This window comes from Pinus tabuliformis, chromosome 5_2, assembly GCF_031772625.1.
Source record: "Pinus tabuliformis cultivar Carrire ecotype Pingquan chromosome 5_2, CPIR1, whole genome shotgun sequence".
In the NCBI taxonomy this organism is placed as follows: Eukaryota; Viridiplantae; Streptophyta; class Pinopsida; order Pinales; family Pinaceae; genus Pinus; species Pinus tabuliformis.
In genome coordinates, this window is record NC_142306.1 from 399,806,627 (window position 1) to 399,878,715 (window position 72,089).

The 72,089-nt window shown below is 35.7% G+C and overlaps 1 protein-coding gene across 1 annotated transcript; it reads right to left on the bottom strand.

The window, feature by feature from the left end:
• Positions 1–36,030: 36,030 nt before the first annotated feature.
• LOC149159184 (multiprotein-bridging factor 1b-like) lies at positions 36,031–55,233 on the bottom strand. The gene is made up of 4 exons (XM_089436423.1): positions 54,775–55,233; positions 52,932–53,015; positions 36,627–36,709; positions 36,031–36,524 (listed from the first exon to the last, which is right to left on the bottom strand). The coding sequence occupies exons 1-4, from the start codon at positions 54,914–54,916 to the stop codon at positions 36,396–36,398; spliced, it is 438 nt and encodes a 145-aa protein (XP_089292549.1). The 5' UTR covers positions 54,917–55,233; the 3' UTR covers positions 36,031–36,395.
• Positions 55,234–72,089: the final 16,856 nt, after the last annotated feature.

The window sequence follows — 72,089 nt, forward strand, 5'->3', positions numbered from 1 at the left end:
CTTGAAGTGTCTTCCCATTGGGTAAGGTCGTCATTTCTTAAGTGCATGTAGTATTGTCAACATTTCCTTCTCATAAATAGCTTGCTTGAGAGTAACCACAAAAATATCCAATCACCTACGTCAAAACATTTTTCACTACGATGTTGATCTACTTGTTGTTTCATTCGATTTTGCACCAAAGTGACGTTATCCTTTAAAAGTTGGAGAACTTGGTGTTGATGCTTGATGTGATCTCTCACTGCTTGAACCTTTTTCCTCTTGATATTTCCTTCTATCTTGAGAGTTTGCGAGTGGTAATTTCTTCCAATGCTTTACAAGATATATTCGGATTCATTTCTTGATGCTCGATGTGATCTTTCACTTCTTGAACATTTTTCTTCTTGATATGTCCTTTTATCTTGATAGTTTGAGGAGTAGTAATTCTGGCCAATGCATTACAAGATATGGTTGGATTCATTTCTTCTTTCTCGATGTGATCTTTCACTTCTTAAACCTTTTTCTTCTTGATATGCCCTTCTATCTTGAGAGTTTGAGTGGTAATTCTTGCCAATGCTTTACAAGATATGGTCAGATTCATTTCTTCTTTCTCTGGGGTTGGGTCCTGATGTATATCCTCTTCTTTTGATGTTTCTTGATCCTTTTCTTCCTCCTCTTCATACTCTATGTAAAATAATTTCTTCTCAACATGCTTACGACCTTTAGTGCATTTTCTATCACAATTGTAACAAAGCCCTTTTTCTCTTTTTTCTTCCAATTGTTGTGGTGTAAGCCTTGTAGGTTGTGGAAGGCTAGGAGAAGAAACACTTCCATAATTATAGTCATGAGTGGTGGGATTCCTTGTTTCCATAATTTCGCTTTCAATTTTTCTTGCCAACTCAAATGCCTCCTCCAATGAATCAGGTTCCCAAAAACGAACCTCATGTTGAACGTTATCCTTTAAATTCCCTATGAAGACATCAATCCTTTGCTTCTCTGGAATATAATTTACCCTTCTATTCAATTTTTGAAAGTCCTCAATGTTCTCTTCCATTAAACCCTTTTGTTTTAGATTTATCAATTGGCTAAAGAAGAAGTTTCTCTTTGTATCCTCATAATGTGCTATCATTTCCTCCGTGAAAATTGACCACGTAACAAGTGGTTTATGAGAACAAAGCCCTTTATACCATAAAAATTGATCTGGTTCTAAATATGAAGATGCAATACGTACCTTTTTTAATAGTTTCACCTCATGTAGATCGAAATATTGCTCCATCTGTAGTATCCAATTTACCAGATCCTTGCCATCAAACTTCCTCATATCGACTTTTCATGATTTTAGGAGCTCGATCTTGAGATGACTATATAACTCTATAATTTCGGCTCTTCTAGATCTGAAATTGTGACCTAAAGTAGCCCTCTGCGTCCTCTTACCAATTCCACCGGTCTAATCAAAATTGAATTCTACAAGAAAGAGTTATGCACAATCTCCCAAGATGACCTGATTATATACCTTTTTAGAAGAGCGAACTTGTAAGAAGTGCCACGTGTCCCTGTTTTGACTTTTGGATCTAAAAAATATGTACAAGAAACTACAGTCCGTCCTCTTTCTGTAACTTCTTACGAAATTTCAATCTGATGCTCAAAGAGACAGTTATGATGATTTTCCCAAGGTGGCCTCTTTGGAATGTAATTCGGCGGTCTTCAAAACCCATAACTTCCTCAGACTATATCTCTGAAAATATAGCGAGACAGGATCTGAAATTTAGAGCGAAGGTTCATAATAATTTCTTCTCAAATGGGTTTTTTATTAGTTTCTGAAACTTCGTAGCGAAATAGTTATAGCGAAAATCCCACAATGACATGTTTTAGCTTAAATTCTGGAACTTGCAAAAACCCTAACTTCCTCAGATCATATCTCCAAAAATATAGTGATACAAGCTCTGAAATTCATACCTGAGGTTCTGCATGATTTCCTCTCAAATGGGTTTTTTTTTAGCATCTGAAATGGCGCAGAAAAAAGCTATAGTGAAAATGCCATGATGACCTGTTTGGAGCAGTGAAACCCTAGAATCCACAACTCTGATACCAAATGTTATGAAACCAGCTCAAAAAAGGATAGAAAAGATAGATAAATGCCTTAGAATTCAGCCTCTTCGAGGGGGCAACCTCCTTTACATTACACAAATCAATAATTCTTGGATGATACAAATGACAAGACCTCCTTTCTATATATAGGAGTCTAAGGGGTCATAATATAATCAGAGCCGACATAACAATAATAATGTAAGGACACATTAATAACAATAGCAGGCTTCTATGGGGCACAATAATAACAATATGGGGACTACATGGGTACAACAATATAATAAGGAGGTTGTACTAATAACAATAAGGGGTTACACTAGTAGTATAGGGGCCTAACAAACTTCTCATTACCAACCTTTAAGATATTAAGATTACAAATGAAGGACTAGGTTCTATAATTCTAAAAATTAAGATTACAAATGAAGAAGATAACACTCCTATTTATACAAAAGTTATGATAACAAACTCATAAATGTAGACCCACTATTCCCTCCTATGTTCCACATATTTCTCAACCAATGGTGACACATAACCCTATCCTTCATGATTTCCTTCATGATTTCCTCCATGAGGTCCATGATCTCCTCAAATTAGAATTTGAACATAGAGTGCCACATAAAGAAGTCTTGGAAGCTTCCTTTGTACCTACACATGTCAACAAACTCATTCTAATTGTTAGGTATAAGTATATGGAGATTATTTTCTAAAGTTTAACCATAAATTCTCTTAAAAATACTAAGAATTAATAATGTTTTGGAAAACACAAAGGTAACCCATATAATGATGAAAGTGAAGCTGATGTGGTGACATGGTGGTGAAATAGAGGTGAGAAAATGTGTGAATGGAGTGAAAGTGGATGTATTTTAAGGATAATTCTTAGGCCCAACAGGTAGTTCGAACTATATTTCTTGGAAGGATGGGATGGAGGCAATGTTGGAAGACAACATGCTTAAGGAATTCATAGACAAGGATATTCCTAAGCCAATTGATCCTCGGGATATGGCAGAGTGGAGAAAGTGTGTGACAAAGGCGATAAGTATTATCCTAGAAGGAGTTCGAGATCCTATTGTCTCGAACCTCCATGGTAAGGAAACTTGGAAGGCCTTGACAAACTTGTTTCAAAACAGAAGTGACCACAGGAATTTGCATTGAAGGACAAGCTCATAAAGATCAATATGGAGAAGGGTGACTGAATATCGAAGTACTTGACAAAGTTCACCCAATGTCAGGATGAGCTTGGAAGTGTCAATGTTACAATTTCTGAAGACGATATGGTAAGACTAGCACTTATAGGCCTTCCCAAGAGTTGGCACAGTTACCAGGACTCATTTAATGGGAGAGAGAAGATACCAGAGTGGGAGTGGTTTTGGTCCGACTTGGTACGAGAAGAGATTCGGTGGAGCACCAGAGATGGATCCTCATCCAGCAATATGATGAGGATAATTGTGCCTTAGTTGGAAAGGCAAAGAAAGGGAAGTTAAATTCATCCCATTCCAAATCATATTCCAGTAAGGGTGGCAAGAAGAAAGACTCGTCGATGATTAAATGTTTTCATTTTCATGATCTAGAACACTATGCCACAAAGTTTCCGCACAAGAATGTCGATAAGAATCCCTCAGGAGGAGCGGAAGGTTAAGCTCTTGCTTCACAATTTGAGCTATTTTTCACCCTCATCGCTTGCATGGTGACATCAGTGATAGGTAGTGTGTGGTACTTGGATAGTGTGCCTCATTCCATATGATTGGCAACAAAGAGTTCTTCAGTGACTTGGAGGAGAAGGACCTCCAGATGCACATTGAGATGGGAGATGATGGGAGTTATAGCGTGACCGACACCGGTATTGTTACCTTTCAGAGGGAGTCTGGTACTCCTCTCACATTAAAAGATGTCATGTATGTTCCAGGTTTGAAGAATAATTTGGTTTCAATTTCCATGTTGGAGGACCGTGGCTATGATGTGATGTTTAGCAAGGAAATGCTTTCCTTCGTCACATAGCCTCAGAACACGTGAAGCAGATCAGGGTTTGGGTGAAGAACCTCTAAAAATTAGATGTATAAGATTGTGTTGCTTTGAGCACTAAAGCAGAGAAGGTGCAGAGCCAAGACATCAGTGAGTTTTGGCATAGAATATTGGGTCACTTGCACCACGAAGCTTTGAAGATCATGCAGAAAATTTCTACAGGACTTCCCAAGGATACACTAGAGTAGAGAGACACATGCAAAGGGTGTACATTAGGGAAGTACACCAAATTATCCTTTCATGATAAAGACAGTCAAGCATAAGAAATCCTTGATCAAGTTCACTCAAATGTGTGTGGATCGTTCTTGATAGCCTCCATGAACAAGCATGGGTATTATGTAATATTTGTTGATGATTTTTCTCATAAGTTGTGGATTTTATTCATGCATAATACGGGCAAGAAATTTAAAGCACTTGTCGAGAAATATACGGGTAGGAAATTTAAAGCACTTGTCAAGAAATATACAGGCAAGAAATTTAAAGCACTTGTTGAGAAATATACAGGCAGGAAATTTAAAGCAGTTGTCTAGAAATATATGGGCAGGAAATTTAAAGCACTTGTCGAGAAATATACTGGCAGGAAATTTAAAGCTCTCAGAAGCGATAATGGTGGAGAATACATGTCAAATGAATTCAAGAAATTATGTGCATCAGAAGGCATTCGACGGGAGTTAATAACACCTCATAACGCACAGCAGAATGGGTGGCTGAAAGGAAGAAAATAAGTATTGTGGGAGTTGCACGGGTGATGTTACATGATCAGGGCCTATCGTTGCACTTGTGGGTTGAAGCATGCAACACAATTGTTTATTTGTAGAACAAAATCCCTCATCAAATTATCAGGATGAGTACACCAGAAGAAGCTTTTTCAGGTAAGAAACTAGATGTGGCACACTTTAGGATCTTTGGTTCATCAGTCTATTTTCATGTTACCAAGGATGCACAGAAAAAGCTAGAGCCAACAGCTGAGTTGGGAATATTTGTGGGGTACATTGATACACCTCACAACTATCAGGTGTACCTTCCATCCAATAGGATGATAGTGGTTCGTAGATATGTGAAGTTCAATGAAGAGAAGGCCATGAGATGTTCCCTTGAGAGGGAGCTTCAGTTACATGTAGATGAGGAGATTTTAGCTCCAAAGGAGGAACCTCAGGATGATGTGGAGTAGCCACATGCAGAGGAGCAGAGAGTGGAAGCACCCACTCATGCAAAGACTTCCAGAGATGGAAGGAAGCACACCAGAGAGGCTGACATATTGATGCATGATGCTAAAGAGAATGTGGGATCACCCACATCACAGCATAGGCAGAGGAGATAACTAGATCAGTACATTGGCTACATGGCTTTGATGAGCGAGAGTGTAGAGTTTAAGCCATCCTCATTCGAGGAAAAAGTTCAACAACTAGTATGGGTTGATGCCATGGTTGAGGAGTATGACTCCATTATCAGAAACAATGTTCGGGAATTGGTCCCAAGAGCAGCAGACAAGTTAGTGGTGAGTTTCAAATGGATTTTCAAGGTAAAGCAAGCAGCAAATGGGAGTGTGGAGAAACACAATTTCATATTTGTGGCCAGAGGATTCTCTTAGGTGGAGGGACTTGATTATGATGAGACTTTTTCTCCAGTAGCAAGGCACTCTTCAATCAGATCTATTCTAGCATTGTTAACGCAAATGGGATGGAAGATACATCAGATGGATGTGAAGACAACATTCCTTAATGGTATGATTGAGGAAGAGTTTTATATTGAGCAGTCGGAAGGATTTGAGACCTTCAACAGAAATTCGTGTGTGTGAAGACTCAAGCGAGCTTTGTATGGACTAAAATAAGCACCTCATTCTTGGTACACCAGGATTGGCAATTATTTCATCGGGCTGGGCTTCACTATAAGTAAAGCAGATGTGAACTTTTACCATATTGTGGTTGAAGGAAAATTATTGATTATATTATTATATGTCGATGATTTGATTCTAACAAGTGATGAGAAGTTGATAAAACATTGCAAAGAGGATCTTGCAAGAGAATTCAAGATGAAAGACCTAGGGCTCATGCATTACTTTCTTGGTATGGAAGTATGGCAAGGAGATAGGGAAATGTTTGTCTCTTGGGGAAAGTATGCCAACGAGATACTAAAGAAGTCCCACATGGAGAGTAGAAAACCCATGGAAACTCCTCTAGCAGGTAGTTGGAGGAAGGAAGATTCTACTTCAGGTGAAGTAGTGGAGGCTACTATTTATAGAAATCTTGTGGGTTCACTTATCTATTTGGTGGACACGCGACTAGATATGTGTTTTGCAGTTAACCAACTTAGTCAAGCCATGGTCAAGCCAACCAAACTATATTGGAATGCATCTAAACATGTGTTGAAATACCTCAAAGGCACCACTCAGTTTGGTCTTTGGTACAAATGGAAATAGGGAGTGAAGCTTCAAGGCTTCACAGATGTATATTGGGAAGGGATTCGATCTGAATGGAAGAGAACATTAGGGGGATCTTCAATATTAGGTTCGTAACATTTTCTAGGCACAACAGGAAGTAGAGATCAATTGCACTCAGTTTAGTAGAAGCAAAGTACATGGCTACTAGTCAAGCAGCCTGTGAGGCTATCTGGATGAGGAAGATCATTGTTGGGTTGTTTATTCAGCAGATGGATCCTACAGTGATTTACTGTGAAAATAATAGTTGTATCAAACTCTCTGAGAATCCAGTTTTTCATGATCGGTCCAAGCATATCGACATCAGATATCACCATCTACGAGATTGTGTGCAGAGGAGAATCATGTTGCTAGAGTACATTCCTATAGAGGAGAAGGATGCCGATATTTTGATAAAAGCATTGTCAAGATGAAAATTTGTGTTTCACATAGGCAGGATCATGGTAGTAGATAATCCCTTTCTTGTTGAGAGGGAGTATTGAAAATGCAACAAGAAAATTCTAATTTACTTTCTCCTTGAATTAAATTAGGAATTAAATAGTAATTTCATATCTCATGAAAACTTGTAATAGTTAACTAAGTTAATTTGACTTAGTTAGCTCTGTTAATTCATTTTGAGGGTCTAACTAGAGGCATGTAGAGTGTCTCCTACAATTAGGAACACTAGTTGAGTTTATTTTGAGTTGTAATCATCTAATTCAATCTAACTAAGTTAAAGTCAATTAAACGAGTTCCAAGTGATGGAGGAATTATTGGGAGATCAGAAACAGTGGGGTGTAACCAGTAGCAGTGGGGTGTAACTTACTGTAGTGGGGTGTGACTTACTGTAATGGAGTGTGACTTACTGTAGTGGGGTGTAACCTGTGGTAGTGGGGTGTAACATGTAGTAGTGGGGTGTAGCCAGCACTGATCAGTAAACTGAAGATTCACTCATAATTAACTCATGCATGTCAGATCAGAGAAAGACCCAGTTGATATTGGAGTTCATGGAAAATGTATTATCAGTTGTATAATCATCTAAATTGTATAGTTGGTGCATGCAATCAGAGGAAGACCTATGAGGATTGCACAATTCATAATTATGGGATTTCCCAATTAAATATGGGCTAATTCCTAAGGGAACTGCGCAAGGAAATAGGAGCTTGGCATGCAGCAGAATTGGCTAAATATTGGCTTGATCTTGTCTAGGAAGCAATGAGATAGATAGAGATAGTGCATAGGTTGCTCGAGCTTGAGCAAAGCATTGCAATCTTATATTTTCTGATCAATCAAACATACATATAGCAGGGGGTTTTAGATGTGGCTTTCCCTAAAAAATCATTGTGTTATGTGTGATTGAATTCTTTCTCTTGTATGATTCGTGATTTAATCAATCACATTAGGGGAATTTTGAGGTCTAAAATGGGCCTCCTAAGAAAAATGTACAACCAAAATAAACTTTATAAGAACCAATATGATTCAAGATGATGATGTTAACCATGGGGGATGATTCACCTTTTTTGGTGTAAAAAATAATAATAATAAAACTACTTTTTCAACTCTTATTTTCAACTTATCTCCCTAAGGTTTTACTCAAATTTCGAGCGAGATTACTAGTTGGATCCAAAATTCAGTTCCTCATTCGAGTACCCATGTTGCACACTTTCGATGGACCCTGCTACACGAAAAATAAGAAATACATGAAAAAATGTGATTGCAATCACGTTTTTCATGTAATAGGTCTTCGAAAGTATGCAACATGTATACTCCCTAGATGAGAAGTCAAATTTTGCATCCAACGAGTGTTGTCCACTATTATTTTATTTTTTTTATTATTTCCACTATTACTTTATAATTTCCTTAGGAGACCCATTTTAGACCTCAAAATTCCCCTAATGTTTATTGTTTCCACTTATGAGTAGAGTAGATTCAAGTCTATTGTTTTATCAGATTACAATTATCAATTTGCATCTACAAGAACTTTCTACACATGACATGTGACAAGAACAAGTTTCTCACTTTGAAAAAAATTGGAAGGTAGTGTGACATTTGGAGATAATGCTACCGCAAGGATAGCTAGAAAAGGTACTCTTAGTCTAAATAATGGAAAAACTAAAACAATAAATGTATTATATGTTGAAGGTTTGAAACATAATCTTCTTAGTCAATTGTGTGATCAAGGACACACTCTCACATTTCATTCTCAAGGTTGTGAAATAAGGAAGGAAGCCACGAGAAAGTTAGTTGCAGATTCACATAGAAGTTCAAATAACATATATATCCTTAATGATATCAAGGAAGAAAAATTCAATTTGGGACAAATAGATGGAATTTGTTTATCGCATAGAATAATGGGCCATATGACTTTTGATAATTTGGTGAAAACTGGCACTTAACAAGCATTGGGAAACCTGCAAAAGATCACAAAAACTTTTAACACCATTTATAAGAAATGTCAACATAGGAAGAAAATAAGAACAAGCTTCAATTCCAAGGATTACTCAACAACAAAGCCATTGGAACTTATTCATACAAATCTTTGTGGGCCTACAAGAACACAAAGTCTACAAGGTGAAAATTACTTCATGTTGCTCACATATGATTACCTTATAATAACATGGGTTGTATTCCTAAAATACAAGTCTAAAGCATTTGAGAAATTTAACGCAATCAAATATTTGGTTGAGAATGAAACTGATTTAAAAATCAAGACCTTGAGATCAAGGAGGTGAATTTATCTCAAATGAATTTGAAGAGTTTTGCAAGATTCATGGAATAAAGAGACATTTTGCAAATTCAAGAACTCCTGGACAGAATGGAGTGGTATAAAGAAAGAATCAAATGATACAAGATATGGATAGAATAATGTTGAATGAAATAAATATATTAGACAACTTTTGGAGAAAGTAGTTAGCATTACAGTTTACATTTTGAACAGAAGACAAATGAGAGTCAACAACAATACAACTCCTTATGAACTATGGAAGGGTGGACCAAAAATAGTTAAATACTTCAAATTTTTTAGGAACACGTGCTACATAAAGAGAGATCATGAGGATTTGAGAAAATTTGACTCCAAAGTTGATAAAGGTATCCTCCTTGGTTATTCATTAAGAAGCAAGGCTTATAGATGTTACAATAAAGCATTATGCAAAAGTGTACAAACTACAAATGTAAAAGTGAATAAAGAAAGGCCTCCAAAGGAGAAATCACAAAAAAATGAACATCCAAAAATGATGAGATACAAAGAATGAATAAAACCCCAAGATGAAAATACGCCATCTCGATTTGTCCAAAATAATCATTCAAAAAATTTAATTATTGGTGATAAAGATACGAGGGTACAAGACTAGAAGATATTAAAATGTTTTTGGCATTTTCATGTTTCAAGAACTTCATAGTCTATCAAATGGGTGTCAAACCATCCTTTCTAAATGGAAATATAGAGGAATTAATTACTTAAGAGCCAAAAGGGTTCCTATTATAAAAAATAAGGATCATGTGCACAAATTGAAGAAAGTTCTTTATAGACTAAAACAAGCTCCTAGAGATCGGTATTTAGCAATTGACAAATATCTACAAAAACAAGGATACAAAAGAGGAATTGTTAATAATAATCTCTACATCAATACAGAAAGAGAAAATCATATGACTTTTTGTTTTTATAGAATCAATATCATTTTTTGAAAGCAGTAGGAACAAAATGTTCAAAGTACTTGCAATGGAAATGCAAAAGGAAATTGAGATGTATATGTTTGGTGAACTATCATTCTTTCTTGGTTTATAGATTTCTCAATTCTGCAAAGGCATATTCATTTCACAAACCAAGTATATAAATATCATTTAGGTGTTGTGTTCATTCTTTATACTATATCTAGTTACCAAAAATCAAAGCCATGTTTGTTTCAAACTAATTGTACAGAGCAATGGGCGGTAGGAGTAGGGTCATTCTTGATCATGAGGTATACATATAGAAACAACCTTCACTTAGAGTCTAATGAATTCCATAAAAAATAAAGGTAAGGCACACTCTTCTTCAAGGTCTTCATCTAAAACAAAGAAAATTGTCCTTATCAGTGACTTAAGTATAATAATGAACTCTATTTCAAAATTGACTCATTCTGATAGCAAACTAGCATATATTATAGCTTCACTTCAAAATGATGTTTACGAACTCCAAAATTTCTCATTCTACTAGGTTCTAATAGAGCATAATCATTGTGGTGACTCTCTAGCCAGTGCTCAAAATTGGATTTCTTTAAAAAAAATTGGGGGCATGCAACAAGCATTCATACCTTAATCCTTATAGTTTATTGTTAATGGAGACATGTCATATCAAAATTAAACATATGTCATGGCACCACCATCATTCAACCTAATGTGAGGATTAATATATGAAAGGCCATGTGACCCCACTTCTTGCCTACATGAAATAACTCATGGTTTGTTTCTTGAACCATCATGTGGGATTTATCAAGGAATGGTGGGATAAAGGAGTCTTGTACCATGAGAGGCTCAAATAGCACAAATTAAGGAAGAATATTTTGAATTAAATATTTTACCTAGTAAGGACTTCCCTTAGCCTATGGACTGCGTATTGGAATGATTTTTTAGCAAACATAGCTACAACAAATGTTTAGTGCACTAACGTCCCTCTATTTTGACATTTTGGAAATTTATTGGGTATTATTTGGAATGTTTATTTTTTTGGGTCTAGGATATTTTTGTGATTATCATTCTAAAGGCTTTGGCTCTAGTATCCACAGCACATATGCTTTGCCCCCTATGTAGTTTCCAGTGAAATGGATTGGATCCTCTTATGCTCAGTGATTTGGGTCTTCTTTGGCAATTCTCTCTATGTGGCATTGTTTCTTCAGTAGCCAAATTCAAGCACTACTTTAGAAATCATAGTCTAGTCCTCTATGTGAAGTTATCATGGATTACCTAGAAACTCAAGAATTATTCAAAATTATTCAAAGGTCAAAGGAATCCATCAAAAGAAATAAAACTTATCCATTTAAAGTGACTTCTAAAGCCCATGAGATGGAACATTAATGCAACTCTCAAAATGCACTGTTTTGAACACTCTAGTCTAGCATAAGAAACAAAACAGTGTTTTTTAGGTAGGGCACTAAGTTTGGTTAGAACACTCAATGGTGGATATCATTCTTTTGCCTCCAACCCTAGGATGCTAGTGCATTCAATTCAAAATGAATACGAGGAAGATATTTTTCATCACTAGACCTAGGTAACCAAGACTCTACATTGGATAGGAATAATCCAACAACAATTATGCTTTTCATTAATATTTTGTTTTATAAGTCGATAACAATTTTAGATGTCTTCTTAGGGCTTTGTATGTGCAAAAATGTTGAAATGCTATAGCTGTGGACTGTTAGGGTCAATAAGTTTGCATTTCTCAAATGTCTTTAAATTACTTAATGGTCAGTTTGAATAAAATTGAACTTAATGTCATGGTTGTTGTCATAAGTTTAAATGTCACTATCCAAAACATCGCCATGGGTGTGGTCATCAAGAGGTTCGGTCGAAAGCATGAAGTTGTCTTGAGTTATTGGGAAACATTGTCAAAATATTGAGTCATGGGTTATGTGTCAATAGTGGGTCTATAATGAGATTTACATGAGACAGTGACACTTGAAAATATCATTTCTCAAAGCAAGATAGCAGTTGAAATTCCACCTTTCTTTTCTCCCCCTAGTCTATTATTTTTTCCTAAACATTATAACCTATATTCTACATTCCCTATGTTTTAAATCCCATACCCTACTCCCCTATACATCTAATCATTCTTCACTCATAAATCATATAATTATCACAAGTCCCTTTCCATTTCCACCTTCAAAAGCTATGATTGCTCATTAGAAATGACATTACTCATATAATCCTCCCACGACTCCAAATTTTATGCTAAACCAAATCTTCTAGTGATTATAATGCCCAAAATATCATGTTTTGAAAAGGAGGCATTGTATGACATCACACAACAGGAAAAAATAGTAACAATTTCAAATGCAATGGACAAACCACCATGCCCTTCACACAGTTGTCTGCATTGCTGAGTTCAAACTAGTTAATTTTCATGGTTAAAGCATGAAGTTTGATTTGAAGCTAAGCCAATGATCGAGAATAAAGCACAGCCAAGTTAGAACTGGTTAATTTTCATGGTTGAAGAATGAAGATTTATTTGCAGCTAAGCGAGTGATCGAGAATAAAGTACAACCATCACAGAGTCATCGCTACACACAGCGCTACGTAGTCGCTGCGCAGCATCCTTCCAAAGCCACACAACCTTGATACGACTTGATTCTCACTTTTATGCTAATCCGGAGGTAGGGTCTTAACAATCAAATCCTAATGTTTGTAAATGAGTTGAAATCAGGGTTAGAGTCGTGATTAGACCATTGTTTCTAAATTGTTGTGCAACCCCTGTTTTCGCTACAAAGTGCTACACAAATACTTTGTTTTAGCCATTAGTTTGAAACGATGATTTCGACCAAAAGGAGCCAAATTTCAAAAAACGGAAAGACATTTTTCTCAAGAATAGACCAAATCACAATAACCTCTTCCATTTTTTGCACAGGTGTCATAAATTTGGAGTTTTGAATGCATCTTCAAGGTCTATTTTTCAGACTATGTATTTTCCTGTTTTAGGCATTATTTTGAATATCCTTTTATGAACCGTTGGTATGAATTTGAATAAACTGAGAGAGGTTAATATACAGGAAAATTTCATCTAAAATAACCTCCTTCAGTTTTTACACGGGTTCTACCATTTGGGAGCTACAGGTGTTTCTTCGAGGCCTATTTTCGCAATTTCTGCTGACAGAATTCTGCAATTTTTGGAATTCGGTTTGTGAATGAGGAGAATTATGCATACATTCTTGCAGTTTTGGATGTTGATGGTATATCACAGAACCTTAGATGATTGGTTGTCACTATTTTGTTTGGTTTGGAGCGGGAAGACATGGTGCAACCACAGATTCAAAATTCTGTTGCACAACCATTGTGCAACTTAAGTTCTTTGTTGTTTCTATTTTTATTTTGGATCTAAACTATGTTGTCATGATCAAGGATACGGATAACATTGGAATTGAATGGATAAATCCATTAGGTGGATAAGATAAAATGTTTTATGGTTAGATTTGTTTAGTCTTTTTGGTTCAAAAAAACAACATGTTATTAAAGTCAGTTGATTCGATCCACCTAGTGGATAAGACATGCAATGTATCTAGTCAATGAGCCTATTATGTAAAAAATGTATTTAAAGCCACAATAACTATGAAGAAGGGGTTCATGTGGGTTAGTGTGTGAGAGACAGTTCATGGTCTACAAATTGTAAATATGTTTTGAGATTAATGAAGCTTATGCAAGTCAGAAGTAATTGATCTTGGTTTTCAGAGATTCATGTGATTGTGTTCTTTATGTATGTTTCTTTTCCCAACGTATGTTTCATCTTCCATATCAGTTTGATCTCAATATTTCCTTCCTTTATATGCAACATAATCAATGTATATGTATCAGAACTCATCGAGAATTTGATGCTTTGATTATGTATTTGATTATTTCTTATATTGTTTTCTTAAGATTTACTTAGGATTCATCCTGGTTAGATGCCCTAAGTTTGAAGCATTTATGTCCTTTCTTCAATCCATTATCTACAATGACCTTTCTATCAGCATAAGGGATATTTTCTACCTTTCCTCTAAAAGTTAACTAAATCAACCAAGTGTTTGCATGATTCATTAATCTCTACCCTGAATGACTCCATGTCCAATGAATTTCAACTCACACCTACCATCAAACCTTCAAAACAAATTCATTTCTTTGTCCTTAAGAACTAGCCTAAAAATCTAAAACACTCAGTTATTTAATTGACTAAAAAAACTTATAGAGAGAGCCATCTCTGGAGTTGGAAAGGCTAGGTTCCAATTCTGCAAGTGGTTTGTGGTTACCCCTGTGATCCTTTTTTCAGCTTGGAGGAATTACAAGGTGCTAACATGGACATCAATAAATATTTTCTTTTGGCATATTTTGACTATAACCAATATAACAGGAAAAGTGTGCCAACAATCTCTATGTGTTCCTTGTTCTTTAGATTTTCTATAGCTTTTTATGATGTAAATTTCTCTAGTTTTGTTGGGTCCCTATAATACTAGTGATTACCCCATTACTATTGTAGTTATACCCCTTATTTATATTGTTGTGCCCCTATTACCCCCATATTGTTATTTCTGTGCCCCATAGAATCCCTCTATTGTTATTTTTGTGGCTTTATATTATTATTGTTAGGTCGGCTGGATTATATTGTGACTCCTTAGACTCCTATATATAGAAAGGAGGTTTTGTCATTTGTATCATCCAAGAATTGTTCATTTATGTAATGTAAAGGAGGTTTCCCCCTCGAAGAGGCTGAATTCTAAGGCATTGATCTATATTTTCTATCTTTTCTTGAGCTGGTTTCATAACATTTGGTATCAGAGCCAAGTTGAATTCTCCAAGGAAGAGTTACGTGAAATCTCCCACAGTGACTTGCTTTTAGACTGGTTCAGTAGAGCGAACTTGTACGACGTGCCACGAGTCACTGTTTCAACCTTTGAATCTGAAACACACACACAAGAAACTACAGTCCGTCCTCTTTCTGTACATTTTTACGAAATTTCAATCCGATTCTCAGAGAGAGAGTTATGACGATTTTCCCCAGGTCACCTGTTTTGAATGTAATTTAGGAGTCTGCAAAAAGGCCAACTTCCTCAGATCATATCTCCGAAAATATCGCGTGAACAGCTCTGAAATTCAGACCCAAGGTTCAGCGTCAATTCTTCTCAAATGGGTTTTTTTTGCGACTTCTGAAACGTCACAGAAAAAAAGTTATAGCGAAAATGCCACGATGACCTGTTTGGAGCAGCGAAACCCTAGAATCCAAAGCTCTGATACCAAATGTTATGAAACCAGCTCAAGAAAAGATAGATCAATGCCTTAGAATTCAGCCTCTTCGAGGGGGAAACCTCCTTTACATTACATAAATGAACAATTCTTGGATGATACAAATGACAAAACCTCCTTTCTATATATAGGAGTCTAAGGAGTCACAATATAATCCAACCGACCTAACAATAATAATATAAAGGCACAAAAATAATAATAGTGGGATTCTATGGGGCACAATAATAACAATATGGGGACAATAGGGGCACCACAATAAAAATAAGGGATACGACGAAAATAGTAATGGGGGAATCACGACGAAAATGTTTGGAAGGATATCTTTGTTGCTTTGTATCTGATAAACAAACACAATGTGTCAAATGGTTGCGTCTAGTTGAATGGTGGTATAACACTTCCTTCCATACAGCAACAAAAATGACCCCATTTATGGCACTTTATGGGTACCAACCACCATCAATCACATCATATTTAAGAGAAAATTCTAAGGTTCAGGCAGTGGAACATCACATCAAACATCAACAACAAGTCCTCCAACTCTTAAAGGATAACCTCGTGTTGGCACAAAATAGAATGAAACAACAGGCAGATCAACATCGCAGTGAAAGAAGTTTTGATGTAGGTGATTGGGTATTCCTACGGCTACAACCATATAAGCAAATGTCCCTAAAGCAAGCTAAGAAGGATAATAAATTATCACCAAAGTATTATGGTCCGTACAAGGTGTTGCAAAAGATTGGTACTATGGCATACAAATTGGAGCTTCTTGCAGCTTCTCGATTGCACCCAATCTTCCATGTTTCATGTTTAAAGAAGGTTATAGGTGACAAGCTCCCAATTCAAACAATATTGCTAGAACTTGATGAGGAAGGAAAAATTATATTGGAACCGGAAGCAGTCACAGAAACAAGAACTCGACAGCTACGAAATCGATCAATTTCAGAGTATCTTATCAAGTGGAAGAACTTATCCGCTGAAGATTCCACATGGGAGGATGAGAATTTTATGCAGAAGTATCCAGAACTACTCAAGCGTTGAGGACAACACTTTTTTGAAGGAGAGGGGCATGTTGGGTCCCCATAATACTAGTGATTACCCCATTACTATTGTAGTTATACCCCTTATTTATATTGTTGTGCCCCTATTACCCCCATATTGTTATTTCTGTGCCCCATAGAATCCATCTATTGTTATTTTTGTGGCTTTATATTATTATTGTTAGGTCGGCTGGATTATATTGTGACTCCTTAGACTCATATATATAGAAAGGAGGTTTTGTCATTTGTATCATCCAATAATTGTTCATTTATGTAATGTAAAGGAGGTTGCCCCCTCGAAGAGGCTGAATCCTAAGGTGTTGATCTATCTTTTCTATCTTTTCTTGAGTTGGTTTCATAACAAGTTTTTGTTTTTTAACAATAATACAAAGCTATGAATTTAGATTGCATAGCATATGTGTATAACCTTACATTGTAATGCAACAACATTCTCAACTAAATTTTCTTTATAATTTATGCACACATTTTGAACATATATACAACGATAATTAATCATTATGCATTAACAAAATTTAACATTTAATATAAAGCTTACATATCTATATTGGACCATCTCAATAGAAGAAGTCAATAAAACATCTTTGGGAGACAACCTATATACTAAAATTTGTACATAATTTTATACACACATTTTTAACATATATACAACATTAATTAATCATTATGCATTAACAAAATTAAATATTGAATATAAAGCTTACATATATGTATTGGACCGTCTCAATAAAACAAGGTAACAAAACATCTTTGCGAGACAACCTATATGGCAACTCATGGATACTTTAAGAAATGATAACTTTCACAAAGTTTCTATCAATATACTCTGGCACATCTTCTTAGGCCAAAAGAAGACTATTTGCACACAAATTGAGATGCCTCTTACCAAAGGCATTTCAAATCACTAACAATACCTTTAGTCATTAAGCCCTATCTCCTATGGCATATTATATCCATAGAGCAACATACAATATCTAGGAGATAAGCTCTAATCGATAAAATCACGAAAAATAGATATCTATGTTTTAATCCAAAACACACAAAAAATGAAATGTGAGGCTTAAAAAATACATTTTAGGCTACTTCGCTCTACATATAAATTTCAAAAAAGGTGACCCATTCAAGATTTCACCATGTAAGAAAGGCATTTATTCAAACGCCTCTTACCAAATCATTTCAAATCACGAACAATACCTTTAGTCATTGAGCCCCATCTCCTATGGCATATTATATCCATATAGCAACATACAATATCTAGGATATAAGCTCTAATCAATAAAGCCCCGAAAAATAGATATCTATGTTTTAATCCAAAACACACACAAAATGAAATGTGAGGCTTACAAAATACATTTTAGGCTACTTCGCTCTACATATAAATTTCACAAAAGGTGACGCATTCAAGATTTCACCATGTAAGAAAGGCATTTATTCAACCTTGCATTCAATCAATATGAGAAGCACCTCACCATCTACTTAAATGGTGCTATGCTTGTAAAAATATGTAGCAAGTGACAACATTTTGAAAATCTTAACCTATAAATGAAGAGCTACAAAGTATCAAAAGCCAAAAACCAAATGCAATAAAACAATGAGCCTATGTTTTCAATATCTTCAAACCTCAAGAAATCCCTTGGAACAAAAACGCTACACTATATCTCTTCAACACCTTCAAACAAAAATATCAGCGTACTTGATAAACAAAAACTTATTGTCAACTGGGTTTATCTTGTGTGGTTTGGAGGAATGATTGTTATTCTCTACACAAGTAAAGCTTTGTTGTAATAGATTGGAACCTTGCCGTTTTCCTCGAGGACCGTAAAACATGTATATTCTTCATTTCTCATGAAAAAACAAAACAAAAGAAAAACTGAAGTTTAAGTCTATATGGTATATGTGAACCCACCATAAATGACACCTCCATGAAGATTTTTCATATTAGTTTTAAATAAATACTCTTAAATGACTAATATTGAATACCTGAAAATGAAATAGCTTTAAAATAGAATAAGTTTCAATTTGCATATCCATCTTTTGAAAAAATAAAAACTATTATATAAGTGGATAATTTTGAGATTTCTTGAATCTTCAAGTGAGCGCATAGTTTCAAAATATCAAATATTTTTGTAGTTATTTATTATAAGATCTCAAAGTCAATGGTTATAATTAAAATATTAGGAGAAATCAGATCATATGGAAGGATGAGATTAGGATTTACACAATGCATCCATAGGATTTCTACAAGTTATTTTATGATGATGCACAAGATATAAGAGGAGAGGGTAGTCCAAGTATGCAGATAATGGAGGGGCATGTGTTGGATGACATAGAGGATCTAGAGGGCTAGCTCAAAAATCTACTTAAAGGCATGTCAAATCCATAAAGGACTTTCATGGTGGGTCAATACCACAAAAATAAGACATTCTTTCCAGTATAAGAGAAATGACATGGGAGCTTCCAAATCCCCATACACGAGATGTCAACCTAATAAATAAGGTGAAGGTAGAGTATCTCCTAAAATTATTAAATACAAAAATTATATCTCTTCATAGAAGCTTGTTGGCTCAAATCTAGATAATTTTTGGGCTTTAAACCATAGGACTAGTAAGTAGAAATGTTTAACATTTGAATGATATCTTTGCCACTGCCTTTAATAAAAACAAGTTGCATTAATCCTAAAATCCCTTTTACAATTTATTAGATTAAAGTATGACAAGTTTCAAGAGTAGTTTCATTAGTGGTATGTTGGAATACCAACATATGAGTGGCTCGTCAACCCTGGCTTCAGATAATTTAGGGTTGCAAAATGTGAGAAAACCTAAGTATCCGCAACACGAGCTCCGATCAACCTTTTTCTAGGGAAAACAAGTAAATGAGATACTAGAAATGGTAAGCATGAACATTGCCATTTCATGGGCAAACAAAAGAACTATTGTTCATAACTTTTGACCCATAATTGAATACACTTCTCAAGCTTTAATTTTGGTTAGCAATTGGATGGACTAAATCTTTTGAAATGAATATGTTACAAATATGCGACACCAAAGATGTAAGTGAGATGCGCAACCACTTTCCCCGCAAAAATGGTATATAGAGTTTGATATAAGGTCCACAAATCTGGATATCATCACGAATATGGAAATTCAATAAAGGTTCAAAATATTCTCTAGTGAAATTAGACAATAGAGGTATCTTTAGGTGTCATAAGTTCCATAGATATTGACATTTGATAGCTAAGAACACATGTAATCTCTCGAAAAATCTATGTTCAAAAGAAAAAATTGAGGTGATGGGGAAGATGAATTAAGGGTGAGAGTTCATTAAACCAATGGAGGTTCTCTAGGTAATGGGGTCATTGAAGGTCCATAAGAGGCACCTCAAGAATTTTCTTTTCAATCCCAATACAGAAGGGAACCCAAGGATCAAATGATGGAATAATTCAACAAAAAACACTACTCAACACTTTCATATTTTTTATGTATATTTTTTAAGGAATTTTGTCTTAAATCTAATAATGATTAGTTAGAATTACAAATTTAAGTTGTGCAATGCACATAACTGTAGAAAAATTCAAAAGGAAAAGTATTCATTAAACCAATGGAGGTTCTATAGGTAATGGGATCATTGAATGTCCATACGAGGTGCCTCAAGTAGTTGCTTTCCAAACCCAATACGCAAGGGAACCCAAAGAGAAAATTATGGAAAAACTCAACAAAAACACTATTCGACACTTCTAGGTAAGTCCATAAAGTTAATCAAAAAAACTTCTATTAATATGATAATTGGGACTTGGGGATTAGATGATGATATCAAAAGTCTAGAACCCTTATGAATTTCTACCAAACCTCTTTCGAATATAAAGCTCTAGACCCCCTCCTCTAACTCTCACTCCTGTAATAAAAGGCTATTTAGAATTTCTACCCAACCTCTTTAGAATAAAAAGCTCTAGACCCCCTCCTCTAACTCCCATTCCTGTAATAGAAGGTTACCTAGATGGAACCTCTCAAATGGGTTCTGTTATCCTCCACAATATCCCAGTTTTTCCATAATGGCTTTAGGCATGAGGTTGTGTGAGGCCCCAAAATCTAACATGGCGTTATGAAGGATAAAATCATGGATTTTCATAATAAGATAGAATGGTGGGACTTCACTATCTTCTATACTCCCATCTATAGCTAGACCAAACAGAATTCCAGGGTGATCATCGGTGACATAAACCGTATCTAACATATGATCTACCTTTAACATCTTAGCAATCTGAAACTTATATTTATCATTTTTTACTAGTTCAGTTAGAGGGATAGAAACTTTCAACTTAGAAATTTCATTCTCTAGACTAAACAAGTTAGATTGATTCTCTACCTCTTTTGAAGTGGTGTCCTCCTTTTCAGGTTGTACTTTGGTAGAAGACTCCTTTCTCAGACCTTCACTTTGAGTCTCTGTATCCTTCCTTGCATCGTTGTTAAAGGCTTCATTGGTCTTGTCCCAGCGTAAAACAACAATTTCCTTTTCATTAGGGGACTTTTGAGGTCTAAAATGGTCCTCCTAAGAAAAATGTACAACCAAAGTAAACTTTATAAGAACCAATAGGATTAAAGATGATGATGTTAACCATGGGGGATGATTCACCATTTTTGGAGTAAAAAAATAAAAAGATTAAAAAATAATAAAATAATAAAGCTACTTTTTCAACTCGTATTTTAAACTTATCTCCCTATGGGTTTACTCAAATTTCTAGCGAAAACACTCGTTGGATGCATAATTTGATTTCTCATCCAAGGAGTACCCATGTTGCATACTTTCGATGGACCCTGCTACACAAAACAAAATGAGAAATACATGAAAAACGTGATTACAATCACATTTTTCATGTATTTCTCAATTTTCATGTAGTTGGGTCCATCGAAAGTATGCAACATGGGTACTCCTTGGATGAGGAATCAAATTATGCATCCAACGAGTGTTTCTGCTCGAAATTTGAGTAAACCCATAAGGAGATAAGTTGAAAATACCAAGGATTTAAAAAAAGAACAAGATACGGGACGATTCAATCAACTTCCAAAAAAAGAAGCAGCTATGCTCAAGAGACAATTAGACCAATTGCAGAAATATCTAGGTGGGATTAGATATATGACAAGCTTACCCGATATTGCTATAATTACCAATCAACGAGAAGAATCCATTGCTCTTGGGGAATGTAGAACTTTGGGTATTCCGACAATTTGCTTGGTTGATACAGATTGTGATCCAGATCTCGTGGATATCCCAATTCCAGCCAATGATGATGGTATAGCTTCAATCCAATTGATCCTGAACAGATTAACGTCAGCAATTTGCGAAGGAAGGGCATTAAGGTCATTATAGCTATATGAAGGGCTAATAGAAAGTAATAAAAAAAATAAATAAAAAAGGGGGGGGAGGACCTGAGGATTTACTGAGTTGGCTGCTATTCCATCCAAGATCTCGTAAGAGGGAATTTCATTTATTGATTTGGTTGGCTGCTCCAAATTGAAAAATATTCTTAATAGAATACCCTTTTTATTATCTCGTGACATCAAAAATTCTGATGAGAGTGAAATAATTGAGGAATCTCTCATTTGACAAAAATGATTTATTTTATTCTTTAAGTTCATCTTTACAAGGGGGTAATATGGATATGGATATCGTACGATCTCCTATTAGCACACTGAATCATATCTATGAGATATCCGGTGTGGAGGTGGGTCAACATTTTTATTGGCAAATAGGGGGGTTTCAAGTTCATGGACAGGTACTTCTAACTTCTTGGGTTGTAATTGTTGTCTTATTAGGTTCAGCTACCATAGCTGTTCGAGATCCACAAACCATTCCTACCGGTGGTCAAAATTTTGTTGAATATATTCTCGAATTTTTTCGGGACTTGACCAGAACTCAGATTGGGGAGGAAGAATATGGTCCCTGGGTTCCCTTTATTGGAACTATGTTTCTATTTATCTTTGTTTCTAACTGGTCAGGTGCTCTTCTTCCTTGGGGAATTCTAAAATTACCTCAGGGGGAGTTAGCCGCACCTACAAATGATATTAATACTACGGTTGCTCTAGCTTTACTTACGTCAGTAGCATATTTCTATGCAGGTCTTACAAAGAAGGGGTTAGGTTATTTTGGTAAATATATTCAACCAACCCCAATACTTTTACCAATTAACATCTTAGAAGATTTTACAAAACCTTTATCACTTAGTTTTCGACTTTTTGGAAATATATTAGCTGACGAATTGGTAGTTGCTGTTCTTGTTTCTCCGGTACCTTTAATAGTTCCTATACCTGTAATGTTCCTGGGATTATTTACGAGCGGTATTCAAGCTCTGATCTTTGCAACTCTAGCTGCAGCTTATATAGGTGAATCCATGGAGGGTCATCATTAAATCACTGTCCAATCAGACAGAATATTTTCTAAGTATCGTACCAACGCATGACTTGATATGTATGGTAGAAGCAAATCAGATTTCTTAGTAAAAAGAGCTTGGTAACAAGATTTAAGATTAGTTAACTACTTCTGTCCATTAGATCTCCAGATAGAGTGGATCCGATTGGTCCATTTGTATAGAAATATGATAATAGGATCGAACAGGTTCACTAATCGGAGTTGTTTGAGTAAAGAATGTACCAGCGTAGAACGATTAAATTTTTGTTCCCATTAAGGGGAGGATTTTTTCGAACGTGTTTACTTTGTATATAGTTCGTTTCATATATTAATCCATTTATATTGATTATAAGCCTTATAGATTATATGGATTAATATCACATCTATAGATGTGATATATAATGACTTATAGGCTCTTACGCAGTCTATTCTCTCTCCGTTATAAGAATTCATATGCCCAATAAAATGGAATCTTTATTTTGAATATTATGAAGAATAAATCCTTTTATGATGAAATATTTGCATAAGGGATACCCTATTCGTTGATATTATCACTTTGATATCATCAATAAATATTTTTGTTCTTAGTTGTTCGGAAGAAATCGTTCCATAATTTTACCATTGGTGAACACTCAATAGATGAAACTGTCGTATTATCAACTATTTCCCAACCTTAGTAAGAGGAGATTACCATGGATCCCTTAATTTCTGCTGCTTCCGTTATTGCTGCTGGATTATCTGTAGGGCTTGCTTCCATTGGACCTGGCGTTGGCCAGGGCACTGCTGCGGGCCAAGCTGTAGAAGGTATTGCGAGACAACCAGAAGCAGAAGGTAAAATACGAGGTACCTTACTGCTAAGTTTAGCTTTTATGGAAGCTTTAACTATTTATGGACTAGTTGTGGCCCTAACGCTTCTATTTGCGAATCCCTTTGTTTAATCCTGAAAAAAAAGATCCCTACACCTCGTCATTACATTAGTATTTCTCCAATAATTTACTTGTTAAACTGCAGGAGAGGCTGATCTGAATAATTAGCAAATGAATTATTCTTCCTATAACTATACTTCGGTCGGAAAGATTCATGACGCGTGCGGCAGGGAAGGGAGTGGATAGGGCAAGCAAATTCTTTTTATCCTTATAAAAGACCTGGGACTAAGTTAAGTATCCCAAATATTATTATCCAGAACTAGATAGGATCAAATAAGAAAATAACAAAATTCTGTAGAACATATCCTTATCTATGAGGGGAGAGCGTATGAAAAATGTAATTGATCCTTTCATTTCCTTGAGTTATTGGCCTTCCGCTGGGGGTTTCGGATCAAATACCAATATTTTAGAAACAAATATAATAAATTCAAGTGTGGTGCTTAGTGTACTGATCTATTTTGGAAAGGGAGTGTGTGCGAGTTGTATATTCGAATAATATGGCTGGGCCCAACCAGCTGCACTTTGGAGATAGAAAAGTGCATAATCTCAACGAATTACTTCCGAATGGGGAATAGCGAAGAACTATAGCATTTCGTAATTGATTGGGAAATGAACTCTTAGTTTATAACAACCAATGAGGGAGGACCACTAGAATGGTTAAAGCTGAACTGTTTGAAGTCTAAGCACAACTAACTGGGTATTCTTTCCACCGCTGTGTCAAGATGAGATGGATTCAAAGGCATAGTTGGAGATTGATCCGATATATAACATTCATATCAATGGAATAATTTGATCTATTTACTGAAAAATAGTCCCAATCTCCCATCCAATTTTAGTTCCAATGCTGAACTGACGACCTAAACAGAAGGGAATTTATTCGATAGAACAAAAAGGAGGAGGCACAAATTAATTGATTGAATGGAACGATTCAATTTTCATGAGGGAAGAAGAGGCGATTTATAAGGCCTATTATGACTGTCTCTCATTGGTTGTCTGCAGATACCATTATCGAGAAGTGCATCTACGGCTTCCTGGATCAATTTTGTTTGATAAATAACAAATGACTCAGATCCACTTCTTGCTAATAAATTTGTAAGAGTATTATTCCGATTGATAACTCTTCGATAAAGTTCATTTAGATCTGACGAGGTAATAAGTCCACCTTCACCTAATTGAACGATTGGCCTCGGTTCGGGAGGAAGAACTGGTAATAGGCATAAGACCATCCATTTTGGTTCTATATTTGTTCGGAGAAAATGTTTAGCCAATTTCATGCGTCCAACCAGAAAATCCTTTCTTCTTCTAATTTTTTCATCCTCCCATCTATCCACAGTAGATTGAAAAAATAGATTTTCCTTTTTTCCCTCTAAAATTTGATGATGTCATCTAATATTATTTTATTATTTCCACTATTATTTCATAATTTCCTTAGGAGGCCCATTTTAGACCTCAAAAATCCCCTAATGCTTTGTTTTGATTGGCAGGGGTTGTTTCTTTGCCTTGGGCATCTCTCTAAGCAGTTTTCCTCTTTTGATTCAATGTAACAGGCACATTTATGTTCCTCAAATTGTATTGCCTTTGCACATGGCTAAGAGCATTCTGATAGCCCCTTTGATATTCTTTGGTCTACACTGCCAATACATCATCATTTGAGAGGACAAGTTGTTGATCACTTGGTGCAAAAGAATCCTGAGAGAATTGATCTTCCTCAGTTAGAAAAATAGGTAGATGATCGTGATGATCCTGCTCAAAGAAATGGTTTGCTTCAGCAATCTCTTCTTCTTCTTCTTCCGGGCCTTGAGTGTAATTTTCTTGAAACAGAGTTCTAATTTGTTGTTGTCCCTGAGGATCTTGATTCTTCTTCTCTTTCTGCTTATTTTTTAATTGTGACTGTTGTTGACCCCTATAATTTGGATTCCTTATTGAAGGCTTCACCTATCAGTCTGCAATGGTCATTCTGTCCATCATTATTTCCATGGTTTTTATAAGAGTGTTGAGTTTACCATCAGAAGAAGAGGAGGATTCCTCCTTTATGGTAACTTTCTTCTCCAACTTCATTTTGGATTTCTTAATCAATAAATTAGCTTCAACACTCACTGCATTTTTCTGCATGTCTTCTAAGGTGGCAAGGCTTCTCTCCCTAAGCTGATAAGCCATGTTCAGATCAAAGGCATCAGGATAGTGGAGGAGTGCTAAGTCAGGGGGGGGTTTCATGTCATCAGGGATAGAATTGTACACCTTATTGAATCTAGTTGTGAACTCCTGCATTGTTTCATTTGGTTGTCTCTTCATGGAGTTGTATTTAGCCAAAATCTGTAATGGATTCTTCTTTTCTTCCCATCGGGCTAAAAACAAGTTTGTCAGCTGTCGAGAGCTGGTGATGGAAGCAGTTGTCAAACCACGAAACCACTTTTTGACCTCTATGGAAAATCTTTGTGCTATGATTCTCATTTTAGCATCCTCATCATCAACCTCTTCAAGATCGATAAAATCCACCAATTTGTCAACATGCTGTTGAGCTGTGATCTCTGAAGTTCCATCAAAAAGAGGAAGTCTTTGGCCATAGTTTTGAGGTAGAGCAGCAAGCTGAGCAGGTAGTATTATAGGGGCAAAACTTGCCATAACTACTGGAGAAGGTTGTACAGGAACTATAATTGGTTGTGTCAATGGGGATGATGATATCAATGGAGGTGGTGGTGGTGGATTAACAATGACAGATGATGTGGCTGATGTATTTGGAGGTATGGCAGAGGAAGTAGCAGCAGACAGATTCTCAAGTTGATATTGAATGTAGGCCTTTTCGGTGGTGATCTGAAGTTGGTCAGCTAGACTTTGGAGCTTGTTAAAGTTTGACCAAAGCTCATGATCAGATTTAGAAAACAGAGATCTAAAAGAAGAAAGTAAGACTCAATCTTGATAGGGCCGAATATTACTTATTAAAGGAAAGAATCAGACTTTGATGGGAAAAGAGATAGCTCAAATTTGATATTAAAAGAAAGATCTTTAATAGTAAGCAATTGATCAAGCAAAGAAGTAGTTCTTACCAATTTACGAGCTCCACTTTCAGGAGGAGGAGATTTGAGTTTCCTTAGCAGCTTCTTCGGATCATCAACAACAAGAGGTGGATTTGGGTTAGGGTTTGACCTCGTGTGTCTTTTGGGAGCCAAAATTTTGCACCTTAACTTGATGTGATTTGGATTAGCCTTCTTCAAGTATTGGAACCTATGACCCACAAGACCAATCTTGAATGCCCTTGCAGAACTAATCCCAGGGAAGATATATCACTCATTTCCCCGGCAACGGCACCAAAATGTTATCCTCCACAATATCCCAAGGCTGAGAAAGGAGATCGACATAGATAACCTCATACCACTTAGGGTTTAGCAGCTAGCCCTGCCAAACGAGATAGGGCTCTCTCTATGAGCTCACAACCAATGATGAATAGAGTGGGAAAAGATGTTAGGCTAGGTCTATTTCGGCTCTAGGGTTTGAATATTTTAGGGTTTTGTTGGATCAGGAATCAAAATCAAGGAACTAGGTCAAGTCTCAAGGGTTTGATTGCAAGAGTTATAAAGGAGCAAGGTAGGTATGCCTTTGTGATATTTTAAGAGTTGGTCGATGTAGTGTAGGATTGAAAAGATAATAAAATCAAGATGAGCATGTGAACCATGAATTCATCTATCAGAGACTAAGTACACAAATATAATTTCCTAATAAAACAGAGCTTAATCATAAGAATTTTGTTTAATACCTCTTAGGAAATTTGTTTAATACCTCTTAGGAAAATCACTAGAGAGCATAGATATGGAAAGGATATGCATTTATCATTAATATAAGCTATTAAAAGAAGAAAAACATTATCACAAACTCATACCACAAGAATTCCTAGATAATAGTTGCAACTAGCCTTTGATTTCCTATAAAAGTGTGATGAGACACAAGCTACAAGATTCCCACTCTCTGATGTCCAACCTTTTGTTTGACTAAAAACTAGATACATATAGACCAAAAAACAACTTCCCCGCTCTCAGGGGTCGAATCCCTCAGTATAGGAACTGATCACAAGAATATCTCAACCAACACCTAATGACTAAGGAGGTTGTAACAAACCCTCCATTTAGACTTTGACTGACCTACCCATCATAAATGAGCTTCATAATTACATCAAAATGACATTAATAAACATATTTACATTCACTTACATCAGGTCAACTCAAAACAAGAATATTTACATCATGAAAAACCAAATTTGACTGAAGAAACTCGAAAATGTGACCTTCAGTGAAAAGCGCAGCGCCTCTAGACAAAAGCGCAGCGCCATTTTCCATCTCACTTTTGAAGGCCTTCCACTACTCCAAATTGAAAACTGAGCATACCACTAGAAAGCTTAGGATGTCTAGTTGTCATTAGACACCTTAAGCAGTCAAAATGGAGCTTCCATCATAGAGAAAAACTCATTCTCCCACAAGTACTCCAAAAGCGCAGCGCCTGGTCTGAAAAGGTGGCAGAAAGTGGTTTTTTGACCTCTTTTTTGGCTTTTTCTCCTAACCAGTTTGTTGACATGCTTCAAAAAGTAGATATCTAAGATCCTTGGGGCAATAAATATCCAGGCATATAGAGTTTTAGGCATTTGGAGCCTTGAGGAAAAAGCACAACACGCTTTTGGCTGAATTGACCTTCACAATTCTGCAAAAAGTCACAAAAAACCAAAATTTGTCAAAACTTCCTCAAAATTTGCTGAAAATTGGTCCATGGAACCCTGGTATGATGTGTCAAACAATGAGGGAGACCTCAGCGAGCAAATCAAGTTTTTCCTTGTTCTTTTGCCTCCTTAGGGTTTGCCTTAGCTTGTCCTTTAAATGCTTGATTTTGATTTGGGAGACCTTGTTTCTAGTGCAATAGTGCATGGTCAAGTGCCTCTGAAGCTTAGTGGCAATTTTGGCCTTCTAAGGAGCTCCTCCAAGTGATCATTAATCCTTTCTAACCAGTATGCCTTATTTTCCCCAAAGTCTGCCTCAAGAGATTTGGCAAAACTTGGTTGCTCCATGGGAGAAGATAGCTTAGTGATGTGCTCTTCTTTCCACAATCCTCTTGCCTTAGGCCTCCTAGGCTTGAGTTGAAAACCTGCAGCCTCAATCTCCTCTAGGTTTATGACTATCTAGCTTCCATCACAAAGAAAAACTCATTCTCCCACAAGTACTCCAAAAGCGCAGTGCATGGTCTGAAAACGTGGCAGAGAGTGGTTTTTTGACCTCTTTTTTGGCTTTTTCTCCTAACCAGTTTGTTGACGTGCTTCAAAAAATAGATATCTGAGATCCTTAGGACAATTTCTATCCAAGCATATAGAGTTTTAGGCATTTGGAGCCCTGAGGAAAAACAGCAACGGTAAGGTGCTATGCTTTTGGTTGAATTGACCTTCACAATTCTACCAAAGGTCACAAAAAACCAAAATTTGTCAAAACTTTCTCAAAAATTGTTGAAAATTGGTCCATGGAACCCTTGGGATGATGTGTCAAACTATGAGGGAGGCCTCAGCAAGCAAATCAAGTTTGTCCTTATCCTTTTGCCTCCTTAGGGTTTGCCTTAGCTTGTCCTTCAAATGCTTGATTTTGATTTGGGAGACCTTGTTTCTAGTGCAATAGTGCATCACCATGTGCCTTTGAAGCTTAGTGGCCCTGTTGGCCTTCTTAAGGAGCTCCTCCAAGTGATCATTAATCCTTTCTAACCAGTATGCCTTATTTTCCCCAAAGTCTACCTCAAGAGATTTGGCAAAACTTGGCTACTTCATGGGAGAAGATAGCTCAGTGATGTGCTCTTCTTTCCTCCTCAATCCTCTTGTCTTAGGCCTCCTAGGCTTGAGCTGAAAACCTATGGCCTCAATCTCCTCTAGGTTTATGACTGTCTTACCCTTGGCATCACCTTTTTCTATCTCTATTTTAGGTTTGTCAAGTAAGAATTGCTTGACCTTGAGTAGTTTGTTCTCTTGTTGAAGGAAGAAATTCACAAACTCAGCCTTTGACAACTTATCTCTCAACTCTCTAATCTTAGCCTCTTTATCTTGAAGGATCTACTTTGAAGGTTTTGCCTCTTCATGCACTTCTAAAATCTGTCATATTAGTGTCAAGATGAATCTGTGCTTCTTCATCCAATGGTGTCTCATGTTGTTGTGATGATATAGGCTTGGCCCTTTCAACAATGTCTAAAGCAAACACGAGCTTTTTCCCTCTTGTGTAGGTCTTGGTCACCTCTGCCCTAGGAGTTCTTTTGATAGGTCTACTTGTGGAAGCTACCTCTTGTTGTGTTGGAGAAGACAAAGGAGTAGAGTGACTAGTTTGACTGAGTTGGAGAGTGCAAATAAGATGTTGACTGAAGGAAACCATCCCAAGACAAGTTAATTTATGATCGCTGATGGCAAACTAAAATCTTCACTAAGCCATGATGGAACAAACTAGTGTGATGATCTTCTCCCAACCTATGTACGTTCGTCTCCCATCCTATGTACCTTCGTTGCCATTTTAACCATGCGTCTGTAAAGGTAATAAGGTAGGTTGAGGGACTTCACACCGGTGAAATGCATCAAAAGCCTCACATGATACTGATACAATATTGAGAATCTAACCTCACATGTAAAATACTTCATGATCATTTTCATGAGAGGGGCACACTTGTCCAACAGATGTCTGAAAGGAAAGATGTGTTTTGGAGCAACTTTGTATGGAGGTTTCAAATACATCTTGTAGTTTTCGAGGTCGAGGTCTTTCTTCTTAAACCATAATTCTCCAGTGTTTGGGATCCATGTACCTGTTGCAATGGTCTCTACTGAGAGAATGAACACCACTCCACCAATGGTCACCTTATCTCTCCTTAGTTTAGTGGCAAAAATGTTGGTAAGTTTATCATGAAAACCTAGCTCTTCAACTTTCTGGGAAAATGTAAGGCAACCAACATCTTGAAAAGACTTCAAGAGTTAAGGAGATGACATGATTTCTTGTGTTGAAATTGGCTCATATCTACTAATTAAACCTCCCTTATGTCTCCTTTGTTCAGTGGTCTCTGAATCCATAGCTAACTCTAGCTCAATGGAAGGGGAAATTAGGGTTTTGTGAAGGGAAAAACAGGGGATTTAGGCAATTTTTGAAATTGAGGGAGATGAAGGGGTTTGGGGGTCTCTAAATTCTTGGAAAATTTTGGGGAGATAGGGAGGGATGTTAAGGAGTAGGGAAAAGTGGAATTTCAGGGAAAGGATGAGGGGAAGGGGTCCAAAAGAGAGAAAAACAATCCTAGCCTAGGAATGTAGGCTAGGCTAGGGTTTTGAGAATAAGGGAGTAGATGAGGGATAGGGGTGTGGGAATGTGTCTATAGGGATATATGGGACATGTAGGAAGTGAGTGAGCTATTTTTATAGGGTTCTTCTCAATATGGCAACCATAGAGACCATGAAAACAAGAAAAACTTGAAGAGGTAAAACTAACTTTCAAGCACAAACTGAAGCACAAGCAAGCTAAGGGATGATCCACTTACTTGTAGATGATAGCTTAAACCTTGTGCGTCGATGTAGAAACGACTAAAATGGAGTTTTGATGTCCTTGAGGAAAATGCAGCAACTCTGTGATAAGTGCATCCACTTACTTGTAAATGATAGCTTAAACCTTGTGTGTTGATGTAGAATCGACTAAAATGGAGTTTTGATGTCCTTGAGGAAAATGCAACAAATCTGGGATAAGCGCAGCGCTAGCTAAATGAGACACTTTGGTGGCAAGAGAATGCTTCTCTAAGGGTGCCAGAGCTCCTTGAGGATAGAGAGGATCTCTTGGAAGTGAAATGACAAATGAGAGGTTCTTTGGTCTTTTATTGCTTTGGAAAATCGATTTTCTCCATGGATGGTGTAAATGAGACACTTTGGTGGCAAGAGAATGCTTCTCTAAGGGTGCCAGAGCTCCTTGAGGATAGAGAGAAGTCTCTTGGAAGTGAAATGAGCAAATGAGAGGTTCTTTGGTCTTTTATTGCTTTGAAAAATCGATTTTCTCCATGGATGGTGTAGCGGGCCCATCATGTACTTTGACATTTGCTTTTGAAAATGCAGTGTTAGAACTTTATGAATCATAATACATCATAGTGAAAATATAAAACACTTTTTGAAAACTTTATTGAAACTTTTTCCATCACTACTCCTTGAGACAATGACTTTGATGATGAAATAATTGTTTTTTTATGATTTTGACCCAATGACCTAATGATGACTATGACACCCTTACAACAAGGAATGACTTGACCATGATGATGTCCATTGACCATGAAGGTGAAAGGAGTAGTGATGACCTACCTAATCTAACCAATGACCAAAATTTTATTGAAAACCTATTTGAAACCATACAAATTTGCAGTAGGACCCTATCAAAAACTTTGTAAGAGCATATTTGATCACTAGTGACTCACAAGACTAATAGACACTAACAGATTCCTTAGTAAATATGAGTATAGACATAAAGGATATCTAGATATAAAAACAAACCTTCAAAGGAATCCTCAAAATAAAATCTCAAATCTAGGAGCAGAGGAACCAACAATTTTCCTTGAAGTTGGTAGGGAATCTTCTATCTCACTAGTTCAAAAACGAGCATCCTCTAAAATTAAATGTGGTAAGTCGTTATCTCTAATAGCCACTAGAGCAAGTGTCCCCAAAGAAGGCTTAAAATGTTTTTATTGAGTCATACTTGTCGAGAAATAGACAAACCCTAGAAAACACTAACCCCAAAAATATTGGTAGAGTCAATAAATCCTTCTATCATTATTTCGTGAAAACATATCACTAATGGGAATAAAATTGCTCGAGAACTTCCAAAAAATATATATAGCTATGAGTTTTGTTTTTTGGTCACACTGAGGATGGCGACAAGGGAGAATAACTAAGTGGAATAAATGATCATATATCATTGCTAATTCTTGGGAATTTAAATGTTTAGGTATTACTATGTTCTCTCTAGAATTTGCCAAGGAAATCACTCTTCAATGTATATGGATGATATATGGACAAGCTACAATAATAGAATAACTTCCTAAATAATGGTTGCAATATAGGTTAATGACGACGAGAAAGAACCTAAACTTTCCCTAGTAGCCTCAAGGTATGGACACTAGTTATACATCAATGGGATGTTCCTTGGGAATTTAAATGTTTAGGTATTACTACGTTCTCTCTAGAATTTTCCAAGGAAATCACTCTTCAATGTATATGGATGATATATGGACAAGCTACAATAATAGAATAACTTCCTATATAATGGCTGCAATATACGTTAATGACAACGAGAAAGAACCTAAACTTTCCCTAGTAGCCTCAAGGTATGGACACTAGTTATACATCAATGGGATGTTTCTTAAGAGTCGATTCTAACCACAATCCAATGATATTGATAATAACCCTTGCAAAAGAGAAACCTCTAAGTGCATCCAAAATGAACCTAAGAATGTATTAACAAGAACAAATAACTATCAAATCCTTATATTGGAGATCAAGAGAATCTACACTCTTACAATTCCATCAAAATCTAGAAAAATCTAAGAAGATAGCCAAGCAACAGTAAATTAAACAAAGCATAACAATAGCACTCTTCAAAAGTGAAGAAAGACCTACAATCTCATCTCATTATATAGTCAAAGGCTTTGGGTTTTGTCAAAGGCAAGAACCAAGGTAAAAGTTCTTGAAGGCAACCAAAGACACTACTAGAAAAATAAAAAGAATGGCAGTTTAAAAGGCTTTATGGCACTAGGCCAGAGGTGAAAACTTAATTTTTTCATAGATAAGCAAACCACAAGAGGAACATTAATTATGGAAATTTAAAAATGATAATAGCACATGGACACTGAACTTCATGAACAATGACACACAAGGAGTAATTTACTTCTCAATCCCATTCAAAAAGGACTCTTGAACAACCATAACAAAGGTGGTAAAATTGTCAAATTCTTTTATAGATTGTCATGACTTCACATTATTCATAGCTTAGAGACAAAAGCTCAAGGCCTAACAATCTCCATACAATTTATTTTCAATTATAATTTTATAAGAAAAATCTATAGACTTTTTTCTAAATTTTTTCTTGCTATAGTTTCAAAAGATGAAATCTTTCTTGCTATGATTTCAAAATATGATATTTCAAAAAATGAAATCTTTCTTGCAATGATTTCAAAAGATGATAATTCTACCAACTTTGAAAAATTTTAGGAACATGCAATTTCATGGATAACAAAACATCAAGATAAAACTATTGAATATGTAAATGAACCTTGGTTTAAATATATTTTCTATTTTTTAGTAACTTCTCTTTTTATTCTAAAATATATTTTAGCTTTTTTCTTTTTTATAAAGTGAAGAAAATTATCAAAAGAGTTCAAAATGACAACTATTAAATAATAATTTTGAGTGAGTGTAGATTTTTACAATTGTTCATGTTGCGGATTTTCGTAGGATAACAAATGAAATTTTTTTTAATAACTTCTCTTTTTATTCTAAATATATTTTAGCTTCTTTTTTTCTTTTTTATAAAGTGAAGAAAATTATCAAAAGAGTTCAAAATAACAACTATTAAATAATAATTTTGAGTGAGTGTAGATTTTTACAATTTTTCATGTTGAGGATTTTCGTAGGATAACAAAAAAAAAATTAGAAAATGACAATTGAAAAAAAAAAAGTGCGAGGATTTTTAATCCATCCAATGATTTTTTTTGGTAAACATTTCACCTATCATCAGGAAGCAAATGAAGTGTCCACTGAAAATTTCGGCCAGATTGAAAATCCTTTAACCAGTTTCTTCTGAAAATTCTCCACTTCTCCCCTAAATATGGGTTTTATTTTTCTAAAAATTCTCCACTTCTCCCCTAAATATCGGTTTTATTTTTCTGAAAATTCTCCATTTCGCTAAATATAGGTTTTATTTTTCTTACAATTTCTTGTATAATTTCTCCACAAAATATAATTTTTATTTTCCTTGTAATTTCTTATATAAATTTAAGTACATTGGTAAACAAAGGGTAGAAAATGAATAATACTTTTAATAACAACAGCATGTCATTTTTCTCCTAAATTTAACATCGATATAACGCACTCCAACATATATACTCAATGCACGCATTCACCTAGACATCTAGGTCGCATTCTGAACCTAATACAAGTCAAAAAAATTTCCAGCGTATCTATTTACGATACTATCAGAAACCAGCAGAAAATCATTCTAGACAAGCTCATTGGCTGCATAAGTAATTCAATCACAAGTTCCATTTTTCCTATAAATGCAAGTAGCCAAGACTGAATACAAGTCAAAACAATTCCCAGCGTATCTATTTACGATACTATTAGAAACCAGCAGAAAATCATTCTAGACATGCTCATTGGTTGAATAAGTAATTCAATCACAAGTTCCATTTTTCCTATAATGCAAGTAGCCAAGACTGATTTCGTCGCGAGATCAGTTAAAACAAAACTAATTCAAATCCTGCGACAAAATCTGTCTTGCTCATGAATTTCTGCTATTTCCAACAACTGCTGTGTAAGAGGTTCCACAAATCACGGAGTTGAAAAGCCAGATATGCCATATCTCACATTCACGAGTGAAAATCTGCTAGTTACCGCTGTACTTACCCTTCCTGAACAGCAATTACAACAAAAACCCTTCAACTATGAAAATTTCCCTTGGATGTGGAATGAAATACTCCAGTTTTGCATCTTTGTCCATAGATATTTCAATTTGGTAAATACTCAGTCATCTTCAGAAAACTAGAAAGATTAAAAATAGAATTCATTAAATTGCATATCCATCCATTATACGTGGAAAAATTTACGCCTCCTATGTCATTCCCATTTCCCCCCTCCCTTAGGCAAAGCAAAGCAAGATCTTTTGTCCTTTCTTCCCATTATAGTCAACAAGGAATAATACTGTAGCATTTCATTTTTCTCCTAATTTTTGCATTGACATAACTAACCCCGAAAAAAAACTGCTGATTTACGAAAGCATCCGTTCATGTTCACATATACATCACATATTCTGAACCTAATAAAAAACAGCATTTTGAAGTCTATTATCACAATCTACATAACCTTCAAACTCTGATTAAAGATTTCACGTAAGCAAGTCCTGTAAGAGATCTCAAAACAGCATTAAAAGGCAGAATGCAAATGGCCAAACCATTAAAAACAAACACCTTAATATTTAGCAGACGTAAAAAACACCCTTCTAGATAAGTTCAGAGACTGCATAAGTACTCGACCAAGAGTTCCATTTGTGTAAATGCAAACTACTTGACTGATTTGGGCACAAGATCAACTAGCAACAAATGCAATCCAAATGCTGCAGCAAAAACATTCGTCTTAGATCTTAAACGTAGCAGTAGCAAGGACAACCAAACGTCCGCAGTAGCATTACTACAATAGAGTCTCCATGCGTAAATTTGTACAAGGATCCCATAACTTCACAAATATGCAAAAGCAGGTGTGGGTGGTGAACGCCAAATCACAGAACTCTGTGACATGTTATTGCTATTGCATACTTCCAGTTATTTCTTTCCAGTGCTTCCACGCAGTTTCACACCAAGGACCCTTTCCAGCTTGGCAATGATCTGCTGATTGGGAATTGCTTTCCCGGACTCGTACTCTTGAATAATCTGAGGTTTTTCATTGATTTGCTGCTCCAGACAAAATTTCTGTTAGGTTGCTGCCGTACTAAAGTAGAACTGGAAGAAGACACAAGGAAGAAACCTTACAAAGTAATTAAGCAAAAGCAATACCTGTGCAAGCTGGGCTTGTGTGAACTTTTTATCTAAACGGGCTTGCATTATGTTTTTCTTCAAATCTGATGAAACTCTTTCATCTGAAAAAAATGATAGATTGCAAAATGCTTTCAGTCTTAAACTCGGAAGAAAGATATAAAAACACACTGGAAACAAAATCTTGTATATTAAAACATTCAATGATCTTTGTATAGTTACAAGAACTGAAATCAATATATAGATAGATATTAAAAACACTGAAAAAAATTGTGCCGATGTGAATATTACTAGCATAGATCCACCTTAACTGAGATTAAAAATAATTTGAAACATATATATCAATGCCTAAATGATAGCACTTTAAGACCAATCTATATAAATGTGTATGTGTAGTAGTTTGTGCTTGGCACTGTTTTATTAATTTATTTTACATTATGGATTTTTTTTATTATGTCTTTTAATCTATAGATGTTGGTTTTAGCAACGAGTTGTCACCATTGTTGGGCATCTGGTTAGTTCTGTGCCAGCAGGTAACCCTGTTCAAATCCCCTTGGGCCAGGCATACTAATTTACACCCACTAGTGTACTAGGGATGCCATGTTAAAATCCCCTTGGGTCAGGCATAATAATTTACACCCACAGGTGTACTAGGGATGCCATTCACAAATGTGCATGGAAGCACCCATTAGGTTCCCCACAAAGTTTTCTTTGGAAAAAAAAAAAAGGTGTAGTAATAGTTAAAACCTACAGCAAGCCTGTTCTATGAAGTTCTTACAAAGTGAATGCCTATTCTATGAAGTTCTTGAAAGTGAAAGCCTATTCTTTGATATTTTTCTAATATTAAAAACATTGATAGTAATAATCGTTGCAGATTCAGTAATATCCAATAACAGAAATTGGATATCCACCTTAACTGAGATCAAAAATAAATTGAAACATGTATCTCGGTACTTAAATGATACCAATTTAAGACAATCTATATCAATGTGCATGTCTAATAGTTTGTGCTTGGTATTGCTTTTTTTTTATTTTATGTCGCATTATGGATTCTTTTATTATGTATTTGATTCTATAAACATAGATGTTGCACATCTCATATGTATGTATTGTTATTTTTTTATACATTAAAAATATTATAATGGGCCACTTATGACACATCAGCACTAGCAATAACAATGGACAGTATACATCTGTTGAAATGTGTAACTAGGTTTGGTCTTCATAATGTCTATTGTAATCATGATTTTATATATTTGATATTAAAGAGAGAAGAAATTTATTATTGTCATTCTTGATGCATGCATTTCATGCTCAAGATAATTTTATTTATAGGTCAAGCACCCATTGAGTACTTCTAGGTTTGTCATAGAGTTATGAAGTCAAAAGAGTCATTGTCATACATGTAAGACCCATTTTGGGCATCATATTGTACCTTGTAAAGAAAATTTTTGTAGAGTCAAAAGAATCATCAAAGACCCTCCAAGACCTTGTCAAACAAGTCAGCCTACAAGAAGGATCAAGTCCGACTCATGGACAGCAATTTGACATTCTTAGAAGCCTAAATATAAGAAGGAACTCAACCTCATTTGGAGACAATGCAAGCAAGTTCAATATCTAGAAGAAAGAAGCAGTAAGACAAGAAGAAAAGGACAAAATTCAAGGATAAGAAGAAAATCAAGATCAAAGTTTTGGACCTCTCTCTCTCTCTTATTTCAGGGTTTCTAAAGCAGCTGCAAAGTCGAAATTGAAAAAGTTGTTGAGCAAGTCGAAGTTATAGAAGAAGTTGTTGGGAAGTCAAAATCGCAGAGGTTCCTAAACAAGTCAAAGTCGAAGAAGAAGTTGTTGGCAAAGTCGAAGTTGCAAAAGTTGCAGGGCGAGACAAAGTTGTAGAAAAAGTTGTTGGAGAAGTCGAAATTACAGAAGTTGAGCAAGTCGAAGTTGTTGGAAGCTGCTAGGTCATGTTGAAAAATGTGTAACTATGATGCAGAAGCATTCAGCTCAATAATATCATTGTATCCTAGTAGACATAGGGGGTCTTGTGTTTTCAAGGAAGTTGATTTCCTATGTTTTGAATTAATGTAATTATTAAGGTTTTGAGTGATTTTAATGAGAAAAGCTAGAATAGGGATTTAATTAAGTATAGTGAAGCAGATTAGTAAAAATTCTCGGATGTACAAGAACAGAGAGAATCAGGATAGTTGAGAGATTGAGAGATTTGAGAATTAACTGTAAATCTTAGATTAGGAGCTAATTCATGATTTTGTGGATTAGAGAGGATCCTTAGAGATAAGGAAGAGATTTTAAGATTTTGTTGAGAAGATTATGGATCTAAACCAAGAATTGGTTGTAGAATCCCTTTTATATAAATGTAAGCCTAAACGTCATAGTCAAGGGTTGGTTAGCTAGTTAGTTAGGAGTTAGAGTGTGAAGAGTTTGATTGTAAGCCTATGAGCAGATTGTGAAATAGAGGCCACTGATATTGGAAATCAGGCCTGAGAGAAGAAACTGTGTAAATACTTGTTCATTAATACAAACAACTCAATTTTGAGTGTATGTGTGTGTATGGAGTAATTTAATTGTATTTTGTGTGTGAACTAGAAGTTCTACGTAACAGAGTTGCATGTGCAGAATCAGAGGCGAAATGCACAGAAGAGTAACAAAGAGGTGTTACGGCTTTATACACATCAACAGTACAGGAGGAAGCCTTTAGTGTTACAGTGAAGGTGGAGGAGCATAAAGGTGTGAGCGGAGTTAAGGAGGAAGTTGTGTAGCGGAACAGCGAAGGACTAGAACCCTAAAGAAAACCAGAATCACAAAAGAACATTGAAGAACGGCATAACCACGAAGTAAAGAAAAGGGCGAAGAAATGAGGAACAATGCACAAGAGTCGTTGGATCTAAAGATCAATGAACGAGGCTGAAGGTGATGGGCGACCAAGATTAAGTCGTGCCACATAAATAAAAGAAATGAATGGCGAAGATTAAATCTGGAGAAGGAGAAAGGCGGGAATCGATCTAGACCATCGGATCGATAGATCTGGTAGATCGACGGTGATTAGTAACCGCAGCAGGGGTAGAGAGTACGGGATGCCTTGATCGCGGTTGAAGGCCCGCAATTGTTCTTAGTCATCGATCGCAAAAGTTAATGCTTACGTCACAATCAACTACGACATTAGACCTGTAATTAACCCGCGTGCTAGTTGGAGGGCCGCAGACCGTAGGATTTGATGGCTTTCGTCATCCAATGGATATCGGCCATAAAGAGATCGGACTTTAACTTCAAGGGCGGACCCGAACATTTATAGGTTAAGGTTTATAATCTATATCGGCTTCGTAAGACCGGTTAAACGTCGCGCAAGTTCCCGATGTGATATCACTACAGACCGTCGAATCAAATGAGTTTTGATCTACGGCGTAGGATCACCGGGCAACTCTGTTGATCGAGGAAGATATCAGCCGTCAAATTGAAGGTAAGATCGACAGTGGAGATTGAGCGATAAGATTTGTGGAGAGTGGACCCGAGAAGGTTATAGGCGCGGTTTTATTGTATTTGAAGTCCGGTTGTGTTATCGCATATCGCATGCGAGAGGAGGAGCCTTAGGAATGTGATGAAGTCGTGTGATGTGATATTGCGACAGTCGTTGATCTGATGGACGAAATCAACAGTGGAAAGCGCAATCGCATGTCGCAAGTCGGGAGTTCTGAATGCACACTCTATTGAGTCCTTTGAACTCCGCGATTGCGATAAAGGATGAGTTGGCTTATAGAGTGGAGTTTGGTTAATGTGCGCAGTTATAAAATTAACCACAATTGTTATAATGGTCAAAGGGTTGAGTTATAAGGTTCCGCAACAAAGGATTACCAAAAGATTAGACTGGGGTTAGTTGTTGAATTGCTCCGCAGGAGATTTAATTAAGGGGCCTTGAACCTTAAGTAATGAAGGTTTGACCAGGAAGGTCATTGAAATTCCTGGGACAGACGAGATTATGCATATTGTGGGTATCGCAAGTTTTTCCTACGTCAAACTAGGTTTGGTCTTCATAAAGATGAAATACAGTTTTATTTCTTGTTAAGTGTAAAATGAAAGTTGTAGAAAAAGTTGTTGGAGAAGTCGAAATTATAGAAGTTGGGCAAGTCAAAGTTGTTGGAAGCTACTAGGTCGTGTTGAAAAATGTGTAACTAGGTTCGGTCTTCATAAAGATGAAATGTAGTTTTATTTCTTGTAAAGTGTAAAATGAAAGAAACTTATTATTATTAATGGAGCATGGGTTTCATGCTCAAGGTCTTTTATTTTATAGGTCAAGCACCCATTGAGTGCTTCTAGGGTTTTCCCTAGGTCAAGAAGTCAAAATAGTCATTGTCATAAGTTGAAGATCCCATCGGCATATTATAACTAGTAAAAAAAATATTTGTCTTAAAAGGTGTCCAGATACCCTCCAAGACCAAGTCGCCCTGGCAGCTGGCAAGTCAAGCTAAAAGGAAGAGCCACATCCACCTTGAAGAGCCTATATATAAGAGGGAACTCGTCATCCTTGTCATACATTCACTCATCTCTCATTCTAGAGAAGAAGGAAGAAGAAGGCAGCAAAGAAGGAAGAAGATGAAGAAGATCTTTGTTTGGGTTATTTCTCTCACACGTGCTAAGGAGAACTCGGGTTTCTGCAGCAGATCTAGGGTTTCTATCTTCAAGTTCGATCTTGGAGAAAAGGCAAGTAGGTCAAGTGAAGGTCACCAAGGGTCATCCTCAAGCTCTAGAAGAGAGGGAAAAGCAAGCGAAGGTCAAAGGAAAGCTTAAAAAGTAGATCGAAGCTCACACGTGTGGTGGCAGCAACCACTCGAGGGGGGGACGAAATTTTAGATCCGCAGTTGAGGTCGAAATTCTACAACTGGAGGTCGAAGAAGTGCTACTGGAAGAGATTTGACTAGGTTTGATTAGATCAAGGTTAGCCCATCATCCAAAGAGATTGGTCTTGGTCTTGGAGGGTACTAAAGTCAGTGTTTAAGGTCTTGGAATTCATCAATTGAAGAATCTATAAGGAAGAGAAGAAATTTACGGGTTTTCCTCTCAAGTGGAGGGTTTTGGCCCTAGCTTGCAGCCTATATTACGTGTTCTTGTTCTTGTTTTTGGTGGTTGTTTGATGATACACAAATATAATAATACGTAACAAAGCTAATAAGTAAAAAGATATCACAAGCAGTTATCAAGTAAAGAGAAATCACTATAATCATTGCCCTATAGATTTTTCAACAAGTCGAAGTTGTTGGAAAGGTACATCAAAAAAGAGAAGTTTGACTTGGTCTTGGAGGGGCCTTTGTCAAGGGTGTTAGGTCTTGGAATTCATCATCGTATAAGAAGAGAGGAATTCCTGTGGATTTTCCTCTCAAATGGAGAGGTTTTGGCAATGGCTTACAGCGCACATTTTGTGTCCTCTTGTCTCATTGATCTTTATTGTTTGGTAATTGTTTGATGATAAGAACACTAATAATAATAAGTGAAGGAAGAAGCATAATCAAAATACATCACAAACAATTATCAAAAGTAAGAGAAATCACCTAATCTAGGTGCGCCCTAGATTTCTCAACATGGTATCAAAGCTAAGGTGACAAGACAAGGAAAGGCAGCGTGAAGAATATCAATTGAAGAAGAATACACAAGGGTCGAGCACAAGGAGATCATTAAGAATAACTAATTCACACATCATCTTTAACGAAGAACTAAGGAACATCAAAGGACTCTACACTTGAAGCATACCTGGGAAGTTCACGTACTCTACAACCATCATCTAAAGGAAGCTAGAAGTAGCTTTACCATCATCACCAAATCAAGGTCATCTCCTTCACATTGAAGAAAGAATCACATCTCTAACATCTCACTTGAAGAAGAAGTATTGTCATCTTTGAGGAAGTAAGATATCATCATCATCAAGAAAGCATCTCCAATTATCAACATCATCAAGAAAGCATCAATTTGAAGATATCATCATCAAGGAGCATCTTCACTTAACAAGTATTTTCTATTTATGTCTAAATTTACAATCAACATGACTTCATTCTGCAAGGAGAGCAACAAACTAGTTCGGTCATCAAATTTCCTTGCATGGAAGAAGAGGATAGATTTTGATTCTCATAGAGAATGAAGTTATTGAATATGTTAAGGGTTCAATCTCCAAACCATCTCTAGAGCAATCTCAAGCACTAATGAAGTACATGAAAGGGGAAGTAAGGGCTCAAAGAATCCTCATAGAATTAATCAAGGATTCTCTCATTAATAAAAGCAAAGTTGGTCGAAAGAAATCTATGGTGAGTTGGCACTACAAGAGAAGTTATAACATTGAGAATTGAACTATACAAGATGGTATCAAAGGAAGAAGGGATAGCCTCATACCTTATGAGGGTGTCACAAATAAGAGATCAACTACAAAAACTAGGAGAAATAATGTTCGATAAAGCAATGACCATCGTTGTGCTCAATGCACTACCTGATGAATGGGGGCAATTGTGTCAAGCATCTATGGAAAGAAGGAAGCCACTCCATTCAGTGAACTATGGTCATTATGCAAGATTGAAGAAACCAGACAAAAGGCGAAGAGCTATGTTGGATCAAATGAACAAACTCAAGCATATGCAACTATGGCTAGAAAGAAAGGGAAGTTTGGAAAGTTTGATCCTCGAAAAAGGAAGAAGATCGACATGTCAAAGATACAATGCTATGAATGTAATGAATATGGGCATTTCAAAAGGACTTGTCCTAAAATCAAGGACAACAAGAAAAGAAAAGAAAGAAATGAAGCCCATGTCACCGAAGAAGTAGAAGGCCCTGAAAATAAGAAGTCAAAGAAGGAGGAAGTGAAAGATCTCTATTATGACTAAGTTGACCTCCTTCACTTAGTTCTTTTCAACTATAGAAGATGGTAGTCATGATAGAAAACTTAGTTATTTTCAACTATAGAAGATGGTAGTCATGATAGAAAGCATCACATTTATGATAGGATGCATTATAGCTAAGATAAAAATGACTTCATCATAGAAGTATGGAATCAGAAGTCTATATGGTTGAAGCAATCATCATGATAGAAAGGAAGTAACTCGCGACCTCTTCATTGAAAGCATAGAAGGATAATTGAAGTAGCAATATATATGATTGGACAAAGCCATCTAGCAAGATAGAAAATAAAGAGATCATATATCATCATTATTAGAGAGAAGCATATGCAGAATGAGGATCATCGAGATCCTCCACTAGAATCTTTATGAGAAGGTTCACCCCTATAAAGAAACCAAGTGCCTCACAAATAGTCCATATTCCACCTTGTGTGGGATTCATTAGTAAGGTATGATGACAAAGATGTGCAGCATGGCAAGTTGTTTGAAGTACTTTCATCTTCAAGCAAAGAAAGGAAGTTGTTAGCTATGTCACATGGTTCAGCTTTGAATATGAGTTCAGCAACAATTAATTTCAATTTGAATTCGAATTTTCCGATGAGGTTCGACATTAAGTTCGAATATATATATATATATATATGAATGAGAAAATAATAATAAAGTAAAAAAACAATCAATAAAGCTATATGAGTAGCAATGAGCAACCACAATCCACAAATAACAACCACTATTCACTTCATTCTCTAGTCGGCAAGGACAAGCAGTATCTAGAAATTGAATTCAAGAAATTGAAGAGAATACAACACGCAGCAACAGCACTGAGCACACTAGAGCAAGTACACTCAAATAAAAGTTGCCTTGTGAAAATCTATCGACAGCCATGGTACATAAATCCAAGCCAGTGGCCAACGCGGGAAACTAACTGATGAGAAGCGAAACAAGAGAAAACCATGTGTTTCCCATGGCCTTTCTCATAAGCCTTAAAACAACTGACAAAAACCGCCTGAACTCTAACCTCGAACCCCAAAATAAAATTAAAAAAATTATAAATTCGGCTTCAAGTTCATCTTTAGGTTCGCCTTCAGGGTCGAATTCGTTGAGGTTCGAAGTTGAGGTTCGACTATTAGGTTCGCCAAACCTGAACGAATTTGAAAAAAAAATTGGGTTCGCTGAATTTCGAACCTGATGGTTCAAATTTGGCGAACCCTATGACATAGGCTGCTAGAAGGAAGTCAAGATGACCAAAAGAAGGAAGAGGTATGTGTGAAGTCATGTCATAATAAAATGATTGAATGCTCTATCTCATGACCACGATTAAAGAAGAAAATTATCTTCTATTGGAATGATGCATAAAGGCATGTAAACAATGTGCCTTGAACTCTTCTACATATTGATGAGATGAAATCAACATAATATGACCTCATATAGAATATGAGGTGGTTAACAATCATGGTTCCTATGTTGAAAGAACCACGTAAAGAAGATTTTGAGGAAAGCAATATGTGAAGAAGATGAAAGAAGAGTTCATGGAAAGATGCATCTATGCGATAAAAAAAAAAGTGATCAACATCTGAAACTAGAAGGATTAGCTATGACATCTCCATGGAGAAAGTATGAAGACCCTGATAAACTCTAAAGAAGGAGACTTCATATTGAATGTTTTGGAGATGGATTCATACATGTGCAGGATGTTGATGCTGGAATACGATGATGTCATGACAAAAGGCCATCTTAACAAAGCTAACTTTGATTTGATGTTCTTTTTTATTTTTGAAAGCATCTAGTTGGGTTGTTATAGGGCTACAGAAAGAGAGTTGTAGAAGTCACCTACAAGTTACAACTAGTACTCATGAGATTGGATGAAAAATCCTGAAAGAGACATGACTTGAAATAGGTCATTGTACGAAATAAAGCCAAATGATGACTAGAAGATCACTTTCCCATAATGAGAAGGGTGACAAACTATTGGTTTAACCCTATGATTCACTGAAAGAAAGTGATGAAGAAGATGGTCGATGCCCTATGAAGATCTAGAAGATGAAGGCTCCATGATGAAGAAGTTGAAATTCATGACATGATGCAAAAAGAGGAGTCCTACAACAGCTGATAGTGCCATGATCTCCACCAAAGAGCAAGTAGTTAATGTTGGAAACAAGTCCCTAATTAAGAGGGAGCTTGGACAAGTCCCTGGTTCAAAGGAAGCTTGGGTATATTCCTTTAAAGGAATGAGTATATCCTCCCTAGTTGAGATAGAGAGATAGACACCTCATTCTTGTCTTCACGTTATGAAGAAAGAATGGAGGATTGGGTAAGCATCTAGATTCCAATGCTCTTTGAGGATGTGGTAGGGCATCCACTAGGTAAGATTAGTCGAAAAGGAAATTCCTTAAGGGTGTGTTATTCCAAGACAAGAATTGCCTAAAAGGACATACATTGTGAACATCCGAGTGGGGTATGTGCCTTCAGAGACAATGTTGATGGTGTTTATCAATCATTGTCTCCCCAACATTGTGCTTTGATCTTGTGGAGAGATAGAGTTGTTAGTCAAGGTCTTATTATGTGACAATGTTGGTCGATATGATGAGATGCAATGAGACAAGCTAAGATAATACCTTATGAGATGGCTTACCAATCTGACTCTTCTTACAAGAATTCTTCAGGATGAGAATGTCCAAGTACCATGTATGTATTGTGAATACCTCCATAGTTAAGATTTAAAATGTGTAACTAGGTTTGGTCTTCATAATGTCTACTGTAATCATGATTTTATATATTTGATATTAAAGAGAAAAGAAATTTATTATTGCCATTCTTGATGCATGTGTTTCATGTTCAAGATAAATTTATTATAGGTCAAACACCCATTGAGTGCTTCTAGGTTTGTCATAGAGTTATGAAGTCAAAAGTCATTGTCATAAATGTAAGACCCCTTCGGGCATGTTGTATCTTGTAAAAAAAAAATTGTAAAGCCAAGTGTCACAAAGACCCTCCAAAACCTTGTCAAACAAGTAGGCATAAAAGAAGGACCAAGTTGGCCTCATGGACAACAATTCAACCTCCCTAGAAGCCCATATATAAGAAGGAGCTCAACCTCATTTGGAGATAATGCATGCAAGTTCGATCTCCAGAAGAAAGAAACCGTAAGACAAGAAGAAAAGGACAAAATTCAAGGATAAGACGAAAGAGAAGCAAGATCAAAGTTTTGGATCTCTCTCTCTCTCTCTCTCTCTCTTGGGTTAGGGTTTCTAAAGTAGCTGCAAAGTCAAAATTGAAGAAGATGTTAGGCAAGTCGAAGTTGCAAAAGAAGTTGTTGGGAAAGTCAAAATTGCAGAAGTTATTGGGTGAGTCAAAGTTGTAGAAAAAGTTGTTGGGCAAATCAAAGTTGTAGAAGAAGTTGCTAGGAAAGTCAAAATTGCAGAGGTTGTTGGGCAAGACAAAATTTTTGGATCTCTCTCTCTCTCTTGGGTTAGGGTTTCTAAAGTAGCTGCAAAGTCGATATTGAAGAAGATGTTGGGCAAGTTGAAGTTGCTAGGAAAGTCGAAATTGCAGAAGTTATTGGGCGAGTCAAAGTTGTAGAAGAAGTTGTTGAGCAAATCAAAGTTGTAGAAGAAGTTGCTGGGAAAATCAAAATTGCAGAAGTTGTTGGGCAAGACAAAATTGCAGAAAAAGTTGATGGAAGTCAAAATTACAAAATTTGGGGAAGTCAAAGTTGTTGCAGAAAAAGTTGTTGGAAGTCAAAATTACAAAATTTGGGTAAGTCAAAGTTGTTGGAAGCTGCTAGGCCGAAGTTGCTGGAAGCTGCTAGGCCAAAGTTGCTGGAAGCCGCTAGGCTAAGTTGAAGTTGCTAGACACTGCTAGGTCAAAGTTGTTGGAAGAATTCATTAAGAAAGAGAAGTTTGACTTGGTCTTGGAGGGGTCTTTGTCAAGGGTCTTAGGTCTTGGAATTCATCATCGTATAAGAAGAGAGGAATTCTTGTGGATTTTCCTCTCAATAGGAGGAAGGTTTTGGCCCTAACAACCTACATTTTATGTCCTCTTGTCGCATTGATCTTCATTGTTTGGTAGTTGTTTGATGATAAGGACACTAATAATAATCAAGTGAAAGAAGAAGCATAATCAAAGTTAATCAAAATACATCACAAGTAGTTATCAAAAATAGAATGCGCCTCACTCCTCTTGTAAAATAAGAATTTTTTTATGATTACAGTGGCCATTTTTCACACTATTTTTTTACTATTATGGTACATTTATTTTCATTTTTACATTACAAACTTGGTGCAAATACAATAGAATTTCAATAATATAGTTGTCCACAGCCAATTATGCACACAACGAGAACTAGAAAAGAAACTGCAATAATAATTGGTGTTCTATTCTCATTTTAGCCTGCCCACAAAAATTACAAGTTAAGAAATGGATAAGGCCCTAAATACAAGTAAACCAAAGGGGTGTGCACAATTTTTGCAGACCCCACAAACCAGGGTTGATGCTTTAGCATACGGTAAACACGAGGGTTGGTTCTAGCTCAACCAATTGTCACCATTGTTGGGCATCTTGTTAGTTCTGTGCCAGCAGGTAACCTTCCTAATAACCTACAGCAAGCCTGTTCTACGAAGTTCTAACTTCTTACAAAGTGAATGTCTATTCTATGAAATTCTTACGAAGTGAATGTCTATTCTATGAAATTCTTACGAAGTGAATGCCTATTCTATGCTATTTTTCTACCATCAAAAATACTGATAGTAATAACCATTGCAGATACAATGAATATCCAATAACATAAACATACAGCTCTGGAACGATGTGTGAGCTGGAGAAATTTCACAGATCAACTACATTGAAGTAGGTACATGGTTATGGAGACTTCTGTTTATACATGCCCATTGATCGAAAAAATGATTTGTCCTTCACAAAAAAAAGGTGAAGCAGTATCGTTCCTATTTTCCCTAAATCAGCAACAGGTTTGACTGTACAATATAGAAGGAATTAACATATTCCATGCATATTCTATGCAGCTATAGAAAAATGAACATATGTTCTGAGAACACAATGTTCTTGAGAATTTTTCTAATCCTAGAAGGCACAAATAGGAATGACCATATTGCACACAGAATACCATAAGAAGCATATGCCTGAGTAAAGGGAATATCTAAAAACAATCATCCCTTCAAGGTTTCAGTGATGCTCAGACTTCTTTCTAAACATAGGGGAAGTACCAGCCTACAGGAGTGGCCCTCATACAAACACGATAAGATAAACAAACCTTTTACCCATGTAAAGGGCACAGGATCATCCTAGGCTTTTAATGTTTGCTAAATGAGAACCCTTTACTACACTTAATTCCTGAAGTTTAGATACCGGGCCTCTGATAAGATACCATTCTTGCTTTGTTTCAAGTTTCAACAGCCTAATTGAGCTTCTATCTAACCAGTTGTCTGTTATGGCACTTTCTTCCTGTAACAAACAGTAACAGTTCTATATAGTAACTTAATTCATAGCAGCATATATCACCACTCTTTGCTCAGATCTATTTTGAATGTGGACTCAAACAGGCTACCAAAAGTCATGCAGAAACAAAAGCTGATGTCATTTTAATGACCAAAGCAAAGAAGTCATTGATGATAATAACATTTATGGTGAATCCTAACTACAAGAGTCAACTGGCGGAGTGGTGAAGGAAACAGAGGAAACAGGTACATCATAGCAGCCTACAATTAGCAGATGTCAAAAACCCCTTTGGTTCTATACACTTCCATTATATTTAACATGAACATAACCAAGAAGCAAACAAATTATCCAAACAAAACTGCGACAAAGATCTAACATATGCAGTCATTCAAAATTCATAATCCCCGTTTAGTCTCTTCTATCTGCCTTCCTAGTATAGCTGAGGTGTGTTCCTTAGCAATACAAATATAACTGTTTTCTATTTTAAAAAAATACAACTCCACTTCATCAATAATGGTCAGCCAACCAGTACTAGGAGAAGATCTGACAGCATACAAAAGTAGGGCAAATCAAAGAAAACTTTGAACGAAAAGCTAAGAGCAATGAAGACAAAGCTAACTATGGAGGAATTCTTCACAATCCTAACAGCATTAACATGGCTCTGTATATTGAGAACATGGGAGACACAACAAGCCACAGATCATTTTATCATTGACCCTATAAAGAGAGCTCTGGTCACAAGGCAAATATATCATCCTAGGTATTTAAAGTTGCTAGATGAGAACTCTACTTTTTTAGGTACAGGATTCTTGATAGGATGTCATTTTTGCTTTTGCTCCAACAGCCTATAATAAAAGTTAAAACTATCAAAAGCTATACAAAAGGGAAGAGTACAAGAGAAATACTAAAAGCTGAAAAAAGTGCAATACAAAAGAGACGACGTCAGGGTTCGTTGGAACTAGCTGCCAATGCTGAGTGAGGCAATCGAGAAGCAAGTCCCTCATCAGACTCGTCAAATACTGACTGAAAGTTGAACAACATTGCAAGAGTATGAAGGAACAAGAGGGCCTGGATGCATGATCCTGGGGTGGTAGAAGGGCAAGGGAATCCAATTGCCCTAGAATCTATAACAAAAGATCATTTTTCTCTGAATAAGTAAAGTACTGACTGAAAGTTAAACAACATTGCAAGAGTATCAAGGAACAAGAGGGCCTGGATGCATGCTCCTGGGGTGGCAGAAGGGCAAGGGAATCCAATTGCCCTAGAATCTATAACAAAAAATCATTTCTCTGAATAAGTAAAGTACAGCTCTATTTTATTGATAAATGTCCGATGACAACCCCCAATAAGATCAAACAACATGAAAATGATGACATTTTCATGGGGCAACTAAGAACAATACAGGGAAAGCTGGGTGTGGTGGGATTATTCAAAAGCATACAGCATTATTAAGACTGTGTTCATGGAAAACATAGGAGACAGCAGTAGCCTACAGGATTGGCCGCATAAAATCAAAGGATAAGATAAATATACCTCTAGTCATTTAAAAAGATCATACAAGGTATTTAATGTCACTGAAAAAATGTGCTTTTCTAAACCTTAATCCTGATCCTTAGTGGGCCTCTGATAAAATGTCATTCTTGCTTTGCTCCAATAACCTGATTGAGGTTGTAACTAGAAAGTCCCCTATGAAGACATTTTTTGTCATGGCACATAACAAAAAGTAACAATTCTAAATAGTCACTTGATATATAGAAATAAGTATCACTCCTTGAGATATTGTTTTTCACTTTACCATTTTAAATAAGAGAAAATATGAACATCAAATACTAGAAATACATAACAAAAAAAAAAAATCCACATTCAAGTCTTGACAAAAAGGCATCATTCATAAGAGTGTAAAACCCTGTTTCATTAGTAGAGATGAGGCAAGTCACAACCATAAAGCAAGGTGAAGATCTGGTGTCATTCAAAGAAAGGCAAAATCAGAGTAAACTATGATGGAGTAGCCCAGGGCAATCCAGGCACAGATGGGTGTGGGTACTATCTTCAGAATCATAATGATACTATTCAGGCTGTGAAAATGGAGCATATCAAAGGAAACAAATAACAAGCAGAAAGTATCACTTTAGCTGTAAGTTTGAAGTCACAATGGAAAAAAAATTGTTTATCAGGGAAAGTCATTGTTGAAGGAGAATCCAAGGTATTCATATACTGAAAGTCATTATTAAACAAGAAACATAGCTGAACCTCAAATAAGATAACTTTCTTAAAAAATAAATGGTTGAAGAAATAAAGTTCCACCATGTCAGAAGGATGACCAACAAAGTTGCAGACCAAAAGGAAAATCAAGGAACACATGGTCAGGGAGGAAACCTCAGCTAAGATCAACATTTATGAGTTGGATCATTCACGGCTGAAACATTCAAAAACCAACCCATTAGAGAATCATTTTTATTCTAGGGGATGGAAATTGAAATCACTACTAATGACACTTACCTGAGGATTTAGTGTTTAGGCCCTAGATTTGGTTTGAGAAAAGCCTGTCAACCTTGAATCAACAAGGGCTGTGGATCACTCACTCATCTTGAGCACCAGTCTTTTCAAGACAATCCAAGATGGACCTCATGAATAACCTCATCAAACCCACCATTCTCTTTGGTTCAAAGGTCAGTAGTAAGTACACCTAGTTTGTTAGACTCAAACTTGACCATGACAAATAATTCAAGATCACACTAGTTTCCTTTTGCATCGAGTTCAAAACTTTGTGAACTCCACAACTGGCAAGGATCATCACTTATCTTTCATATTATTCCACAAAGACCATAGCTACTACCAATTTCTCTAATTGAGTTCATTACCTATTTGCAAAGGTTACCCATACTTCAGTAAGTTGATATCTCAATAAATCACCTTCCTCTGTTCACATATTCCCTCGACACACATGACTAACCCTTACCAAATAGGCAGGATTACACTAGGATACATTGAGCAGGGGTTTTGACTTGGATGTTGTTCACTCCACCCACCCCAACCCAGACCTGATCCCATCAGGCTTATTACAACTTTCTTTCAACAGAAAGGGTTGATAACCCCTTAACCTGAGCTATCCCACCTAATAGTGTTGGTGTTTCAGTTCCCCGTCGAACTTGCATATAACTAAAATAATAATTTGATTCCCCATTCCATGCTTTCAGCCTATAGACTTTAGATCTTATACAAGTAGAGCTCCAATGCCTACAAAAGGCCAAAAAGTAAACATTTCTATACCACATTGCAGATATTGGCACCATCTTGGCAGTTATGACCCCCAGAATGGCACCTGTAAAGAAGGCCAACAGTCGAAAGATGAGCCAATTACTCTTTGGGAGAAAGGGAAGGTAGTGTGGTTGGAGAGAACTTAAAAATTCTAGAGGCATCCAGAACATATATGATACAGCCCGCCTCTATAAACAAGAAGTTGAAAAGTTTTTCAATGTCGTGGATTGTTTTGGCAAACATATGCTTTAGTTAAAGTTGAGGATATGGAAATTAAGCTTACAAGGAAATCGAAGTTCTATTGAATATCCAATAACAGATGCAAATTCAGGTCAGTGAAAAAGCCTTGACCAAGTCAAGGCACCATGCCAGATGGGAGAACTAAAGGTAAACACAGAAATTGGAACCCTTCTTCAACACTTTATCTCACCAAGGACATGATCCTTCCATCACTTCAGACAATTCGGACAAGGAGCAAAACAACAAAGGCAAAGACCACTCAAAAAGAAAAATGAAAGGCCTCCATTTCAAGTTTTAATAACATTTGAAAAAAATATGTTCAGCAGTAGAAATAAGCAATTATGGTGTTAAAAAAAATTGGACTATTTTTGTATATTTCTGGTTTCTCTGCCTATTTCACTATCCCAGCTTTCTAAAGAACCTAGTTTCAAATTCCTATTGTTTTATACCATAACAAAACAAGTACAATTGTATTTGCAATATAAATGGAACTTACGAGCGAGAACTTCTGTCTCATCATCAAGCTTCTTGGTGTTCAAGGTGGTGCTGCTCGAGGCTGCTTTGTTTGATCCTGCATTAACTGCACAAGCAGTTCAACAATCAAAACTTCCACTAAGTATCATTCAAAAAGCTCACATAAATCACGTTTAAACAATAAATTTGAAAGCTTTGGAATGTTAATTGCAGATGACTGCATTCTTATTAAGCTCAATTTCTTTCTAGTTTCTTTCTACACGTCATTAATTTTTTAATTTGACATTAATCATCAAATATCAAAAGATGCATTGCAACAGCATTGGATGCCCCAACCAATACTTAAAAAACAAAACATTCAAAAACATAAAAACGTGTAGTCCATACCAAATTCCCTATTTGAAATTTGGACCTTAATCACTGCAAGTTTAACAAGGGGCCTCAAATACTATGACAAACTAAACATTATTTTTTATATGTAAAATATTTTTCCCCTAAACCAGAAAAAACCCCACCAGTCCCTAACAGATCATAAATGCAGTCGGACTAGACTGCAAACATGTCAATAACATCCTGAGATAACATCTTTACAACTAAATGTTGACATTGTGTTCCAACCTGTAGGTAGATTCCAAAAGAAGCGGGGTAAAAAGTGGGCAAATTAAAATCCTTACAAGTAAAGTTCCACAATTAAAATTCTCATTGATGAGTTGGAACTTTAAATTTCTGGCAAAATTCCTACCAGATTCCGGGAAAATTTGACAGAAAATTGATGAGTTTGTCCAATTATTAACTTACTCTGCTTCTAATTATTTCCAAACCTTTTTTTCAAAAAACCATGGGGTAGTGAGATTAAAGAGCAAAAAATATTATAATAACATCAAAAGCAGATGCCAATGGGGCTGTGGTTTGGTGGTGAAGCCAATGCTGTACCAAGTTACCCACTAACGTTCAATCGCATTGGATTGACAAATGCGTGGTTGAGGCCACATGTCAGTCCTGGACGGAAAGCTTCTCCATACTAGGGCAGTGGCTTAGCCAAGAGAAAGTTCTTGTGATCGGTAGTTTGACCTTCAAAAATCATCTCAGACAATTCTGATGCCTGCCATGTTCAGGCTAATTCTAATACTTACAGAATTTAAATTAATTAATTAAAAGGAATACAGAAATAAATACAGAAAAGAGAAAAAGTGCAACACCTAACCAGCTAGCAACTATATTATTTATGATGTCCAGGATGAGTAAAAGGCACTAACAGTGACAGAGTAAAGGGATTAAGACTGTTAATGCCACCCACCTCGGATCAAATGCGGGATAACCCCGTGGACGAAAAAATCGGGGGTTAAAGCGGCAACGCAAAGTATTTAACCATGTTTATAGAAAGAGAGAGAGAGACTCCACCGAACATGAAATATAACCGCCAATTTGTTTTACAGAGATTAAACATGACAGATTATGATATAATCATATACGACAATCTGCCAAATATCAAATATGGCAATCCAGATCGTTGGACCGAACCCAAAGTAAGGAAAAATAATCCATTTTTCCGCTTACGATTATTAGCTTTTTTCGAATGACTTTGAATATGGAAGACTACTGGCAGAAGATAGAAATCTGAGAAAAAATGAATTAAAAAAATTGCAGATACGTGTTCTGAACTACGAAACCCTGTCCAAACAGGTAGAAAAATTGCAGATTTAGAATAAAACGCCAACAAACAGACCTCCAAACAAGTTCGAATAAAGAATGGCAGCCGTTAACAGGGAAATAACGAAACCGCGAAAGGGACATGAAAAAACCTTTAAAAGAAACCAATCAATATGAACACGCAGGCAAAGGGTTAGGGTTACAGTTAGGGTTACATTTCTTGATAGTTTCAATAGGGCCTCCAGTTCGACGGGCAGCATTGACAGCCTTCTCGTCCTTCTTGGCTGCAGCGTTAGGAGCCTTCTTCCTGATGACAACGGGTTCCCAATCCTGACTAATCGGTCCTATTCCGGCCATTGTTTCTTTTTTCTCCTTTACCTCCTCTGGTCTGCTTAGCCTTAGGCTTTATTCAGGCTCCTTCCCACCTAATCCCGAAATGATGAATAAATTAGCATAATATTATGGCCAATCCTTGCTATATATAGGTCATAACGGACGATCCTTCCAATATAACGATTCCTTTTGCGAGCGCTTTCGGAAAGAAAAATGGCGAGTTTCGGTTTTGTGGATCGTCTCTCTAAGGCTTGACGTATGTTACGATTCCCTTTGCGAGCCCTTCCGTATATAAAAATGGCTAGTTTAGCTCTTGTGGATCGTCTCTTTGACGCCTGACGTATGTTATGATTGCCTTTGCTAGCCCTTGCCCATAGAAAATTGGTAAGTTTCGCTCTGGTAATGTATGTTCCATTAGTGTCCTTGAGGTTTCATGTATGGTTATATGGTTTGATGTATGGTTCTATTTTGCTGGAAATTATAATGAAATAATATGATATTTTAACTTTTATGAGATTAAAAATAGTTTAGGGACAAAAGAAAGAAATATAAAATAAAATATGATATTTTTTTGCTTTGTGTCTTTATCATTATCCACCATATGCTTATAATAAAATGAGGCCTGTTTCACATACATATATTGTTAAAATACACTGTGGTATGATGTTTTTTACTTTATATCTTTATCATTATCCACCATATGCTTATAATAAAATGAGGCCCATTCCACATACATATATTTTTGTAATATTATAATTATATATATATATATATTACAATAGTTGAAGTCTCATTATTATGAAGTTTATATTCATATATTATTATTATTATCTAATTTTAAGGTCATGAAGAAGCTAGATACCAAATTGGTTTTGGTGAGTTTGGTAAAATAAACATTACATTGATTTTTTTAATTATATATGTGTGTGTATGTATATATATATATTACAATAGTTGAAATCTTGTTATTATGAGTTTATATTCATATATTATTATTATTATTATCTAATTTTAAGGTCACGGCCAAGCCAGACACCAAATCGGTGTATGAGACCCTTTTGTTTGTGGGACAACAGACCCACCTCCACGCAATGATTTGACTGCTAAGTCTACAAAGGCATACATGCCCTACCTCCTATGGTTTTGAACTTGTGACCTCTTATGCGGAAACACGTGCTCTTAACCATTAGGCTCACTCAAGCTATATATATGTAATTCAAATTAATTAGTAGGTTTATATGTGTAACTTTTTATATATTTAGGTAGTGTGTTTTTTCTTAAATAACATTGATGAATCAACCTACATTAATATATAGCATTTAGTTATGGTTGTCCCCACTATTGGCTTGACAACTGAGTTATGATAGTTTTTCCATATATATATATATATAGTCCCTGCATCTTTTGGTAGTTATCGATATGTTGGTGTGATTAAGGCAATGCAAGGTCTGTGTTTTGTTGTTATTTGAAAACACTCTCGTTTTTATAATCTACTGCAATGGATAGTTTGTATATCTTGCTTCACACTTCGTTCTCTCTCGCACAATGCTTCTTCTGCACATACATTAAAAAACACTTCTTGCGGAAGGAAGTTTGTGTTCCTTACTCTTCTTTCCCAATACCAATGAGGCTCATTCGAGCTTAAGGCGATCTTGCTTTGAAACTCCGCAGTGCTTACACTTTCAAAGCTCAATCTCAAACCTGGGTCTGCATTGGTGTCCAACAAAAGGGGTCTGATGTAGTCTAGGCATTGGCATTCAAAATCCCCATAGAGAAGTGTATAGAGGGAATGTGTGTGGAGGTGCAAAGGTGGGGATGTGTGCAGAAAGAGAAACATGCACAAGAGACATCCACACTTCCTCGCTTTTATGCTTTCTTACAAAATTTTCATTTAAATACTATGGATAAAATAATAATAACTTTATCATAGATCCAAGCATATGTGTATTATCCCTTCCAAAAGAGCGTACATTTTAAAAATTACAATTCTTCATAAATTAGACATTTAATAACGAATGTATTTAATAATGGAGTCCAATGTCTTAAGTAACAATCATGTGGCAATTGTTTTGTTGCAACCGAATACATCATATGGCGAGGCTCCCTTTTGCAAGCCTTCCAACAAACCTGCTTCATACATGGCTTCCACTATGTTGAGTTGCTTATGAGTGCGTCTAAGACCTCAAAACACTGTAATGTTGAAATATTTGTGAAAGAAAGAAAATTATTTTAACGTCCACGAGGCTAAAGATAGCCTATGGGATAGATTGCTTCTTCATCTGGTTCAATGCAATGGTTCCTTGATTAGATCATGCAAAAGTTCGATCACATAATGTCGATTCCTTCATTCGTTCATTGATGAATTGCTAATGTTGAGTGTGGGAACAAAAACAATCCGGGAACATTAGCAAATTCATAGCGCTACTCCTCGGCCTCAAGGTAAAAATGGAGATCATTCTTGCATGAAGGAATACTACAAATGTGGAAATCACAAAGCCCATGTTGTGTGGAAAAAGGAACTTTTCAATTCAGGGCTGCAATTAACCTTTGACCCTGAATCCTAAATTCAAAATAAATGAATTTGGGTGGGGAAAATTTTCTAAGAAGTAACATCTATTTTGAATCTATTGAGGACCAACCACACACCATTAAGATTCATCATTCATCATCATGATCAGAATATTTGATCTAATCTACCCCTCCCTTGTGATGATGAGACATGGTGGCTAGACCGTAACTTCTAGATATTCAAAATGGATGACTCTTCCACCAAAAATCTCTTGGCACAATGAAAATTTCGACAAGAGCCTTAAATTTGAAAATAATGAATATGGTTAATAATAAATCTTGTTAGTGACTATTGTGCATTAGCAAATGCAACAAGGTTAGTAGAGTAAATCTAATTGTTGCAAAACTATTGAACTTAATTTTGATTAAAGTTGATTTTATTTTTGTTATAAATATTTTGAAATTCACTGTTATTTTATGAACTTCCAAAAGTTTCATATAACTTAATATTATAATTTTAGATGTTTTTAGGGTGGTTTGAGATTTTATGATGCTTATTTACTTAAAATTCTCATTCAAAGAATCATTTATGTATGCAACTTTAGATTATAGGGCCAAAGCTATTAAACTTAATTTTGATAAAAGTTGATTTTATTTTTGTTATAAATATTTTGAAATTTACTATTAAAATAATGATGAACTTCAAAAAGTTTCATATAACTTAATATTACAATTTTGGATGTTTTTAGCGTGGTTTGAGATTTTATGATGCTTATTTACTTAAAATTCTCTTTCAAAGAACATTTAAGTATGCAGTTTTAGATTATAGGACTCTTATCAATGTAAGTAGTGATTTCACCTTATAGTTTTGAACATTTTTTAAGAAACAATTATTGCTTTTAGTGAAACTATGAAAAGTGAATGCAAAATCTCACTCCTCAGCAATCCTTCACCATATTGTGGTATTTGTTATCGGAAGGCTAAGGCATTCGATGACTCAAAATTACAATCAGGTTAGTGGTTGTCATTAGGGCCACTCCTCTGTACATTATTTGACACAACCACTCTTTTGTGCTTCTTTTAACACAAATTTGTTTAGACTGTGAATGCATGCCTCTCTAGATTGTCCAGGTCTATAATGGATCCCACGTGCAGAGGGAGAATGTATGTGGAGGTGCCAAAGTGGGGATATGTGCAGAAAATTGTAAAAGAAAGTTTGTATTTCTTACTCTGTGCACCGGTTCTCCCACACATTCAAAACACATGTTCCCAAATATTACAAATTTAGAAAACAATGAACAAAAATAAGAAATAGATCAGCCATTGAAGTAAACATAGGATACAATGGAGATGATGGACTAGTCTCGCACATTCAGAGGCATGCAAATGCCCAAATGATGAAGATCTTTATCAGGAAACCTCGAGAACATTCACGAATTTAAAGAGGCTATATTAAATTGAGCAATCCAATCTTTGTCTCCAAGCCCATATCATCTTTTCGCTTTTAATTTAGCCTCACCTTCCTCGTCATCAAGAAATATGGTCTCCAAATGGTTGGTCAACACAAGCAAATCCTAAGGAAAATTATTATACAAAGACTTGGAAAGTAGCCGAGAGGAGTCAGATAAATCAGCTTATTATTCAAAATACTTAGGGCTAGTGGCCAATGTTGATCAAGCACATCCAATGATAAACACAAATGTGAAATAACAATGTGGATTACATTAGTGGAAACCGATTAAAAATATTTAGTACTGCAATATTTCTTCTCCAATTTAAGGTTCAATTTGAAATGATTTTGAAATTAAAATAGGGTCATTCGATAAAATTATAGTTCAAACAACCTAAATTCCATGCAGTTGCTTAATTCCATTCATGTTAAGAAAAACAAATGATTCCTGTATGATGTAGTGTGCAAAATTTTGGACCAAGTAATACTTGTCAATGAAAAGCGTCTAAATGTTTCTAAGTTTGGAATGAATTTAATATGGATGAACATACCATGATGAATAGTAAGTATGTCCCAGGGTTATGGTCTCAACTAGATATGATTTCATTTTTTTTTACGATGCTCTTTTTTTAGCATTAAACTTTATTGTCGAACTCTTGTGGAAGGCAAATGATATGTGAAACTTTTCTATATATTTTTTTATGGCACAATATATTGCCATGTAAAAGGTTGCAGGCATGCTATATCATTGCAGATTAAGTGTGATAATAAATGTTTGCAGCCACACTATAGAATGAGTATAGATTGAGTGGATGAATAAAGTTTTATTAATCACAAGTCGGGTAAACTTCTCATTTCCATTATATTTTGAAATGGGTTTATATAACAATTGGCAATTTTTAATTATAAGATTGGTTTGCTAGTTGGAAAGGTTATCTAGTTTTGCTTTGTGTGTATGGAGCAAAGAACACAAACTTTCTTATGCACGCATCTATGTTCCTTGCTTTGCACACGTAACATATTATATCCTTCCTCGTTCAAATTTTCCAATTTTTCACATTAACGTATGTCTAACAAAATTGTTCTTTTAAATAAAAGGACTTCATCTTCAGTGCACATATTTATAGAAGTTTTATTAAAAAAGAAAAACATAAAAGAATGTCCAAATAATGGAGTACCCGTGATCTTATAATTCATAAAAACAGAGTCTTCAAATGAAATATTTTGAAACTTGTTTGCACTTATTGAACTTTTAAAACATAAAAACCGTCATTTTTCATGATTATAGAATAAATGATTATTGGTGGAATAAGTGGTGAGCAATGGCTTCATATGAAAGAAAAACTCATCGACCAATGATTGTGCAGTGGTCGTCTTCAGTGCATCATACAAGAGAAGTAAGTTTCCTCAACACATGAATTGTAATGAATGTCGAGTTTCACAAGTGAAGTAGAGTTTTTCTCTACATTTTATCACAAGTGAAACCAGTAAATAACATATACATTCATTCTATGCTCCAATTTATGATCATGTATGTTGGGTTAATTCCTAATTTATTATGCACATATGCAAGGAAATCAATAGTTAACCTCCAACCACAGATCTTCTTACTCTATTAGTTTTTGGAGCATGATCGAGATTTAAGCACCACCAATGGAATATATTTGACAGCAAAAACAAGAATTTTTGGCAATGGGATTAATGCCACGGCTTTAACATTACAGTAATTTTCTTAGTATTTTGTTTTGGTTAAATATCTTGTAAATACGAGTAGCCAGGTATTATATACTAAGATTGAATGCATTAAAGTTGTACATTTTGCAAATGGGGACCGGGAAAACAGACTCGTTGAACATCAGTAGGAAGGATATAATAGGTTGTGTGTGCAGAGCAAGGAATAAATATGTGTGTAGAAGAATGTTTGTGTTCCTTGTTTCACACATGCATCCTTCTTTGAAGATGAATACACTTAAACAATTAAAGAGGCTTCATTAGATATTGGGTTCTAAAGGAGCTCCACAAATAATGTGATGCGAAGAGCCCAATATTGTTTTTGAAAACTGGGGAATGGAAGTTATTTTTACAACAATTGTATAACCCCCTCCTTCGTGCGCTTATGTAAAGGACTTGGGCATAGCATTAATAGTGTGAGGCATCAATGTTAGTGTCAAAGCACTCACCGATGGAATAAATGATTTGTTAGACACTAACAAATACTGAAATTAAATCGCCCTCTACTAGGGGAATTATGTCACATCAAGGCTATCTTAGCCAATATATATATATAATTTACAGAAAAATGGAAATATTTAGTATTTTCTTAAAACTTTGGTTAAAGTTACAAAAATTCAATGAACTAATACATTGCCAAGGGACAATTAAGGGACTTTGACCATGATGTGATTGCTATAGTCTCTCATAGACGCAGGGACTAATAACAAAGATTAATTTTATCAAAAGAAAAGTATAGAAACAAAGGTATAGATTTATTATGTTTGGAGACTATTAATTTTATCAAAAGAAAAGTATAGAAACTATAGATTTATTATGTTTGGAGACTGTTGTGAATCATGAAATTTCAATTATGAATGTGGTTGTAGTCAATCATGAATATGATGGTGTGTAAAAATACCCATCAAAATTTTAATTTTCTAAAATCACAATTAAAGAATTAAATTTAAATGTAAGTTTAAGGTGATTTTAACACAATAACATTTTTATTGCAATAACTTAATCAAACATAAATGCTTGCATTCAGTGGTGTGCATCCTAAGGATTGTTTTGCATGTTCAATACCCTACTCATAGTGCCTAATTTCCTTAGACTAAATTGGATGCTTATGTCAAACTTAAGTAAATCACTTTCAAAGAAAAAGAAAAATTTCCCAACCCCGATTGCTATGATTACAATTCAAAATGTTCTTTAAATGCATGCAGCTATGTTAAAACATCGAATTTTAGTAATTAATACAAACTTCTTTAACCATATAGTGTTGATTGTATTTTAGCCCTACTTTGTCCATGTTCTTTTTATGACTTAGTGAGTCTAAATAAACTCTAACAAAGACATGGTCCCAATGAATTGGAATGTACTCCATGTCACTCTCTTTAAATTGTGTATTATTAAAAACACATTTTTATTAATGATGCTTTTTTTGGTTGTTTCATAGAGAATATTAAACCTCAACATCACATTAAGGTGGTTCAATCCCACTTTAATATAGTGGGGAGATTTAAACCTTGCTTTTAATTCTGGTTTCCATAAAGGAAGCAACTTTGTTAACACAAGCACCCAAATTGTATATCTATTTACAAGTCTCGCATTAAAAGGTTGTGCTATGATAATGTAATATATGAGATCAATGGTGATCATCTCCACATTGTACCATTATATGATCTAGGAAAACCTCACTTAATGCAACCTCTTCACATATTTTGCCAAATGTGATGATTCCCTTTTCAAAATGGGTAGAGCCAATTTTAAGATATCTACCAAAAATATTTTTTATTGCCTCCATAATTTATGTGTGTCATATATGGATATGAATATTGCACAATCTCACACAAACTAAATTCCTAGAGAGAGATATTATTTGTCTCGTGTCATTTGCTTAGTCATTAGATTTACTCAATTTCCTACACCCCTAATCCAAAAATGTTTATGAATTAACAAATGATTGGGGCCAAACCTAGGGTATAGATATATATCCTAACTTATTATCTAATGCAACATCTTATTTAGTCAACCCTTCCAAGAGAGAAAATATGTTGGTTTTTCCTTTGTGGTTCATCTCATCTATGAGAAGTGATGAAATGATGCCTATTTCTATATTGTTGGGATCATATGCAAGTTTTGGGTAACTTTGGCCAAATATATTCCTTATGGAAAACATCTAAACTAAAAGGATTTTCTATTAAACTATTCTTAGTACACCTCTATCTTTATTAAGTAAAACACGATCTACATGTGCAACACTCTCTTTCTCACAAAAGGGAATCATCTTACCAAAATAAAAGTATGAGTAAACAAGTGGAAACAAAAACATATATTTGTTATGTTTAAAGAGCATTGTGGGTTGTGTGAATCCCAATTGTGACTGTAGTTGTGATTAACGATGAAGATAGTGGCATATTAAAGCACCCACCAAAATTTAATTTTCTAGAAACACAAAAATGCAATTGTGCTTAAATGTAAGTTCAAGGCGATTTTAGCATAATAACACCTATTGCAATAGCATAGCCAAATATAAATGACCATGTTTAATGGTCTACACCTTGTGGGTTGTTTTACTTACATAAATACACTACTCATGGTACTTCATCTCTTTAGGCCAAATGTAATGCTTTTATTGAACTTAAGTAAATTATTTTCAAATATGAAGAAAAGTTTACAAACCCCAATTACAATGATTATCAATTCATGTCAATTGGGTTTATCTTGGGTGGTTGGGAGGAATGACTGGGATCCTCCCCGCTCACGTTCAATTCCCATAAGTGACATGTTGAGCTTTGATGCAACAACTTCGAGCATTATTGTTGAAAATGAATAGTCCCTCGAGGATTAGAACATTTATATCCTCATATGTAATATAGAAGGTATTTTCCATGTAAAAAAGAAAAAGAAAAAGAAAAATATTACAAATTCATAAGCAAAATGTCAGCATCAAATTATATTACTGCATCAAATTTTAGTGGTTGATTTTCAACCATGGCATGTCCATGTTCTCTATGTGACATAGGAAGTCTAAATAGACTCCAACAAGGAAGTATTCCCTATGAATTAGAGCATGCTACATGTCGCCCTCTTTAAACTCTATAGCATAATTAAAAACCTTTCCTCATTGGTAAGTCTTGCTTTTGGTTGATTGGTAGAGAGCTACAAACCTCAATATCACATTAAAGCGGTACAAATGCACGTTAATATTAGGGAGAGACTTAAACCTTGATTTAACCTTTTATATATATAAAGGAATAAACTTTTCTAAACTTGTGCCCTACAAATGGGTCTATCGATTTGCAAGTTCTACATCAAAATATTCAAGTGTTCTCATAATTTAAGACATGAAACCATTGATCATCTCCATATTGTACCACAATGTAATCTAGTAAAACTTCAATAATTGAAACCTCTAAACTAAATCTACTAGATGTGGTGATTCCTTTTCAACCTTGGTGGAGTTGATTTTGAAAATTTCACCAAGAAGATTTATTATTGCTTCCATAGTTTCTACATGTCATATTTGGACAAGTTGGTTCCATGGTCTCATGCAAACTAAGGTTCTCTGTAACTACCCGGTGCTTTAATGCTCGATTAAGGTTACGAGGTATCAATTCTTCTTCTTCTTCATGAGCTTAACAATCAACTTTGATGCCACTTTGTCACATACCCCTACAAAATTTATCCTAACTACACTTACAAAAACTTGATTTTCATCCCTCATACATTTTGTCAAACACTTTACATGTAAATCTTACTTTAAATACTTTATATATAACCAATTAAGTACTATTTTTCTTGTAGACATTTTATCAAACATTTTGTATGAAATCAAATAAGAAGCATTACTCTGATTCTATTTGTAACACACTACTAAAATATACCACACAATCATGCAAATTTTGATTTATGTCTTTGAGGTACTTTATCAAATAGTTTGTATGCAAAATTATAGTAAAACACCTTTAACACATTTCTTCAAATGTTTTGCATGCAAATAGGCATATATTAGCTATAGAAATACTATCATACAACAATGCTAACATATAAAAATAATATTCCCATCCACAAAACAACATTTTCATTGGGGCATTTCATTAAAAAAATTGTATGTGATGAATCATTAAACCATTTGTTGGCATTATGATGCCTGTAATGTCCTTGATGGAAACTCACTTGTAATAGAACAAGTATATGGTAACTAGATGCATCCATAGGTCAGTTCAGAGGTGACATAATGATGGAACAGAATACCAGAATGATGGGTCAAAGGTTTACAAATTAGAATCAGAAGTTTGATACAGGTGAATACACACGGGTTCGTCAAGGCCAAGTCGCGTATACACGTGAGTTTGGTGAAGAAAAGTAGTGTATGGTTTTTGTACCATGGTATTCTAAATACCAGGGGTCCTTACCATGGTATTGGCCCATAGTAATGAGCGCGACAACGAATATTGATCTCGTCAAAGATTACCACCGACACTAGTGTAGTTTTGACCCGTGGTATTGGATAAGGGCTAAACTATATAAAGAGGTGAAGATCAAAGTGCTAAGTGTGCAAGTGAAAGGGTTTTTGATGAATACTTCAATCTAAAGTATATTTGCATTTCAAGGGCCATAATTGTCACATTGATCCAAAATAATTATGCACCGATGGATACAATGATGGATCAGGATCATGAGACCTGAAATAACTTTTTCATTGTATGATTTGCACATGGATTGACTAGATCTAAGTACTGATACATGTTTTTATCTCTGAATATTATGATCTGGGTCTTTCTGAAGAGCTGCGTAATTTTAGTTCAAAATTTGAAGATCTATACATTGGTTGGTCTCGGGAAAAGCGTGTATACACGCGGGTTCGCTTCTTCAAAGTCGTGTATGTAAAGTAGGGTTTTTTTTCATAAATGACTGATCAACCTGATCAGTGTTGTTGCTTCTCTGTTGTTTATTAATGATGTCCTCATGTTGATCTGGGTTTAGTGATAATGTCTGAAGTAGAATTGATTGAATGGTGAAGTTGAATTTGCTTACATGATTGGTTGAAAATATTAGTGATGCTTCTATCTGTATGAGGGTTCTATAAGCTAACAGAATATTCCAGAATATCTCTTGTCAAACTTTGTGTCTGATTCAAAATTTCAAGTTTTCAGTTTTCAGTATATCAATATCTGTACACGGGTTTCTTTACAGAAAAGTGTGTATACACGCGCATTGCCTTAAGTGAAGTAGCGTATACATTTTTGGCATTTGAATGATAAGGGTTGTAGTTGATTCTGTGTGTTGAAGCATTATTCTAAGTTCATATATGTGTATTGGTTACAGCGATCTGACTGTTCTAGTTGATTGGTTTTGTTTTGATTAAGTGTCAGTTGATTGGGTTTCAATGACTGGTTGATTCAATTGTGTAAGAGATTGATGATTGTATTACAATGATGAGTTACAGTTTGATTGTTGACCTTAAGTGTTGATATTAGATCCAGTGTGAAAATTCATGAAACGTGATCCATGGATGTTGCTGAGGGTTGGAGTCTTCAGTGAGGAAGTCGAAGCTTCCTGCCAATAGTAGTTGGAGCTCCCTTCTAGTAGGAGCTGGAGAACGAGTGAAGGTTATAACCTTCAATAGGTGGGTGCCTGCGTACTAGTATGAGGTTGCACCAATACAAGAACGTAATTTTTTTTTATATATTAATAAATTTTGAAGACTGAGACGACAACAGCGGTGGTTTTCTCCCACATTGGGTTTCCATCTTAAATCTTGATGTTCATGTGTGTTACTTATGTGTGATACTTTATTCTGTTCTTACTACACCTGTTTACTGCTTATCAAATGCCTGATAAATCTCTTACATTCTGGTTCAAGTTTAACAAATAAAGAATTAGTTGTTTTACAAGTTTATTGAGCATATGCTAGTTTCTTTTACAACAGTCATGTATATACGCTAGTTGGGTTCAGTCAAGTCGCGTATACATTTTAGAAAATAAAATTTGTGAGTTTTTAAAATACTGATTCACCCCCCCCCCCGTATTTTTCCCAACAATTGGTATCAGAGAAGGTCCTTCAAAATAAGTTTGATCGCTTGAAGGAAGATCTCCCAAGATGAGCAATCAAGACGGATCAACATCTATCAAACCACCACTCTTCAATGGAAATAATTTTATATATTGGAAGACAAGAACCAGATCCTATCTTTAGTCTCTTGGAGCAGATGTTTGGGCAATTGTGGAAGGAGGTTACCAATATCCAGTTGCAGTTCCCACAGATGCAACAGAAAAGAAGACGTATGAAACCAATGCCAAAGTTGTCAATGCATTATTGGGAAGTCTGACAAAATCATAATTTGTCAAATTTATGCAGCTAAACACAACAAAAGAAATATGGGACAGAATCATTCAAAGCTATGAAGGCGATACCAAGGTAAAAAGTGTTAAACTTCAAACTCTCAGAATTCAATATGAAACTCTCAAAATGCATAATGATGAAAGTATTTCTAGTTTCTTTCTACGTATAGATGAGATTGTAAATCACATGAAAAATCTGGGTGAAGAAATAAAGGACACTACTTTAGTAGAGAAAATCTTAAGATCTCTAACTCCTAAATTCGAGTCAAAAGTGTTTGCCATTGAAGAGAAGCAGGATTTGCAGACTCTTACTATTGTTCAAATTCATGGGATCCTAGTTGCTTTTGAAATGGGGAAAGGAGGCCCCTTAGAAGTTAGAGAAGCCACATTTAAAGCTTCTGCAAAAGGAAAAGAAAAGGAAGTACGCAAGGAATCGAGTTACATATAAGAAGAAGATGAGGTGATCTTTGTAAAGAAACTTCAACTGGGCACCGAAGGTTCGGAGGTAAGCTTCCCTTCAAATGTTTTGCTTGTGGTAGAGTTGGTCATTATGTTGCTAAATGTCCTCATAAAGACAAACATGCCAAAGGGAAGGATACAGATAAAAGTAATAGGAGACGATTTGACAATAGAAGAAGTTATTATACTCATGAAGATAGTGATGGCTTGTCAAATAGTGAAGAAGGTGAATCTGATCAAGATCTTAAATTACTCGTAGCTTTTAATAAAAATACTAATGAGTCAAATGATAAATTTTTGGATACATTAGAGGAAAAAGATTTCTTTGAAGAAATTACTCAACTCAAAATTTGCTTGGAAGAAAACAAAGTAGCCATAGATACTTTGAAGCATCAACTTTAAAAGGAAAAGCATAATGAGAAGTTAGAATGTGAAGTAGTAAGTCTAAGAAAGGAACTTGAGAAAATAAAAACTCTGAATCTTAGATTTTCTAAAGGATCTGAAACCTTAGATGAAATTATCAAGGTACAACACTCTCCTCTTATGAAGACAGGTCTTGGATACACTAGAGAAACATCTCAAACAGAAAAGTCTTCAGCCACCACCGGAAGCTATCTAAATGCAACAAAAACCAGTCAGCAAAGCTTCAGTAATGCAACAAAAACTAGTCAGCAAAGCTTCAGTCCTCAGCAAAAGAATAAAGGCATTCCTCAGGTAAATCATGTTCAATCCAATCCAAGGTTGAACAACAACAAAAACATCAATCAAAAGGTAAACAACATCAGAAGATTCTATGATCACATAAATTTCTTCTTTAATGGACAATGTTTTTCATGTCATATTTTTTGTCATAAGGTTGCTCAATGTGTTGCATACAAAACTATCATGAATAGAAAAGAAAGAAAACAAAGGAATGAGACAGGAGTCCAGAAGAAATATTATAATATCTTATCGCCTCTTATAGATGAAATTGAATGCTCAATTCACAATAACTTTGGACATGAAGAATCTGAATGCAAGAGCAAATTACAGCCAACATCTCAAAAGGAAAAAATATCAAAAAATTCTAAGGTATGGAAAAAGAAGGAATTACAGTCTGAAAGTTGTGGCATAGCATTGTTTGCAGAAAGATGATAAAGATAAACCTATTTCATACAATGATTTAGAGAAAGGAAAGAATGTCACTTTTGGAAATGACTCACCTGCGGTCATTAAGAGTAAAGGTTCTGTTTTTCTAAAAGAAAAGGTTAAAGCTGGTAATGATGGATTAAAGCATAACTTGTTGAGTGTTAGCCAAATGTGTGATCAAGGAAATGAGATGGTATTTCGATCACAAGAAAGTGTGGTTCGCGAACTTGACATAGGAAAGACCATAATAAAAGAAACTAGTGTATGCTCAGTAAACTTGTAAAACAACTAATTCTTTATCTGTTAAACTTGAACTAGAATGTAAGAGATTTATCAGGCATTTGATAAGAAGTAAACAGGTGCAGTAAGAACAAAATAAAGTATCACACATAAGTAACACACATGAACACCAAGATTTAAGGTGGAAACCCAATGTGGGAGAAAACCATCATTGTTGTCGTCTTAGTCTTCAAAACTTATTAATATCAAAAAAACTTCTTACATTCTTGTACTGGTGTAGACTCGTACCAGTACACATGAACCCACCTATTGAAGGCTACAACTTTCACTCGTTGTCCATATCCTACTGGAAGGAAGCTCCAATTCCCTGATCTGATCACCAACTACTACTGATAGGAATTTTTGACTTCCTCACTGAAGGCTCCAACCCTCAGCAACATCCATGGACCATGTTTCATGAATTTTCACAATGGATCCAATATCAATACTTAAGCCCAACAATCAAATTGTAAGTCATCAATGTAATACAATCATCAATCTCTGACACAACTGAATCAACTAATCACTGAAACCCAATCAAATGACACTTAATCAAAACTCAACCAATCAACTGGAACAGTTAGATCACTGTAACCAATACACAGATCTAAACTTAGAATACTACTTCAACACACATAATCAAATGCAACCCTTATCATTCAAATGCCAAAAATGTATACGCTACTTCACTTAAGGCAACGCGTGTGTATACACAGTTTTCTGTAAAGAAACCCGCGTATAGATAATGATACGCTGAAAATTGAAAACTTGCAATTATGAATTAGATATAGAGTTTGACCAGAGATATTCTGAAATATTTTGTTAGCTTACATAACCCTCATATAGTCAGCAACATCAATAATCTTTTCAACCAATCATGTAAGTGATGCAGGAGCATGTGACTTAGAGGGAAAAATTTTCAAACATATTCCAAAAATACAAAAAAAAATTACAGGCAAGGGATTGGGGTCCTTTAGCCAGCAATTTTCATGCTTTCCTAGTTTAAGATAAGAGTAGAATTAAGAATAAAACATGCTAATTATATCGCTTATGGATAAGCTGTAACAAAGCTTTATTGCTTTAAATCACTTATGTAAAAGCATGCTTTTGTAAAGGATAATGGATGAGAAGGCTTTATCTATTATTTATAAATAAGAAACAACGAGACTCTCAGAGGAGGTCGAGCCCGGAAGCATTATCATTTTGCAAAGCCTCTCTTTGTTCATCTGAATTATTGACTCTCTGTTAATTGGTATTTTATAGACGTATCAGTCCTGGTTCTGTGTGGTTCCGCGTGTATTAATGGAGATTCAATTGTTGTTTTTCAATTAACTCTTAATATTAGACCTGTTGGGGAGTTTTCCCTTTATATCGGCGAGCGCAGGCTTCTTAAATGCATTGTTAAGTCCCGCAGACAAAACTCTGTTTTACACAGAGAACTCGAAAAAGTCACTTAGCCGGAGTATAGTTCTGGACCTGAAATTCTATTAGATTTGGTTCAACACATATCGGGTCCGAACCAATATCGCATCGCAGGACATTAAGTGGAGGGGAAGACCATGAAAGCGCCGAACTCCGATAGTGCGACACTACTGGAGTTGAAACGCTATAGGGAGACTTTAATAAATTATCGAGTCCACGATTGTTATCGCATCACAAGGTGGGAGCAGGAAGAGCCAGGCCTTTGGAACAGTGGAGTCACCGATTACGATCTCTGATATTATATATATATATATATATATATATATATATATATATATATAGATATATATATATCACATCGGAAGAAGGAAGGAGGAAGGGTCAATAATGTATATCGTGTAAAAAACAATACTTTGAATATTATTGTGCCGATAGTGTTAATTCTTCAGAATTAACATAAAGATTGTTTATAGGCCGCGACCATGGTTCTAAAGTGCTGATGGTATATTATGTTCCTTTGGAACAAAACCCCGCTGATCGTGTATATTGCGTTATAAACGCGTTTTCACTTATTTAAAAGGAACAATAGTGTTTTTGGGTAATTCCTTTGGAATTACAATCCCGGTAGAGAATAAGGGCTCTATGTGAGAAATACTACTGATAACAAGTGTTGGGGAAATCAGAGGAGAATCCATGAGGCTGACAATTATCTGTAAATGACTGATACGCCAATTGAGACACGGGGGGAAATTTGGCCTGATATTGAAGAAATTGTAGCCAGATTTGAGAAGCTATCCATATTGCCTGCACCCAGGCCACCATTTGTGGTATCAGAGTAGCCATTTGACATTGGATTGAATCTCAGAAGCAGGATAAGGAAAGTTACTATGGCTTTTAGATTTGGAAGAGGACGAGGATGTCATGGAAGAGGACAACCTGTTGCAAATGCTGAAGTAATGGAAGTTGTGCAACAGATGCAAGCTAGATTGGATGCATTAACAACAGGCCAGAGCAAAGATGATGGAGATGTTAGTGAACCTGAAGTTGAAGCTGCAGAGGAGGAAGCTATAGCAGTTACTCCTGAGATGAGTTTCTTTCAGTCAGTGTTGAGATCCACAGCCAGGCTAAAGACCGAGGTATCAATATATGAAGGAGGAGTGAATCCAGAAGAATTAATAGACTAGATTAACGGCATGGAGAAATTCTTCGATTATGAAGAAACAGAAGATGAGAAGAAAGTGAAGTTTGCTGTCACCAAGCTAAAAGGCCATGCAGCGCTTTGGTGGGATGGTGTGCAGGCAGAAAGGAAGAGAATTGGCAAGCAACCAATCAAGAATTGGAGCGGGATGGTAGCAAAGCTAAGAGGTAAGTTTCTACCAAGTAATTATCAGCAAACTTTGTTTAAACAAATGCAAAATCTTAGACAAAGATCTATTACAGTGAAAGAATACACAGAGGAATTCTACAAGGTAAGCATAAGAGCTGGAGAAGCCCATAATACAAATGAGAAGGTGGCTAGATATATGCATGGTCTTAGGATGGACATTCAAGATGAGATAAGTCTACTGTCTCCTAAAACAGTAGAGGAAGCTTATCAGATAGCACTGAAAGATGAAGAAAAAATCATGAGGAAGCAGTCTGCCAGAGGGAGAGGTACTTTCCAAGGAAGGGGAAGTCAAGGTGGTAGAGGAAGATCTACAACACCTAAAGATGGAGCTAGCAGCAGCTCAACCCAGCATGCACCCACAGGAGGTGATGCAAGAGGCAGAGGGAGTTTTTCTAGAGGAAGAGGAGGCAAAGGAAGAGGCAGAGAAATAAGGTGTTACAGATGTAACAAGCTGGGACACAGAGCTTTTGAGTGCCCAGAGAATGCAGAAATAAATCAGAGGA

Bases quoted from the DNA above. Each gene is read 5' to 3' on its own strand.
- LOC149159184 (XM_089436423.1), bottom strand. From the start codon at position 54,916: ATGGCCGGAATAGGACCGATTAGTCAGGATTGGGAACCCGTTGTCATC. The intron at 36,710-52,931 runs GTAAGTTCCATT...CATTTTTTTCAG, and splicing joins TGAGACAGAAGTTCTCGCTC to ATGAAAGAGTTTCATCAGAT. The intron at 36,525-36,626 runs GTATTGCTTTTG...TGTCTGGAGCAG, and splicing joins CACAAGCCCAGCTTGCACAG to CAAATCAATGAAAAACCTCA.